The 72,089-nt window shown below is 40.9% G+C and overlaps 2 pseudogenes; one reads left to right on the forward strand and one right to left on the reverse strand.

Annotated features, from left to right (window-relative positions):
• Window positions 20,551-51,668, reverse strand: LOC108638026 (annotated as a pseudogene).
• Window positions 33,174-33,656, forward strand: LOC108638057 (annotated as a pseudogene).

The following is a 72,089-nucleotide window of genomic DNA, read 5'->3' on the forward strand; positions in this document are numbered from 1 at the left end:
TGCTCATACTATGTGGACCACTCAGGCTCAGATAAATAAGGAAGTTCACGATGAAATACAAGAAATAAAAACAGCCATCCAATGGGTCGAAGATCGATTAATAGATTTACAAAAACAAGTTATACTAAAATGTGACTGGAATTCTACTCAATTTTGTATTACTCCTGTTCGGCTCAACTATACTGCCTGTTATTGGGAACAAATAAAATTTCATTTGCAAGACATACATGATAATGCTTCCTTAAATGTACAATTATTAAAAAGGAAACCTTTGAAACCTTCTCTAAGAGTCTACCCTCTTCCAACAATTTGGAAACCTTAGATGAACAGCTAGCTGATCAATTATCTGGGCTAGACCCTCGAGGATGGTTTCACAGCATTATACATAGTATTGAATCTGGAGCTATAATGCTGATATTTATCCTGGTAATTATATTTATAGTACACCAATGCCTTTCAACTAAAATTGTTCAAACAAAACAAACTCAATTGGTCAGGGCCTTTTTGACAAAAGTATCTACAGTGACCCCCAATTATGAAAAAATAAAAAATTGGGAATTGTCAGAGTCCATTCAACTTTAAGGGATCCAATATGTTGCATTTTCTTCTTTTGTGTGCCATTTCTCAAAGACTCTGTTTCTTATCAGTTCCTGGAAAATAGGAACGAGCAGAGCTGCACGCAGTTCTCAGGACTGAGATCATGGGAAAGAACACCTGCTTGGATTCCCTTCAGTGACTCCCTTCAGTGACCTTTTACTTACAGGACTATCCATTTTGTTGCAACTGATGGAATTGAATTCTTAATGGCTGAGTAATAATTTTATTGAAGATATATAAGCATGCATTTCTGCAAATAAAGTACCCTTGTTTCACTCGAGACTTGGGTGCCCCGCGTCTTTCTTTTCTTTGCCTTCTTGTCGACTCCAGTCCCCAGGTCCCGGTCTGTAAAGACCATAACAGATAAGGAAGACAGAAGTGTTCCTGTGTATTCCACCTTTTCTAACTTTTTTATCTGTAGTTTCAGTGTGTGATGTGCTTGTTCAACTATGCCCTGTGCTTGTAGATTGTATGGAATACTTGTAATATGTTTAATAGAAAATTATTATAAAAATTGTTTGAATTGCCTTGAAATATAGGTAAGGCCATTGTCTGTTTTTATGGAACTACGTGTTCCCATTATTGTAAAGCAAGTTAATAGGTGGGTTATAACATGTTGTGTCGTTTCACCATGGGAAGGTGTGGCCCATATAAAAGAAGAATATGTATTGATTGAGATATGTAAGAAGGAAGAGAGAGAAAGTTCAGGGCAATGAGTTACATCCATTTGCCATAATTCATTGTGTTGTAATCCTCAGGGATTGATACTTTGTGCAATGGGTCGAAGATGTAGGGGCCTGCAAGTAGAGCAATTATTAACTGATTTCTTTAGCATGTCGGTATGGAATTTTCCAAATTTAATGTAATGAGCCAGCATTATTTTGTAATAGAGTATGATGCTCTTCAGGAATAGCAAAAGAGACAAGTTTATCAACTTGTTCATTGCCGTGAGCCATAGGGCCAGGAAGACAAGAATATGTTTGAATGTGGGTAATATAAATGGGGTAAGTGTGGTCCTTAACAATAGACTGTAGTTCAAGAAAAAGTTGCTGCATAGTAGATTGATTAGAATTTGTGGTCAGTCAGTTCAGTTCAGTTCCTCAGTTGTGTCTGACTCTTTGCGACAGAAGTTTCTATATTTCTTAATACAAAAACTGAATATAAGGAGTCAGAAACTATGTTATTAGGATAAGAATGTAGGTGAATAACCTGAATGAGAGCATATAATTCGTTTTCTTGAGCAGAGTGAAATTTAGTATAAAAGACTTTATATTCTTTGAGAGACCAGAATTAGGCTTTGGCGTTTTTAGTCCCAACTGTGGTGTTGGAGAAGACTCTTGAGAGTCCCTTGGACTGCAAGGAGATCCAACCAGTCCATTTTGAAGGAGATCAGCCCTGGGATTTCTTTGGAGGGAATGATGCTGAAGCTGAAACTCCAGTACTTTGGCCACCTCATGCGAACAGTTGACTCATTGGAAAAGACTCTGATGCTGGGAGGGATTGGTGGCAGGAGGAGAAGGGGACCATAGAGGATAAGATGGCTGGATGGAATCACTGACTCGACGGACGTGAGTGTGAGTGAAATTTGGGAGTTGGTGATAGACAGGGAGGCCTGGCATGCTGTGATTCATGGAGTCGCAAAGAGTCGGACATGACTGAGTGACTGAACTGAACTGAGCTCATATAGAAAACATCAGTTTGAGGTATAGGTTGTGATGTGACAATGTGAGAGAGAATAAACTCTATTTTTGAAGAAATTCTAGAGTTTGTTAGAAGGATAATGAAGTGAAATTCCTCCAAAATATTCCAGAAAAGCTATTTGGAAATCAGCAGAAGTTTGTAGTGCATTCTCAAATTGAGATTTATTAATAGGTACTACAGTTTTATGAGGATTGGAGCCAATTAGAGACTTAGCTCTATTTCTTCCATTGATAATGATTAGAGTGATCAAATCAAGATAAAGTGTAAGTGACCGTGTCCCTCTAAAATCGGTATAAATCCATTCTATTGGGTATTCTTGTTGGGTAGAAAGTCCTGTGGGAGAATGGAGAAAGGGGAGTATAAATAATTCTAGAGGTAAATCAAGTCTAATACGACTGAAGAATTTGTTTTTGCAATTTATTTTGTATTAAACAGAGTTTTTCTCCTGCCTCTTGTGAAAGTGAATGAGGGCTATTTAAATTGGGATCTCTTTCTAAAGTGTTAAATAAATTAGTCACTTGATAATTTGTAATGTCTAAAGAGGGTCTAATCCAATTTATATCACCTAAAAGTTTTTGAAAATCATTCAAGGTTGATAATTTATTAACACGAATCTGTGTTAGTTGGGGAGTAATATATTGTCGATTAACAACAAATCTTAAGTAATAGTAAGGTGTAGCTATTTGAATCTTTTCAGGGGCAATGATTAATTTAGAAGCTTTTAAGCATTGTTGAGCTATGTCAAACATCTGTGGAGTTTCTAAAATAGATGGAGCTGAAAACAATGCATCATCCATATGATAAATAACAAGAAAGTCAGTTAATTGTTTTCTCACCGGTTCAAGGGCTTTGACTACATAATATTGACACATGGAGGGAGAGTTCATCATTTCCTGAGGCAACACAGTCCACTGATACCATTAATGAGGCCCGATATGATTATGATAAGGAAGAAAGAAAGCAAATCTCACTCGGTCTAGAGGGTGTAAAGGTATAGTAAAAAAAAAAATCCTGTAAATCTATAATAATAATATGCCAGTATTGAGGAATAGTGGTAGGTGATGGAATTCCTGATTGCAATGCACCCATAGGTTTCCTAGAGGTATTAACTTTTCGAAGATCCATTAAAAGACGGTATTTGCCAGATTTCTTTTTTATTACGAAAATGGGAGAATTCCAAGGGGAACAAGATTCTTCAATATGTTTTAGTTTCAATTGTGTATCTATAAGTTCCTTAGAAGCTTCAAATTTTTCCTCTGTAAGGGGCTACTCATGATGTACTCTGCATAGAAGTTAAATAAGCAGGGTGACAATATATAGCCTTAACATACTCCTTTTCCTATTTGGAACCAGTCTGTCGTTCCATGTCCAGTTCTAACTGTTGCTTCCTGGTCTGCATACAGATTTCTCAAGAGGCAGGTTAGGTGGTCTGGTATTCCCATCTCTTTCAGAATTTTCCACACTTTATTGTGATTCACACAGTCAAAGGCTTTGGCATAGTCAATAAAGCAGAGTTTTTCTGGAACTCTCTTGCTTTTTCCATGATCCAGAGGATGTTGGCAATTTGATCTTTGGTTCCTCTGCCTTTTCTAAAACCAGCTTGAACATCAGGAAGTTCATGGTTCACGTATTGCTGAAGCCTGGCTTGGAGAATTTTGAGCATTACTTTACTAGCATGTGAGATGAGTGCAACTGTGCAGTAGTTTGAGCATTCTTTGGCATTGCCTTTCTTCGGGATTGGAATAAAAACTGACCCTTTCCAGTCCTGTGGGCACTGCTGAGTTTTCCAAATTTGCTGGCATATTGAGTGCAGCACTTTCACAGCATCATGTTTCAGGATTTGAAATAGCTCTACTGGAATTCCATCACCTCTATTAGCTTTGTTCGAAGTGATGCTTTCTAAGGCCCACTTGACTTCACATTCCAAGATGTCTGGCTCTAGATGAGTGAGCACATCATCATGATTATCTGGGTCGTGAAGATCTTTTTTGTACAGTTCTTTCGTGTATTCTTGCCACCTCTTCTTAGTATCTTCTGCTTCTGTTAGGTCCAGACCATTTCTATCCCTTATCGAGCCCATCTTTGCATGAAATGTTCCCTTGGTATCTCTAATTTCCTTGAAGAGATCTCTAGTCTTTCCCATTCTGTTCTTTTCCTCTATTTCTTTGCATTGATCACTGAAGAAGGCTTTCTTATCTCTTCTTGCTATTCTTTGAAACTCTGCATTCAGATGCTTATATCTTTCCTTTTCTCCTTTGCTTTTTGCCTCTCTTCTTTTCACAGCTATTTGTAAGGCCTCCCCAGACAGCCATTTTGCTTTTTTCCATTTCTTTTCCATGGGGATGGTCTTGGTCCCTGTCTCCTGTACAATGTCACGAACCTCATTCCATAGTTCATCAGGCACTCTATCTATCAGATCTAGGCCCTTAAATCTATTTCTCACTTCCACTGTATAATCATAAGGGATTTGATTTATGTCATACCTGAATGGTCTAGCGGTTTTAGGTGAAAGCGGAGAGTGAAAAAGTTGGCTTAAAGCTCAACATTCAGAAAACGAAGATCATGGCATCCAGTCCCATCACTTCATGGGAAATAGATGGGGAAACAGTGGAAACAGTGGCAGACTTTATTTTTCTGGGCTCCAAAATCACTGCAGATGGTGACTGCAGCCATAAAATTAAAAGACGCTTACTCCTTGGAAGAGAAACTTATGACCAACCTAGATAGTATATTCAAAAGCAGAGACATTACTTTGCCGACTAAGGTCCATCTAGTCAAAGTTATGGTTTCTCCTGTGGTCATGTATGGATGTGAGAGTTGGACTGTGAAGAAAGCTGAGTGCCGACAATTGATGCTTTTGAACTGTGGTGTTGGAGAAGGCTCTTGAGAGTCCCTTGGACTGCAAGGAGATCCAACCAGTCCATTCTGAAGGAGATCAACCCTGGGATTTCTTTGGAAGGAATGATGCTAAAGCTGAAACTCCAGTACTTTGGCCACCACATACGAAGAGTTGACTCATTGGAAAAGACTCTGATGCTGGGAGGGATTGGGGGCAGGAGGAGAAGGGGACGACAGAGGATGAGATGGCTAGATGGCATCATGAACTCAATGGACATGAGTCTGACTGCACTCCGGGAGATGGTGATGAACAGGGAGGTCTGGCGTGCTGTGATTCATGGGGTGGCAAAGAGTCGGACACGACTGAGCGACTGAACTGAACTGAACTGCACTATCAGAGCTTGCGTCTCTGTGCCTTTCTTTCTTTCTCTCTCTCTTTTTCTCTCTTCCACTTTCTTATCATAGACTCCAGACCACCAGGTTCCGGTCCATTAAAGGACCCAAAGTGGCATCCGAACAGGGACTCTGGTATATGTGGCATTTCGGACAGAGGGACTGAGGGCCAATTGAGGTTGGGACCTATTGAGGTCGGTAAGTACTAAGACACGGGTCAAACAGCTGGAAAGCCCCATCTTTTCTCTACTTTATTTTATCATTTGTTTAAAGCTCAGGGACTTTTGGTTTTGTGCCAATGAATACAGGCTTGTTTTCAAACAGTGGTTAAATGAAATCCTTGGTTCCCTAATAAAGGTCGTTTTGATTTAGAAATTTGGCACTAGGTCAAAGAAAATGTTGAACGAGTCACCAGGCAGGGAAAAAATATTCCAGTTGATTTCTGACCCCTATGGGCTCCCATTAAAGATGTAATTCTGCCATTTCAAGGTAAATTCTAGCCCTCCCAATACTCGACAACAGACAGAACACTTATTGCATGAATATCAAGTAGATGATAAAACTTTACAAAAGGCGCAAGTAGAATATAAAATATGTCAAAATTTTCCTACTAGCCCTGCCCGGCTGCTTCAAATGCTCCTCCTCTGCCAGCAGGCACAAATCCAGAAGTCTCTCCTTGGTTAGAACCTAATGATTCTGACAACGACTCTCCTAAGATGTTTTTAAAGGTTCTTCAGACTGCCCTCCTGCAAGCTCCTGCTTTGAGCTTGCCCACAGGGTCAGAATTTAATTTGTTTGTCACTGAAAGAAAAGGTGTGGCCTTGGGAGTTTTGCCACAACCCGGAGGGCCTCACCAGCAACTTGTTGCTTATCTAAGTAGAGAATTGGATGTAACTTCACGTGGGTGGCCCCACTGCCTAAGAGTAATTGGGGCAGCGGCTTTATTAGCACCTGAAGATATAAGAGGAACTAAGATTATGGATAAAGGATGGTTACAGTTCGAGGATGGACGATTAATAATTCCTGAAAATGCTCAATGGAAAATTCTTAAGGGTTTACAACAGAGTTTTCATTTGGGTGCAGAGAGTACTTACCGGATGGCATCTCGTTTGTTTGAAGGTAAAAATGCAATGAAAACTTTAAAGAACATTATCAAAAGGTGTGAGGTTTGTCAGAAAAATAACCCAAAGACTGAAAAGCTAGCAAAATCTGGATTACAACGAAGTGGAATGTATCCTGGAGAAGACTAGGAAATTGATTTTACTCATATATAGAGTAACACTAGAAAAAATAATGATGGAAAACTTCCCATATTTGGCAAAAAAAAAAAACCTACAGATTCAAGAATATCAGAGAACTCCAAATGGGAAAAACACAAAAAATCCATGACTAGACATATCATACAGAGAAGGCAGTGGCAACCCACTCCAGTACTCTTGCCTGGCAAATCCCATGGACGGAGGAGCCTGGTAGGCTGCAGTCCATGGAGTTGCTAGGAGTCAGACACAAATGAGCGACTTCACTTTCACTTTTCACTTTCATGCATTGGAGAAGGAAATGGCCACCCACTCCAGTGTTCTTGCCTGGAGAATCCCAGGGGCGAGGGAGCCTGGTGGGCTGCCATCTCTGGGGTCACACAGAGTTGGACACAACTGAAATGACTTAGCAGCATATGCCAAAAGCTAATGGGTATTCTTGCTTACACGTTTGGGTGGATACTTTTACTGGATGGATGTTTCTGTGGTTCAGCAACGACCTTTCATGGTCTTCTGAACAAAAAGTCCTTGGCACAGACTCATATTTGCAAAAAATTAGCACTTACTCACTCTCCTCCGCAACAGAGGCTCTCTGAATTAAAGGCTTTGCAATGACAAGTTTCTGACACCAATGGTTTCTCCATCTTTCCAGTTTTAAGAAATCCTGATGCTCAAGGGCACATAATACCTCATTATGAAGGTATTAATCTTTTTTTACATGCAACAAATGAAAAAGGCTGTAACTATGTATGGTCCACATTCGCCTGTCACTAAAGAGCTTCTAAATGTTGTGGCATCTTCTATTGGAAATGTTATTCCCTATGATTGGCAAACTTTAATCAAAGCTCTCCTTAAACCAGGAGAATATCTTCAATGGACAATGTGGTTTCATGATATAGCCAGAGATCATGCTAACAAGAATGCTCGAGCTGGCACTCCCCCAAACCAAATTACTTTTGAAATGTTACCTGGCGTCAGACAATTTGATACCATAGAAGCTCAAATACAATGCCCTCCCTTCTTGCATGAACAATGGAAAACAGTGGTCCTTGAAGCTTGGGATTAAATTACTCCTCAAAGAGAGCCTACAGGTAGCTACACTAAAACATTACAAGGACCTAATCAATGTTATGCTGGTTTTTTAGCTAGATTAGAAACTGCTATTTCTCGTACTGTAATCAGAGAAGAAGCCAAAAAACAGCTAGAGAAATTACTTGCTTATGAGAATGCAAATCAGGAATGTCAAAGAGCTATCGTTCCAAGTCGTGAGACTGGGACTATTATTGATTATTTGAAGGCCTGTTGCAATCTACAATCAGAAACTCAAAAGATGCAAATACTAGCTAAGACAATGGCTGCCTCCTTCTAGGAAGGGAAATGAAGGATACTTTACATGTGGAGATAAAAACCATTTAGAAAGGGACTGCCCTAAGAAGGCTAATGAAAAACTTCGAAGAATCTGCCCTCGCTGCCATAGAGGAATGCATTGGGCCAAAGACTGTAAGTCTAAATTTGATATTGAAGGAAAACCTATTCTGGGAAACTCCAAACGGGACCGCCCCCCCTCCCCACGTCCCCTACAACAAAAACCAGGGGGCAACTTCTATCTTTTCCCTCAAACCCTCAACATCCGGCAGTGTTGCCGTCGATATACCAGCCCTAAATGATTTTTCCCTTGACCCTCAAGCAGTCTCTTCTAGAGTACCTACCGGACTTTTGGACCCCTGCCCCCACAAACCTTCGGTCTCTTGCTTGGCGAACCTAGTTTGACTTCTAAAGGAATTACTGTTCACCCTGGAGTAATTGATTCAGATTATAAAGGAGAGACTCAAATTATGATGTCATCTCAGATTCTATGGCAATTCAAAAAGAGGGACAAAATTGCTCAATTACTTCTTTTGCCTTACATTTCTATTAACTCCTCTAATAATGTACGGACAAGCAGATTCGGCAGATCTAAAACAATCCTTAAGGACATCATTGGTATCTCAATATGCCCGACCAAATATAAATATCAAAATTAATGGTTCAAGATTTTCTGGTCTCCTCGACACTGGATCTGATATTACTATTATTTCCAGACACTTATGGCCACAAACCTGGCCTATACAAAAAATCTCTTGCCAAATTGCAGGAATTTCTCAAACCAAAGTACAAGAAATTTATCAAAATATTCAAATCTACCCATATGAAGGACCGAAAGGCCAGCCTGCAACATTAAGATTTTATGTGATAGATGCACCCCTTAATCTAATAGGAAGGGACTTACTTATGCAATGGCAAACTCAGATATACATTCCACAGTTTTCCTAGGAGCCACTGCTCATTTAACAAACAAGCAATGATTACAATAACTTGGAAGAATGATGAGACTATTTACACAGAACAATGGCCCCTCATGAAAGAAAAATTACAGGCTACTAAAGAACTTATAGATACACAATTAGAATTAAAACATATTGAGGAATCTTACTCTTCTTGGAACTCTCCTATTTTTGTAATAAAAAAGAAATCTAACAAATGACATCTTTTAACAGACCTTAGAAAAGTTAATGCATCTATGAATCCCATGGGTGCACTACAACCAGGGATCCCATCCCCTACTACTGTTCCTCAAAACTGGCACATTATTATTACTGATTTACAAGATTGCTTTTTAAATATACCTTTACACCCTTTTACACCCTTTGACTTCCCTGGTGGCTCAGACAGTAAAGTGTCTGTCTACAATGAGGAAGACCTGGGTTCGATCCCTGGGTCGGGAAGATCCCCTGGAGAAGGAAATGGCAATCCACTCCAGTACTCTTGCCTGGAAAATCCCATGGACAGAAGAGCCTGGTAGGCTACAGTCCATGGGGTCACAAAGAGTCAGACACGACTGAGTGACTTCACTTTACACCCTTTAGACCGAGAGAGATTTACTTTCTCTCTCCCTTTTCCTAATCACATCAGGCCTCATAAAAGATTTCAATAGACTGTGTTACCTCAAGGTATACTTAACAGTCCTATTTGTCAAAATTTTGTAGCCAAGACTTTACATCCAATGTGACAGCAATTCCCTCATGCATATATCATTAATAATATACTGTAACTACAGAAAGGAGAGGCTTCCCTGGTGGCTCAGAGGTTAAAGTGTCTGCCTCCATTGCAGGAGACCTGAGTTCAATCCCTGGGTCGGGAAGATCCCCTGGAGAAGGAAATGGCAATCCACTCCAGTATTCTTGCCTGGAGAATCCCATGGATGGAGAAGCCTAGAAGGTTACAGTCCACAGGGTCGCAAAGAGTCGGACATGACTGAGCGACTTCACCTTACAAAAAGCAGAAGTGATATTTTTGACACTGAACTGCCATGATATTCATTCTTTAGACTCCAGAAAAAATTGATTAAAATAAAATCTTTTTTGAAATTGCAAAACTGGTTCTTCTGACATGTGCAGTTAGGAAAAGGTTAACTTGTTAAAATACTTTTTTGGAGCTCCAATTCTGCCTGGGAAACAAAAATGGGCCTAAGAAAAAATCTAAAGTTAACTCTTATCATGTTCTTGGGATACACAGCCCACTCCATCTGGGACTCCAGCCATAAACAAATTGGTGGAACTCAGGAAAAAGAAAAAAAAAATATATATATATATATACACACACACACATACATACACATATATATATATCAAAAAGATATTTTAAATGTCAAGTGGAAAACTATATCTGTCTGTCTATCTAAAATTATCTATGTCTCAACGTATGTCTTTGTTTTTGGATAATATGAAATTAATGAGCTCTATTTAAATTCAAGTTCATGTGAACTGAAAAATATTCAATATTAAATGTTTATTTAAATATAAGTATAATTGTTTGCTAATCTAATTAAGACACGTCTTAAATCATCATTATATAATAATTTCATTGTGCCTAGATTTAAGGTAAACTAAATTTGTCAACAAAAATGTAACTCTTTGTGTATATACACATATATATATGTATATATATATAAATATATAAATGAGATGAAAACTATTAGATAAACTCTAATAAAAATAATTATATTTTCAAAATGTCTACCTAAAGTAATCTCTTAGGACTGGGTTAAGTTAAATTCATAAAATTGTACTAAATGAAATAATAAAAGTTTATTAAATAGCTAGGTGATTTCCAAATAAAGTAAGATTTTAGAACATTAATTATTGAACACTAACTTCCTCTTACAAAAAGTTTTTCTTACAGAAAAGCTAAAGAGATTTTAGACTATTAATAAATATATAATTTATTTGCCATAATGATGAATACAAACATATGAAAAAGGTTTCTGACAAATGAAAGAGAACTTTATGGCAAATGAATGGAACTCATTGCTCTGAACTTTCTTCCTCTTCCTTCTTACATGTCTCGATCTATACAAATTCTTCTTTTATATGGGCCACAGCTCTCCGAGATGAAACTACATGTTATAACCCACCTGTTAGCTTACTTTGCAATAATGAGAACACCTAATTCTATAAAAACAATGACCCTGCCTGTATTTCTAAGCATTTCAAACAACTTTTACATTCATTCTCTATTAAACAGATTACAGACATATCTTATAATCCACAAACACAAGACACAGTTAAACAAACACATTACACATGGAAACTACAAATAAAAAATTAAATACAGGGGAATACACAGGAACACTTTTATCTTCCTTATCCAGAGCAGACTTTACTAGATTCCAACACAATATATTCTTTAAGCCTATAAATAACTATTGTTAATATAGCTTTGTTTAAAATTTTTTAAACTGACTGCAAGGAGGTATCTTGACACGAGCAGAAAAACATTTCAAGGAATTGAAGGACTCTTCTCTTCTTCTGCCCACTTGGTACCAAGACAGGATGAATGAACAATGGAAATCTGAGAAATTAATCTTATAAAAAGAGGAGTATGCTTGTATTTCCCCAGATGGATCCAAAAAGCTCACATGGCTTCCTCTTTGGAAGATCCGACCCAAGGGGGCCCCCGGCCTTCAACATAGAAATGAGACAACAAAAACCCCAGGAGGAAGAAACTCCAATACTGGCCATGGTAGCTCTAAAGATCTCCAGAAAGCACCGCCCTTGGCGGCATCAACCTTATGATCTCCTGTCTTGGGGAACAAATAAAAACCTTTACTAATCAAGCTGAAAATCTGGTTTCTCAATAGAGAAATGCCTCGGAGTCCTGAAAATATTTTTGCAGCCCTGCTTGCTTTCCTTGCTGGTGCCTCCCCCCAACTCAAGCTGAACTAATCAATCACATTGGGCTTACATACCCAACCCCCCTTTACTTCAGGTTGTAGAATGGACTGAGAAAGGACCAATTGTATTAACCAATGACTCCATACATATGCCTTCTCCCTGGAGCCTTAAAGGGCCCTCACACCCTGAAAAAAAAGGGAAACTAATATCTCTCTAGGTTATGAAGTCCTTCCTTTGTGTATGGTCCCAGCAAAATTATGCATTAACGTTAGCAGACAAACTTGGGCTTTTGCCCTGCCTCCAAAAGAGGACTTTCGGATGTTGCTTAGATCATTTACTGCCCTTTTTGTCCGTGAACCATATTTATATACTACTGAAATTTTACAGAAAGAGTTAGAGAAAGAACAAAGAACACTATGCAAAGGGTTTACTAATAAGAACTTTAAATATACTCCGGTTCATTGGGACAAGTGTCAGGCCAAATCAGGAAAATTGATGTTTGTGGCTAATCACACAATTGCCGACTGGGGACCCCATGGTATGTGGTTATCTAACTGCTCAGATGATATTAACAGCACTGCGTGTGATTATGCTTCTCAAGTAGCATAGAAGGTTAGTAGCACTATAATGGAACATTACCATGACAAAGGACTTCTTGGGTGGCTTGACGGTGGAATGGCACCCACCTCATCCTCGAATAGTCCTGGATAATCAGATTGGGCTTGAACAATGGGACACCTGGAAACTTATGTGAGCACCAGCACCTAAGATTTTAGGACTTGGACTGGACATTTCACAGGGACTAATCCTAGTCACAGAAACTATTTCTTTTGTTATAATCAATCATATTTCATACAAGCTTGTGTTCCCCTTCCTTCTGTTCTAGCTATAGGAAGTTTGCAATTCAATAAGACTTTACGTTCTGTAACTTGTATAAATTGCAAATTATATACTTGTCTTAACGCTTCTGTTTCCTTAAGAAATGAATCCCTTTTGATTCTTCGATCTCGACATAGTCTGAGGTTACCAATAAATCTCCAGCGGCCCTGGGAAGAAGGCCCCACGGCTGGACTTGCTTCCCAGTTACTTACTAAACTGCTCCAGTGATCGAGATGATTCATTGGATGGCTGATTCTTGGCATTTGGGGATTAATAGCTATTTGCACCACTGCTTCCGTCACTGGCATTGCTTTACAAACCGCAATTCAAACACATTATTTTATCCAAAATTGGACTAAAGATGCTCATACTACGTGGGTCACTCAGGCTCAGATAGATGAGGATATTCAAGATGAAATACAGGAACTAAAAACAGTCATCAACTGGGTTGGAGATCCAATTAATAGATGTACAAAAACAGGTGACGCTAAAATGTGATTGGAATTCTACCCAATTTTGTGTTACACCTGTTCAATTCAACAATAGTACCTAGAACTGGGAACAAGTCAAATTTCATTTACAAAACATACATGACAATGCTCTCTGAATGTACAATTATTACAAAATGAAATCTTTGGAACCTTTTCTAAAAATCTGCCCTCTTCCACTAATTTGCAAACTTTAGCTGAACAACCAGCTGACCAATTATCTGGGCTAGACCCACGCGGACGGCTTCAAAGCATTACTCTCAGCACTGGGTCTGGAACTGTAATTTTGGTGACTGTCTTGACAATTATATTTGTCGTTCACTGTTGCCTTCATGCAAAATTATTAGAACTGAACAAACTCCAATGGTCAGAACCCTTTTTACAAATATTATAAATAAATGGGAATTGTCAGGGAATGTTTAACAGGAGGATTCCAACGTGCTGTTCCTCATAAATCCTCTGTTCCTTATCAGTTTCTATTGTCAGAAACCAGTGGAACAGCACACCACTCCCAGGACTGAGGTCATAGGATGAGACAGGCTTGAAATGCCTTCAGTAAACATTCTCCTTATGACAAAACTGCTTAGTCTCGATCCTCTTTCTTGAGATATGGATTGTCTCCTGAACTTGTGACCATTATTAATCCCTTGTTCCCTTGGTAATGTGCCGGGGGCCAGCGTGAGGAATTCCGCCCATGGCAAAGGTCATGAGGAAGGAGGCTTGGCATACGCAAAGGCATGATCAAGACTCAGGAAACCCCCTGTTCCCGAGCATCTAACCCCAAAACCAGAGTCTGTTTTATGCTCTCACCTACACCTCTGACTTTACGGGGGGCTCTCCCCCATCACCATTTCTCTCGGAGAAGGAGTTAACTTGCAGCTCCAAGTCAATAAAAATTCCTGGGCGTGACAAGAGTGTTTCAACTTACAGACTCCTCTGAAGGTTATCTAGCCCACCTGTATAGGTTTGTCCGGCCACATGTGATTGTTTACAGCCTCCCAACCTGAGAGGCACGAGATGTTTTAGACTTACTAAAGGCAAATTCTTTTGGGGAGTTAGAAATTATTAGTATAGTGGGTTGGTTAGGAATTATATTGGTGAAGGGTTTTTCATTTTTTGTGCCAATAATTACTGCTAATTCCCTGCCCTGGGCGTGACAAGGGTGTCTCAGGTCAAACCTCTCTGCTGACAGACTAGCTTGTGTGAAAGGATTATCCATACTCCTGCCACTACTCACATGATTGTTTACTACCTCGCAACCATAAACAGCACAGAGTTTTGGAGTATTTTGAGAGTTAATTAGCATAGGGCTTTTCTCATTGTTGAGTCAATGATTGCTGCCAGGCCTCATATCCTTAGGCACCTGGGAATATATTAATCAATGTATTTGGAATATAGAAAAGGAAATATAGTAGTTTTTAAGGTTAACAATACTAGACTTTTTGAGTTAATGAATTTTCTCTTTTGTAATAGATCACTGTACTTTGTTATAAATCACTGTGTCCTTGCTATGTAAAAATGTAACTTTATCACTACCTTAAGACTAAATAGAGGAGAGTGAAAAAGTTGGCTTAAAGCTCAACATTCAGAAAACGAAGATCATGGCATTTGTCCCATCAATTCATGGGAAATAGATGGGGAAACAGTAGAAAGTGTCAGACTTTTATCTTTTTGGGCTCCAAAATCACTGCAGATGGTGACTGCAGCCATAAAATTAAAAGACGTTTAAAGTAAAAATAAAAATTAAAAAAAAAAAAACTAAAAAAATAAAATTAAAAAAAAAAAGCAGACATTACTTTGCCAATAAATAAATAAATAAATAAAATGTATGTAGGATACATATATATATAATTACAACTGATTCATGTTGATGTATAGCAGAGACCACCGCAACATTGTAAAGCAATTATCCTCCAAAAAAGAATAAAAGAAAAAAAGTATGTATAAACGGATAAAATAAAAAAATATATATATAAAAGACGTTTACTCCTTGGAAGAAAAGTTATGACCAACCTAGATAGTATATTCAAAAGCAGAGACATTACTTTGCCGACTAAGGTCCGTCTAGTCAAGGCTATGGTTTTTCCTGTGGTCATGTATGGATGTGAGAGTTGGAATGTGAAGGCTGAGCGCCGAAGAATTGGTGCTTTTGAACTGTGGTGTTGGAGAAGATTCTTGAGAGTCCCTTGGTCTGCAAGGAGATCCAACCAGTCCATTCTGAAGGAGATCAACCCTGGGATTTCTCTGGAAGGAATAACGCTAAAGCTGAAGCTCCAGTATTTTGGCCACCTCATGCGAAGAGTTGACTCATTGGAAAAGACTCTGATGCTGGGAGGGACTAGGGGCACGAGAAGGGGACGACTGAGGATGAGATGGCTGGATGGCATCACGGACTCAATGGACATGAGTCTGAGTGAACTCTGGGAGATGGTGATGGACAGGGAGGCCTGGTGTGCTGCGATTCATGGGGTCGCAAAGAGTAAGACACGACTGAGCGACTGAACTGAAGACTAAATAGATCTTAAGGAGAACATTGGTGAAAGGATTTTCATTTGTTGGGCTGTGTTTGCTGCTAAATCGCCACATTCCCTGCCCTTATAATGAATGTAACTAGTATATAGGAGAAATAAGTATTAACCTTTAAGATTAATCATGTTAACCTTGGGTTAAATAAATTCCTTTCTTGATTGTAACTCGCTACACCCTCACCCTATAGGAATGCAACTTTATTTGGAGGGTGGTGCGTGGTTTAAGAAAAAACACCCTTGGGAAAAATAAGTTTTTTGGTTATCAGAAAGAAAGTGTCTTAAAATGTCAGCCGGTCTCATGGCCAGAAGATGATGTAAAACCCCTAAGCCTTTTTTTTTTTTTTTTATAATTTATGTAAAGCACCTGATTTTGATAAAGCTCAGGACTGCTGACCCCCGCGTGACTCTGTATTCATCCCTATGTGTAACAAAAGGTATATAAGCAAACCCAAAAATAAAGACATCGGATCAGTTTCCGGAAAAACTGATACCCCCATGTCACTTCTTTCTTGCTCTCCATTTTTCTGGCAGAATTCCCATTTGGTGCATGGGTACCCACCAAGGCTGCCTGGGCTTCTAAGATTGGACCGGGGGTGGGCGGCGGGGGGGGGAAGCCTCAGTGCCTCCTCTCCTTCCGGAGAACAGGAAGACGCCTGCGGCCTATGAAGGTGGTGATTGGTATTCCATGTAAACCAAGTCATTCAGCCTCTTTTTCTCTGCTAATTTTCTAATACCTCTCTATCTGTAATTAAATAAGTTATTTCCAAGGACGCCAACTCCGTCCCCACCTTCAAATCACCCTGGATCCACTGGGGCTGGACCCCGGCAGTAATGGTTGCTGTACGTTTAGTTTTCTGATTTTTATCAAAAGAAATTTCTTGTACAACAGCCTGTATACACTCACAGAAAGATCATTAAAGCACCTTTTCTCCATCAGAGCTTGGGTGCCCGTGTCTTTCTTTCTCTCTTTCTCTTTCTTATCGCCGACTCTGGACCGCCAGGTTCCAGTCCATTAAAGGACCCCAACAGATTCCAACGCAATATACTCTTTAATCCTATAACTATTGTTAATACAGCTTTATTTGCTTAAAACTTTTAAACTTGCAGCAAGCGGATACTTTGACAAAGCAGAAAAACATATTGAGGCATTGAAGGATACCTCTCTTCCTCTGCCCATTTGGTATCAAGACGGGTTGACTAAACAACGGGAATCTGGAAAATTAATATTTCAGGGAAAGTGGTATGCTTGGATTTCTCCAGATGGACCCAACGAAATCAGTTGGCTCCCTCTTTGGAAGATCCGCACCAGGGGAGCCACCAGCATTAAAGATAGAGAAGAAACAGCGAAATCCCCAGGAGGAGTTTCCAGTACAAGCCATGGCGACTTGAAAATTTCCAAGAAACGCTGCACTCAAGGTCATCGACCTTACGATTTCCCCACTTGGGGACAGATTAAAAACCCTTACTAATCAAGCTGAAAATCTGGCTTTTCAACAGGGAATCCCTCGGAATCCTAAAAATATTTTTGTCACTATGCTTGCTTTTGCTTCCCCCGCTCAGGCTGACTTGATTAATCACAATTATTGGGCTTATATACCTAACACCCCTTTACTGCAGCTTGTAGAATGGACAGATGTAGGACCGGCTGTATCCACTAATGACTCAGTACATATGCCTCCTCCTTGGAGCTTGGAGGGGCCCTCTCATCCTGAGGATGAAGGAAGATTAACATTCCTCTAGGCTATAAATTCCTTCCTTTATGCATGGGCCCAGCAGAATTATGTATTAATGTTAGTCGACGACGTGGGCTTTCATCCTGCCTCCAAAAGAGAACTTCCACACATTGCTTAGACTGTTTACTGCCCTGTCCTTTTATGAGAACCATGCCAATACTACCAACACTCTAGGACATGGACAAAAGTTGGAATGTAAGGGGTTTACTTATAAGGATTTTAAACATACTCCTGTTTATTGAGATAGATGTCAAGCTAAATCATGGAAATTCATGTTTGCGGCCAATTACACCATTGTTGATTGGGGACCCTATGGTATGTGTTTATCTAACTGCTCAAATGATATTAACAGTACTATGTGTCATTATGTTACTCAAGTAACATGGAAGATTACCAACAGTTCAATGGAACACTTCCATGATAAAGGACTCCTTGGCTGGCTTGATGGTGGAATGGCACCTCCTCGTCCTCAAATTGTACTCAATAAACAAATTGGCCCTGAACAATGGGACATCTGGAAACTTGCTACAAATACTGAAAACTTGGAACCTGGACTGGATATTTCACAGGGACCAGTCATAGTCATAGTAACTATTCCTTCCATTATAATCATTCATATTTTATACAAGTTTGCGTTCCCCTTCCATTATCACCATAGGAAACTTACAATTTAATAAGACTTTACATTTTGTGACTTGTATAGATTGCAAAGTGTATACTTGTCTTAATTCCTCTATTTCTCTAAAAACACGAATCCCTTTTCATTGTTCGATCTTGAAGTACTCTGTGGTTGCCAGCAGATCTCCAACGACCCTGGAAAGAGGATCCCATGGCAAGACTTACCTCCCAGTTACTCATTAAATTACTCTGACGATCTAAGCAATTAATTAGATGCTTGATGCTTGGCATTTTGGGTTAATAGCCATTTGCACCACTGCTGCTGTCACAGACACTGCTTTACAAACTTCAATTCAAATACAAAACTTTATTCAAAATTGGACTAAAGATGCTCATACTATATAGGTCATTCAGGTTCAAAAAGATGAAAAAGTTCAAGATAAAATTCAGGAATTAAAAAACAGCCATCCAATGGGTTAGAGATCAATTAATAGATTTACAAAAACAAGTATTATTAAATTGTGATTGGAATTCTACTCAATTTTGTATCACTCCTCTTTGGTTCAACCATAGTGCTTACAATTGGGAAAAAAATCAAATTTCACTTGCAATATATGCATAATAATGCTTCCTTAAATGTACAATTGTTGCAAAAGGAAATCCTTGAAACCTTCTCTAAGAGTCTACTCTCTTCCAACAATTTGGAAACCTTAGCTGAACAACTAGCTGATCAATTATCTGGGCTAGACCCTCAAAGATGGATGCAAGGCATTACACACAGTATTGGATCTGGAACTATAACGCTGATAATTATCCTGGGGATTATAATTGTAACATACCAATGCCTTTCAACTAAAATTGTTCAAACTAAACAAACTCACTTGCTCAGGGCCTTTTTCACACAAGTATCTACAGTCATCCCCAATTATGAAAAAGTAAAAAAGGGGGAAGTGTCAGGGGACATTCAACTTTAAAGGATCCAACATGATATTTTCTTCTTTTGTGTGCCGATTCTCAAGGACTCTATTCGTTATCAGTTCCTGGAAAACAGGAATGAGCAGAGCTGCGTGCAGTTCTCAGGACTGAGGTCATGAGAAAGAGCATCTGCTTGGAATCCAATCAGTGACTCCCTTCAGTGACCTTTTACTTGAAGGTTATCTGTTCAGTTATGCCCCTCTTCCTCAGGATATGGAATGCTTTCTGGCCTTTTCAAGACTGTTATTTGCTTCGCTTTGTTTTTCTCAATGTTTTTACTGCCTAAAGCTGCCTTGTATAAAGATATATAAACATGCGTTTTTGCAAATAAAGCACACTTGTTTCACTTGAGACTTGGGTCCCCTGCGTCCTTCTTCTCATCGACTCCAGTCCCCAGGTCCCGCTCTAAAAAGACCGTGACAGCTCTGTCTTCAATTTCCACAAATAAGAGTAACTCTTCTTTAATCATAACATACAACAGTTATTTCTATCCACTGGAGAACATGACCCTATTCCTATGCATTGTTCCTAGCACACCATCAGTCCCTGGTAACTGTCCCTCTCCTCCTACAAAAAGCCCAGGCCTTTAAACATCTTGCCTACTCTGTTCAAGGTCAGATGGTAGAACATTATGTTTTATAACAGGCTGGACTATGTACAGAAGGGCTTCCTGATCCTACTGACTATGAGTCATGTCCCAGTTTTACATTATTTTCCACCCTCCCTGTTGCTAATTCACACACACTATTGAATTTTGTAATTCAGGCTGTGTGTTTTTCTAGGGAACATGGATGTGAATAAATTGTATCTAATGAAGTCAGTCCCTTCATCTCATTGATTCCTTCCCAGAGACCATCGTGAAACGCATGTAGCAAATGCATTTGATCAATGTATTACCAAAGTCAAGCTCTTAGAGCTCACCACACAACAGCCCAATAAACTGAGAGACTACTTGTTGGGCAAGAATAGTGATTTATTCAGAAAGCCAGGAGACCAAAAAGATGGCAGACTACTATCCCAAAGAATCATCTTTGCTGAGGTAGAATTCGGGTTTCTTTTGCACGAAAAGATCTCTATAGCTTCTCTTCAAATATGGACTTACTGCAGTTCCTGAGTACCTGAACTAAAGTCATCAGAGAAGACAAATAGTGAAAAAGGTAAAGGATTCGCCACAACCACTGAGTCTGGGAAGTAGAGCTCCACTACATTCCTATTTTGTGACTTTGGGGTAAGATCTTTGCCACACACATTACATTGCTGTGTGATTTCTTCAGGATAAATAGTCTGATACTACTGGTGAGATGTGAGCATAGGGTTATTTATTTTTTTAAAACATTTGTGAAATTGGTGAGGAATCTTTCTAGAATGAATTCATGTTCTAAAGACCTGACTAATAAATACATATATATCTGGCTTCTATCCAGTATGAATTTTCTCATGAAGCCTAAGATGTTGCCACACTCATGATATTTGTATGGTTTCTCAGTAGGATGAATTCTCTGAGCAACAGCAGGGTGTGAATTTTGAACTTGAAATTTTGAAGACTTCTACCATATACCACATTCACATGAGTTTTGCTCATGTATGGATTTTCTGATGTTTAGTGAGTGCTGAGACCTGAGTAAAGGATTTTCCACAGTCGAAACATTTGAAAGGTTTCTCTATATGTATTCTCCAATGTTTTTTAAGGAGTGAACTTTGACTGAAGAACTTGCCGCACTCATTACATCTGAAACGTCTCTCTCCAGTATGAATTCTCCAGTGAAGTTGAAGATGTGGTTTTTGACCGAAGACTTTTCCACACTCATCACATTTGTAAGTTTTCTTACCAGTATGAACTGTCTGATGAATTAAAAGGGTTGACTTTACACGAAAGGCCTCGCCATTCTCATCACATTTGTAAGGTTTCTCTCCAGTATGAACTCTCTGGTGTCTTAAAAGGCTTGACTTTAGATAAAAGATCTTGCCACACTCATCACATTTGTAAGGTTTCTTTCCAGTATGAACTGTCTGATGACTTAAAAGGCTTGACTTTATACGAAAGGCCTTGACACAATCATCACATTTGAAAGGTTTCTCTCCAGCATGAACTGTCTGATGACTTAAAAGGGTTGACTTTACACAAAAGGCCTTGCCACACTCATCACATTTGTAAGGTTTCTCTCCAGTATGAACTGTCTGATGACTTAAAAGGGTTGACTTTACACGAAAGGCCTTGCCACACTCATCACATTTGTAAGGTTTCTCTCCAGTATGAACTGTCTGATGACTTAAAAGGGATGACTTTACACGAAAGGCTCTACCACACTCACCACATTTGTAAGGTTTCTCACCAGTGTGAACTGTCTGATGAGTTAACAGGTTCGACTTTACAGAAAAGGCCTTGTCACACTCATCACATTTGTAAGGTTTCTCTCCAGTATGAACAGTCTGATGACTTAAAAGGGATGACTTTACACGAAAGGCTTTGTCACACTCATCACATTTGTAAGGTTTCTCACCAGTATGAACTGTCTGATGACTTAAAAGGTTTGACTTTACAGCAAAGGCCTTGTCACACTCATCACATTTGTAAGGTTTCTCTCCAGTATGAACTGTCTGATGACTTAAAAGGTTTGCCTTTAGACGAAAGGCCTTGCCACACTCATCACATTTGTAAGGTTTCTCTCCAGTATGAATTGTCTGATGCGTTAAAAGGATTGACTTTTCACGAAAGGCCGTGCCACACTCATCACATTTGTAAGGTTTCTCTCCAGTATGAACTGTCTGATGCCTTAAAAGGGTTGACTTTACACGAAAGGCCTTGCCACACTCATCACATTTGTAAGGTTTCTCACCAGTATGAACTGTCTGATGCCTTAAAAGGGTTGACTTTGCACGAAAGGCCTTGCCACACTCATCACATTTGTAAGGTTTCTCTCCAGTATGAACTGTCTGATGACGAGCAAGGTTTGAATTTTGGCTGAAGACTTTGTCACATATATCACATTTAAATAGTTTCTTTCCTGTATGAATTTTCTTATGTCTCCTGAGGTCTGAGCTGTGAATAAAGGCCTTGCCACACTCATTACATTTGTAAGGTTTCTCACCAGTATGAACTGTCTGATGAGTTAAAAGGGTTGACTTCAGACGAAAGGCGTGCCACACTCATCACATTTGTATGGTTTTTCTCCAGTATGAACCGTCTGATGACGAGCAAGGTTTGAATTTTTGCTGAAGACTTTGTCACATATATCACATTTAAATAATTTCTTTCCTGTATGAATTTTCTTATGTCTCTTGAGGTGTGAGCTGTGAGTAAAGGCCTTGCCACACTCATCACATTTGTAAGGTTTTTCCCTGTGTGCTTTGAGTTCTTGTGTTATTCCTGAAGGATTCATAAAATCATTCCCATATATATTAGAAACACTGGTTTGGACACAAGGAAGAATTCTTTGAACTGATGAAAATGAGAAACTGTTGTTGACAGAACTCTTAACTTCATTATATTCAGAACTTATCCCGCCAGTTTGAAATATCTGCAGTTTATCCTGAAAGATAAATCCAAACCTCTTTCCAAAGGGCTTGATGCCTGCATCCTTTCTATCATGCGAATCTCTTTCATCAGGCACATTTCCATTAAGGCTTACAGGTGTCCCTTTGTAATTTCTTTTGTCATCTCTCCTCTGACGCTCAAAGTCACACATATTTTCCTGACTTTCCCAAAGATGAAAATGTTTGATTTCACAGTTTTCAGGGCTTCCCAGCATCAATGTTCGGAATGTTTCTCGTTTATCGCTGTTCACTTTGGGTTGTAAATGCTTGATCACATGTGTAGGAGAGATATCTACAAGATAAAAAGAATCATAGGTATCCTGCTCACAATAATTCAAAAATAAATGTTCCATGTTGAATATATATTACACCAAAAGTAATACTTACATCAAGTTATGAAACACCACAATGATGACCTTAAGTGTTTAGAAACACTAAAGGAACAGAATTCTTAACTTAAGAAAGCGTAACAGTAATTCACCGTTAAGGTAGCCTACTTTTAAAACCATATGCCAAATACACTCACATTGGACAATCTTATGCCAACTCTCAAAAACAGAGTGGTTCTCTACCAGGACGCTTAGGAACGTATCAATCAACAGTTGTCTCAAATTGAAAAGAAAAATATTACACTATCATTTATTCTGCAAACTTACTGTACATAAATAAATTCTAAACAATATATTATATATTGTAACAGTCAATAATCCAAACCAAGCTTACCCAATTAATAATTAACTATTCACAAGTTGTTTACAATTGAAAACAAATGAGAAATTGAAGAATATGACTAACACAATTTTTTGAAACAACAGTTTTCTAAATCTGCTATAGAACTACGTACCCAAAAAGAAAAGGCATTTTACAATGTTAACAAGTAGTATGTGTCAGCTGTATTGCAGAATACATGCTAAAAGACGATTATCTGTAAATGACACATAAATTAAGATGTAAAATAGTCACTGGTTTTCTAACAGCCAATAAACAATGCAACCCCCACCTATGTTGTTGTTGTTCAGTCGCTCAGTCGTGTTTGCCTCTTTGTGACACTATGGACCGTAGCGCACCGGACTCCTCTGTCCGTGGGATTTGCCAGGCAAGAAAAGTGGAGTGTGTTGCCACTTCCTTCTCCATGGGATCTTCCTGACTCAGGGATCAAACCTGCATCTTCTGCATTAGCAGGTGCTTTACCACTGAGCCACCAAGGAAGGCTAATCTCTGCTGCTGCTGCTGCATTGCTTCAGTTGTGTCCGACTCTGTGTGACCCCATAGACAGCAGCCCACTAGGTTCCTCTGTCCCTGGGATACTCTGGGCAAGAATACTGGAGTAGGTTGCCATTTCCTTCTCCAATGCATGAAAGTGAAAAGTAAAAGTGAAGTCACTCAGTCTCTTAGCGACCCCATGGACTGCAGCCTACCAGGCTCCTCCATCCATGGGATTTTCCAGGCGTGATTTCCCAGGCAAAAACAGTGGAGTGGGTTGCCATTTCCTTCTCCATGGGATCTTCCTGACTCAGGGATCAAACCTGCATCTTCTGCATTAGCAGGTGAATTCTTTACCACTGAGCCACCAAGGAAGGCTAATCTCTAACCATGCACTATTCTTAATTACCTAGTTTAATGGCACCAAAATATAATAAATAAAAAGCGAGTGCTTTGTGTATTTATTGACTAGGGTCAGACAAAATATTGCTGAAAAATGTTGCAAGTGAAACGCATACAAGATATAATGTAGTTGAGGTTTAACAGAAAACAAAATTTGGTAAAGCCATTATCCTTCAATTAAAAAATAAATGAAATTTTAAGAAGATATAATATAGACCTAGAACAAATAATTTCACAATTTGTATGGAAATACAAAAAACCTCGAATAGCCAAAGCAATCTTGAGAAAGAAGAATGGAACTGGAGGAATCAACCTGCCTGACTTCAAGCTCTACTACAAAGTCACAGTCATCAAGACAGTATGGTATGGGCACAGAGACAGAAACATAGATCAATGGAACAAAAGAAAGCCCAGAGATAAATCCAGGCACCTATAGACACCTTATCTTTGACAAAGAAGACAAGAATATACAATGGATTAAAGACAATCTCTTTAACAAGTGGTGCTGGGAAAACTGGTCACCACTTGTAAAAGAAAGAAACTAGATCACTTTCTAACACCATACACAAAAATAAACTCAAAATGGATTAAAGATCTAAACAGAAGACCAGAAAGAACATAGGCAAAACACTCTCTGACATACCTCACAGCAGGATCCTCTATGACCCACCTCCCAGAATATTGGAAATAAAAGGAAAAATAAACAAATGGGACCTAATTAAACTTAAAAGCTTCTGCACAACAAAGGAAACTATAAGCAAGGCGAAAAGACAGCCTTCAGAATGGGAGAAAATAATAGCAAATGAAGCAACTGACAAACAACCAATCTCAAAAATATTCAAGCAACTCCTGCAGCTTAATTCCAGAAAAACAAACAACCCAATCAAAAAATGGGCCAAAGAACTAAACAGACATTTCTCCAAAGAGCACATACAGATGGCTAACAAACACATGAAAAGACGCTCAACATCACTCATTATCAGAGAAACGCAAATCAAAACCACAATGAGGTACCATTTCATGCCAGTCAGAATGGCTGCAATCCAAAAGTCTACAGGCAATAAAATGCTGGAGAGGGTGTGCAGAAAAGGGAACCCTCTTACACAGTTGGTGGGAATGCAAACTAGTACAGCCACTATGGAGAATGACCCAGCAATCCCAACTGCTGGGTATACACACTGAGAAAACCAGAACTGAAAGAGACACGTGTGCCCCAATGTTCATCACAGGACTGTTTATAATAGCCAGGACATGGAAGCAACCTAGATGTCCATCAGCAGATGAATGGGTAAGAGGGCTGTGGTACATATACACAATGGAGTATTACTCAGCCATTAAAAAGAATTCATTTGAATCAGTTCTAATGAGGTGGATGAAACTGAAGCCTGTTATACAGAGTGAAGTAAGCCAGAAAAAAAAAAAAAAAAAACAATACAACATACTAGCGCATATATATGGAATTTAGAAAGATGGTAACGATAACCCTGTATGCAAGACAGCAAAAGAGACACAGATGTATAGAACAAGCTTTTAGACTGTGGGAGAGGGAAAGGGTGGGATGATTTGGGAGAATGGCATTGAAACATGTATAATATCATATATGAAACGAATCACCTGTCCAGGTTCAATGCGTGATACTGGATGCTTGGGGCTGGTGCACTGGGATGACCCAGAGGGATGGTACGGGGAAGGAAGAGGGAGGGGGGGTTCAGGATGGGGAACACGTGTATACCTGTGGTGGACTCATGTTGATGTATGGCAAAACCAATACAATATTGTCAAGTAGTTAACCTCCAGTGAAAATGAATAAACTTATATTAAAAAAAGATATAATGTACATAAAGTCGTATCATAAAGAACATGACAGAATATAGATATTACCTTTTTTAAACAAATAAATTTTGAGTATTTACTATAAGACATTTACTACTGACAGCACTAATTTGCTTTAAAAGGCTTGAGGTAAATTAACATATTTTTCTCTAATCAGAGCAGGAGACACACCCAATTGGCCCACAAAGTGGTAACAGAACCAGGATATGAATCTGAACCTACTGGGATGACTGAAAAAACTTATTTGTAAACATGACCATCCCCTGAATGAATAGACTAGAAAATATTAGACATAAAAAAAAATACAAGAAACATAGAAGGAAAATATCAAGGAAGATACAAGACAGAAGTAGTCTGTTTATTATTCAACCATCCCATCTCGAAATGGGTTGTGAGTCATCATGGACGCACAGTGATTTAGGTCATGTCCTGAGAAATGTGTTCAATAAATGATCAGAGATTATCTTTACAGTGAGAGTATGTAGAAGGTGGAGGGATGTGATAGGTAAGAACAATGTTTCCATCCATATCAAGATACTATGTGAGGCCTGGTCAGGACTAAGAAAGGGCCTGCGTGGAGCATAGGGTACAAAGGTTTATGTCAGATATCAGCTTGTGACTGCATGTCTTTGTGAAAATAACTGAGAGTGCAAACTAATATACTGACCTTAAAAGAAAAGAACTGGTTCAGCAACTTTATGGGCATTATACTATGGGTATGGAACAGAAACAAGAGAGATTTTAAAAGAGACTGTGATATATGGAGAAAGCAGGAAAATACCTGTTATACTATTTACAATGTAATGTATCCAACTCTGATTTTGTAACTTACAACGGAATGCTTATATTCAAGAGAAACATACACAATATTCCAGGATATTGTGTAAGAATCTTATCGGCAGAAATCAGAAGGAAAATCCAGGAAAAGGCTATCTAAACCTGGGTTCCTCTGCCAAGTTCGATTAACCTCTCTATTGGACATTTACTTCATTTCTTCTTCCACACATGGTCATCTCAAGATCGAGGAGTATCAAAGGAAAGGAGGGACTGACACTGACTCTGGAAGACCTTCCCAGTTACAAAAGCCTTTCTGAGGCATCCAACTCTTTTTTGTAGAAAAAGGCTTTTTTCTCCTGGACCTTCTCTGAGTTCAAAACAGCAGATTCAAACAGTTACTAATACATAAAAGGACATAAAAGGATCATACCACGATCAAGTGGGATTTATTGCAGGGATGCAAGATTTCTCAATATCCACAAGTTAATCACTATGATACACCACAGTAACAGTTGAAGACTAAAACCCATATGATCATCAATAGACGCAGAAAAGGTTCTGACAAAATTCAAGTGCCATTTATGATAAAAACCCTTCAGAAAGTCAGCACAGATGGACCCTACCTCAACATAATTAAGACTGTATATGTCAAACACACAGCTAACATCATACTCAACAGGGAAAAACTGAAAGCATTCCCCTTAACAATATGAATAAGACAAGAATGTTCACTATTGCCACTTTGATTGAACATATTTTTGGATCTCCTAGCCACAACAATCAGAAAAGAAAAAGAAATAAAAGGAATTCAAGGTAAAAAAAAATAAAGAAGTAGTAAAACTGTCACTATGATGCTACACACAGAAAATCCTGAAGATGCCACCAGATGACTACTAGACCTCATTAATGAACAGAGTAAACTTGCTGGATACAAAATATATAGAGAACTGCTGCATTTCTATACACTAATGATGATATATCAGAAAGTGAAATTAATGAAACAATCCCATTCACCATCTCAGAGAAAAGAATACAATTCTAAGGAATAAACCTACCTAAAAAGTCAAAAGAACTGTACTCATAAAACTATAAGATGCTGATGACTGATACCAAAGATGACACAAACAGATGGCACAAACATATACCATGTTCTTGGATTGAAAGAAGTAACAATGTCAAAATGACGATACTATCCAAGGCAATCTACATATTCAATGCAACCCTTATCAAATTAACAATGACATATTTCATAAAACAAAAAAAAACTTACTTTGTACCAAAATACATAAGACTCTGATATCTAAAATGATCTTGAAAAAGAACAGAGCTGGAGGAATCATGTTCCGAGTTCAGACTATACTACCAACTGACAGTCAACAAAGTCAAAGTGAAATTGCTCAGCTGTGTCCAACTCTTTGTGACCCCATCGACTATAGACTACCAGGTTCCTCTGTCCATGGGATTTTCCAGGCAAGAATACTAAACTGGGTTGCCATTTCCTTCTCCAGCAGATCTTCCTGACCCAGGGACTGAACCTGGGTTTCCTGCATTGTAGGCAGATGGCTTTACTGTCTGAGCCACCTGGGAACTGGTATGATGATGGCACAAAACAGAAACACAGATCAGTAGAACAGGATAGAAAACCCAGAAATAAACCAATTTACTTGTAGTCTATTATTCTATAACAAAGGAGGAAAGAATATAGAATGAAGAAGTCTCTTTAATAAGTGATGCTGGGATAAATGGATAGTTACATGAAAAAGAATGAAATTACAACACTCTCTAACACCACATACAAAAGTGAACTCAAAATGTCTTAAACATCTAAATGCAAGACCAGATACTATAAAGTTCATAGTGGAAAACAAATGCAAAACACTGACATAAATGTCAGCAAAATTTTTTTGAATCTATCTCTTAGTCATGGTAATAAAAGCAAAATCAAACAAATGAGACCTAATTAAATTTAAAACCTTTCTGCAGAGCAAAGGAAACCAAAAAAAGAACAAAAATTCAACTTTTGGACTAGGAGACTATATATGCAAATAACCACGGACTTGATGGACCTGAGTCTGAGGGAACTCCGGGAGATGGTGATGGACAGGGAGGCCTGGCATGCTGCGATTCATGGGATCGCAAAGACTCGGACAGGACTGAGAGAATGACCTGAACTGAACTGAACTGATAAGGGATTTATATCCAAAATATACAAACAGTTCATGCAGCTTAATATCAAAACAAACAAACAAACAACCCAATCAAAAACTGGGCAGAAGATCAAAACAGATACTTCTCCAAAGGAGACAAACAGATGGCCAACAGTCACCTGAAAAGATGTTTGACGTCTCTACTTATGAGAGAAGTGCAAATCAAAACCACAAAAATGTATCACCTCACACTGGTCAGAATGATCACCATCAAAGTTTACAAACGATAAATGTTTGAGACGGTGTGGAAAAAAGAGAACCCTCCTACACTGTTGGAAGCAACATAAATTGGTACTGCCACTTTGGAGAATAGCATGGAGGTTCCATAAAGAACTAAAAATACAGCTATCACATGAAGCAGCAATTCCAATCCTGGGCATATATCCAGAAAGGATGAAAACTAATTCAAAATGATACATGCACCCCAATGTTTTTAGTAGCACTATTTATACCAGCCAAAACACGGCAGCAACCTAAATGTTCACTGACAGACAAAGGGATAAAGAATATGTGGTACATATATACAAGGGAATATTGTTAAGTGAAAGTAGCTCAGCCATGTCCAACTCTTTAAGACCCCATGACCTGCAGCTGCCAGACTCCCCTGTCCATGAAATTCTCCAGGCAAGAACACTGGAGTGTGTTGCCACCTCCAGAGCATAAAACACAATGAAGTAACGCCTTCTGCAGCAATATAGACAGACTTAGGGATTAGTCTACGTGAAATCAGACAGAGAAAGACAACTATCATAGGATATTATATGTTGAACTGAAATAAATGATACAAATGAACTTATTCACAAAATAAACTCACCAGAATGAAAAACAAACTTATGGTTACCAAAGGGGATAGTACAGGATGGTGATGGGGGCAGGAAAGGGAGAGATAAATTAGGACTCTGAATATTTACAAACTAATGTATATAGAAAATAGATAAAACAACAAGAACTTACGATATAGCTCAGGGAACTATATTAAGTATCTTGTAAACAGCTGTATACCTGAAACACAAAATTGTAAATTAACTATACTTAAAAAGTGGAGAAATAAATGGCAATCCACTCCAGCATTCTTGCCTGGAGAATCCCAGGGACAGAGGAGCCTGGTGGGCTCCCATCTGTGGGGTTGCACAGAGTCAAACATGACTGACGCGACTTAGCAGCAGAAGCAGCAGCATACCTAAAAAGAATGGTTAAAACAAAAACAGCTCTTGCAGAGATGTTCAAAAGATGTTTCACAAGGGTGTAAAAGCTACTAAATGGGGGAAGTAGTCTATGAAACAAGACATGTTGACAAAACAGAAGACTCACCAGCAAAAGAATTTACTTGGAACATTATCTTACACTACAGACAAAAACGAACTCAAAATGGTTCAAAGACCTAAACTTAAGTCCCACGTGTATAAAACTCCTAGAAGTAAACGTGCAGGAAATGTTTCTGGAAATTGGACCCACAAATGATTTACCAGAAATAACACCAAAAGCAGAGGCCACAAAATAAAACCAGATATTAATAAATTGAACTATATCAAAATTATAAACTACTCTGCATTAAAGTGCAGGGAGTTTGCAAAGACAATCAACAGTAAAAGAGAAAATATGTGGAAATCATACATCTGATAGTAAGTGAGTACAAAGAATATATAAAGAATTTTAAGAGAGACTGATCACCAGTTCCACCATAGGGACCATTCCCCAACCAACCATCCAATGCATTGCAAATACAAAACAGAAACACTAAGAGTAAGACAGAAAATTGAACTCAATGATAAAATAAAAACACAGCTACAATGCACAGAACAACAGTGCAGCCAATAGCCCCATAGATATGAGAATGTGAACTTGGACAAAGTTGTCCTGGGATAAATTCCCATACCCTTTACAGAGGCTAAAATATATGGTCCTTGATACACATCAACAACACTGTCATGGTGCCCTTTACAGAGTCTCCAAAGCCAGAAAATAACCTGGAAAGATGTATCAGGCTATCATGATACTTTCTCTCTCATCATCCTAGAACATACTGATCACTCTACTGGATAGCTTCAAGTGGTGACTTTGTACAGAGCAAGAAAATAACATTAGGAATAGTGTCTCCATCACAGTTTTCTGTTACCTACTAAATCCACTACACAAGACTCACCAGAGGCTGCCAATAAACATAGGTGGATTATCACAGCAAGGAAACCAGATAAAATTTCAGACCCTCAGAAATATATTTCAAAGACACTGGAGAGGTAAAATGATACAAAGCAAGGAGAATGGAACATCAGGAACAGCTGACATTCCCAGACGGGGCAGAGCAGCACAAGAGTAAAACTAACACAACATGAGGGTCAGACATTACAGCATCTTGAGATGGGACCATGCCCTCTTCCTACAGATGGCAAGCTCAGAGCCTGCAAGATTCACATGTGCTCTCCTCGTAGGATCTAGGATCAAAAAGACGATCTCTCTACCCACTCTTATATTTTCCTAAGTAACAACCACAGAGGATGCAATCCACGAACTTGTCCCACTCCTAAACAGAAAAAAACAGCCCTTTGAGATACTCGTTTTTCTTTATATGTTGGTAGTTTTGGCTATTTTACATCACTCCCCACTGTCCAGAGCTTTTTCTCAGGCTCCAATATGGAGATAATATTCAGATCAGACACAGAAATTCTGGGACTCCCTTGGTGATCCAGTGGTTAAGACTCTGCATTTCCAATGCAGGGGGTGCAGGTTTGATCCTTACTCAGGGAACTAAGATCCCACAAGCAGAATGGTGCAGCCAAAAAAAAAGTAAACAAGCAAGCAAAAACAAACAAGTAGATATTCAGCGTTATCAGAAGAAAGAAATCTAAAGTGCTGTGGATTTTTCTAAACACTGAGCCAAAAGTCAAAAGGTAGAAAATAGGAAATCGGGTTTTTTGGTATTTCTTTTAACATTTGCTACTGAGCTTTATAGACAACCTCAGATATGACATGAAACAGACACAGCATCTGAAAAGGGGCAGTTTAACCTTGTGAAGCTGTGTCATGGCTGAGTCACCAGAACTCTCAGATGAAAGACATCAGGGCCTCCCAAGGGGCACACAGGGAAAATGCAGATACCCAAGGGCAGCTCTGGAAGGAAGTCATCCTCACCCACAGACAGCAGGTTCCTATAGGTCTCCAGCATCACGTCCCTGTACAAAGCCCTCTGATCAGGATCCAGGAATTCCCACTCCTCCTGAGTGAATTCGATGGCCACATCCTCAGAGGTCAGTCGTTCCTGAAATGAAACCACATGTCACCGAAAGGGCCATGAAAAGTTCTCATTTTCATGAAAAAGAGTAAGGGTGGTAAGGGGCAAGGATTGACTTCGTTGAAGTATGTGTTCTAACAGACCCCTGCAGGGGTATCTGGAGAAAGTATGGATCTCTAATTTTAATTTCTTATGCTTTTTCCTAAGACCTTATGAGATCCTCCAATTAATATGGATTTTTCATCATTGTTCAAAATCCATGGAATATATAAAAATGAAGCTCAACACTGTATTGGTATACAGAAGTGTCAGATATTATGTTCTACCCAGTGAGTGCAATTCATTATCTCGATGAGGTACAGCATGAGTGGTGTCTTCAGAGATGACAAAGTCCACAGCACTTTTAATGGAAAGGTCAAAATTTTCAGGTATGATGTTGATAACAGCAGCAAGGACCAAAAGTGTCTAAGGGCTTCCTGTTGCCCTAAATTACTGTAGTATTACTCTAAACATTAAATAAGTACTTTACAGGCAAGAACCTGTCATCAATATAATAGCTCATTAAAGAACCATCTGTTCCCACCTTACAGAAGAAAACCTGTGTCACAGACACTCTGAGAAACTCGACTCAGATCAAGAAGGGAAATGTTACATGAAGCACCTGAACTCAGAAGCTTGGGCTCAGCAACTGAAGCTTAAGCATCTAACAGTTAATACAGACAACATTAAAAGTCCTTTGACAGAGGGCTCCTAGAGAAAACTTGAAAGAAGTCCAAGGTGAGCCTCCTCGCTGCCCCTCTGTCTTCTCTGCAGGGGGAGCAGCTCTCGGGCCTCGGGCCTTCATCCCCTGAAAATGGACACCTGCGCCAAATTAGTCTCTACCCTCTCCCTGATTGAGAGAACCTCCCCCCTGTTGAGTGAACACTGTCCACAGTGGTGGTGAAGGACTGGAAACACTGACTGATGAGAGCCACAGCAGCTTGGCAGCCCCAGGTCCCTGGACCATCTCACTTATTCCTAGCCACAGCTTCCAAACCAGTGCCATTTCAAAGGACTCTGACACAGCAGCCAAGTTCCCTGGAGCTGGAGCTGCCACAGCAGGGGTGGCTGGCTCCTGCGCTGGAAGTGGGGCTGTGTTTGGGAGCTTCATCACTGTTATGCTAGGAACCCTTCTCTGAAACAGTAGCTCTTCTACGCCATGGGCTTGGCCCTCTCAAAGGCTATGGGGCTCTTTTGCCTGATGGTGGTCTAGCTCATCTTCACGATGTGAAGGAGCTGTTTCCACCTCCCACAGTTCTTTCTCCTGTGTCGGCCCAGTATGTTCCCTTTCCTGGAACTCCCCAGGCAGCCTGGGGAAAGTGGTGAGCTCAGGGTTTGACAGAAGGAAAACAAATAAATATTGTATTAATGTGGAAAAAAAAAAAAAGTCCAAGGTGAACAATGTGGAATGGCATGAAAGGTCATTATAGACGTGGATATAGAAACACAACTGTTAGTAATTTACTACTTAAAACACTAACAGGATTGCTTAGAAAATTTCAAAGCCACAGATAATACTGATAACATAATTTCAACTGAAAAAAAAAGGTGATATGTAGTTTTTAAATCATGATGTCTTCTATCTAAACCACAGACTTGCACATGCATGCATACTTATCTATAAAAAATTAACTGACATGAGAGGATTCATCTTTTGGCAGATTTTTTGGACAATTTTATATCATCCTTTTATTCACATGTATTTCAGCATCCTTCAGATGATAAACATGTATCCTTCGTACTCAGCTGAGTTTGTCAACAGGATTCTATACTAGGCTACCAAAAAACTGGTAAAAACATTAAAAAAGAAATACTTGAACTCAATTGATAATAAAATTACCATACACAAAGATACAATTTTATCCATTTAAATTTACATAGCAAGGCATTAACAGAAGCCAAAGACTTTCTTTGCTTTTTTTAATTAATAAAAGTGATTTGAAATTAGAAGAGTCATTAGATTATGACAAAAAAGAATGATCACAACAGCAAAGTAAAAAAAAACTTCTCGGAGAATTAAAAATCATGGCAAAAAATAATATGGAAAAAAAATACAGTTATTAAGCAAGACTATCTGAAGAAACATCATGATAGGAAGGGAACATTCAATATATTCCTTCTGAAATTACAGTGGCATGAAAGGAGCTGTCCAGGGTGCCTGTCTTTCACCACCATACGATGCACAGGAGCAGGGGCCACTAGAAGAAGTAAGAAGAGGTAAAACACAGGGCAAGAGACACAGAGTTTGTCAGAGAGTTGAAACAGGTAGTACTCACAAACCTAAGGACATGGAAAGGTGAACAGTGAAAGGATGGGAAAAGACAGTCCATCCTAAAGAGAGCAGGGGAGACTGTTATATCAGACAAAATAAACTTTAGAAAAAAAAAAGTGCAATGAGATAAATATATAATGATAAAATGGTCAATTTACTAAAAAGCTGTAACAAGTAAAAATATATATACATCTGACATTAGATCTCTCAGAAAAATGAAGCAAACATTGAAAAGGCATGTACAGATCACACGGCCCAACAAAAGCAGAAAACACATGTATCTCAAGGACACAGAAAACATTCTTTATCAGAGACCACATGTTAGGCCAAAATTAACCATTTTAAGAGACTGATACCATAAAAGTATCTTTCCTAACAACAACGAAATAAACACAAGAAAAAAAGAAAATTCCTCACATGTGAACATTAAACAACTCACTCTTATACCACAAAAGGGGCTAAGAAAAAAATCACATGGAAATTTTAAAATACATGGATCAAAACGAAAAGACAACATTACAAAATTTATAACACAGAGAGACCACTGTACTAAAAGGAAAGTCTGAAAGGTTAAATGCTTACATTAAAAAAGAGAAAAGATCTTAAACCTGAAATCTATTTTTAGACCTCTAGGAGGTAGAAAACGGAAAACAAACTAAACTCAAGTTTAGCAGAAGGAAACATGTAAATAAGAAAGATTAAACCAGAGATACAATAGAAAGTAGAAAAATATAAAATATCAACAAACCAGGAGTTGATGTTTTGAAAAAACTGTATAGGAAAACCCCCACCTAGACTAAGGACAAGAGAAAAAACTAAAAACAGATATGAAACAGGAGTGATTATAAATGATGTCAAAGAAAGTTTCTAAAGATAAGGAAGTACTATGACCAATAATGCCTATAAATGACAGTATATAGGAGATACTGGCAAATTCTTAGAAACATACAAACTATTTTACTTATCAAGAAATAAAAAAATTGAGAAGTTTTGAAAGTGAAAGTGTTAGCCACTCAATCGTGTCTGATTCTTTGTGACCTCATGCACTGTAGCCCACAAGGCTCCTCTGTCCATGGAATTTCTCCAGACAAGAATATTGGACTAGAGAGCCATTCCTTTCTCCAGGGAATCTTCCAACCCAGGGATAGAACCTGGGTCTCCCGCAATGCAGGCAGATTCTTTATGATTTGAGGATCAGGGAAGCCCATTATAACTAGAGACATTTAAAAAGTGGTGGGAAACCTCTAAGAAAAATACAGGACCAAATTCTACCAAACATTTACAGAAGAATTACCACTAATCTTGCTAATTCTATGGAGCAAGCATGATTCTAATAGTTTGCTGATTTCCGAAAGACACAAGAAAGGAAAACTAGAAACCAATACCCCTGATGAATACTGATGCAGAATTAAAATACTTGCAAACCCACTTCAACACATATTAAAAAGATCTGGAGAAACAGACACAGAGAACAGATGGAGGGGGAAGGGGAGGAAGGAGAGGGTGAGATGTATGGAGAGAGTAACATGGAAACTTTCATTACCATATATAAAGTAGAGAGCCAATGCAAACTTGCTGACTGACTCAGGGAACTCAAACAGGGGCTCCTAACAACCTACAGGGGTGGGATAGGGAAGAAGATGGGAGGGAGGGGACATATGTATACCTATGGCTGATTCATGTTGGTATTAGGCAGAAAACAACAACTTCTGTAAAGCAATTATCCTTCAATTAAAATAAATAAATAAAAAGATCTGACACCATGACCAAGTGGATTTTATTCATATAAGGCAAGGAGAAGTCAACATACAAAAATCAATTAATATGACACACTACATTCAGAGATTAAAGGGGAAAAAAAACAGGATCATCTCGATGCAGGAAAAAAAAAACATTCGACAACAATTTGACAACCTTTCAAGATGGAACACTCAACAAACTACAAACAATAAATTATACCAACATCAACATAACAAATGCCATTATGAAAAGAGCACAGCAATGGGGAAATAATGAAAGCTTTTCCTCTGAGGTCAAGAAGAAGGCAAGGATGCACACTCTGCACTACACTTCAACAAAGCACTGAAATCCTTAGAGCAATTAGATGAGAAAAGGAAATCAAAGGTCCCCAGATTGAAAAAGAAGTAAATGTATCTTCTTTCCCACATGACAAAGTTTCATCAGTAAAAATCATAAAGATTACAAAAGAAACATGCAATATCAAAAAAGATTCTTTAATAACCACACAAAGGGTCAATCAACCAATTAACTCATTATCAAAACTGTCATGGCAATCTTTGTAGAAGCAGAATAAAATATGGTGAAAGTCAGAACTATTCAAAGAGGAAACAGCAAAACTCTTGAAGAAGGAAGATGGAAGTCTTTCTATTTCAACACCTATTACAAGGTAATCAAGGTGATGTGGTACTCGTATAAAAACAGACAAATAAACCGACTGAACAGAACACAGTACTCAGAAATAATTCTTTGTGTATATACATGTAAGGTATATTCACAAGGATGTCAAGATACACACAAGGGAAAGGACAGGCTCAACTGATCTGATTCCCAGATTTAACCAGCTGTTGTGCATACTAACACCTGACTTCCACGTGCAGTTTCCTTACCCTGGTTGACAGAGCAGACAGCGCATCCAGATAGGCCCTAAGCAACCCCTGCTGCCCAACAGCACTGAGACCCCAGCTCCAACCCGTGGGTGAGAAGCCCTGCCCAGGACAGTGCCCAGGGGAGCCTCCTCACAAGGGCCAGGTCACCGGGTCATGGGGAGATGGGATCTAAGTGGAGACGACAGGGCCTGAGGGAAGGCTTCAGGTGAGTGTGCATGTACAGGAGTCACACAGGACACTCCAGAGTCAGACATGATTAGCAAGTCCAGAGAATGGCATTTCAGGAAGGACAGACTAAATATGACCTTACCTGACAAAGAGCCATGCCTCACTCCTTTTCTTTCCTCTTCCTTAACTTCAGGGCTTCCTCAGGCAACACGAGTCTTCAGAGGCCTATCATGAAAGTGGAAAACATGCTGTTTAATGTTTACAGTCAACACATCCCCTTGCTGAGCCCCAACCACACACACAGGGAAGCCCTCACCATGAGGAACAGACAGGCCCCTGTGGCCACTGTCTCAGAAGGGACTCAGGACAGTCAACTTCCGCAGAGACCAACATGGGACTTTCCCACACTTTCCCTCTGATCACATTCCCCTCCTGCTGAGGCCTCATGTACACAGCAGCAGGAGGCACCTCCGCTGACCAGGCAATCTCCTTCAGGTCACACAGCAGGCCCTGATCCATCCCCACTCAGAACAGAGCACCCCCTCCTCAGCCCAGATCTCAGCCCTCAGGACTGGGAGTACTCAAGAGTCCTGATGCTCAGTGAGGGATCCAGACTGGAATCAACTGGCCATCTTAAACATTCTCGAGCTGTGGACCAACACAAACTACCTGAAGGGGAATCTCTGGTCAGAGGGTACAAAACATGTGCGTCGGGAGCCGCGTTACGCATTACTGACAAAATGGAGGCACGGCCCCAACCCCCTCTCCTTATCCTGCAGGCATGGACCCAGGATGAAGGAGTTAGGTCTTGTGATTCTGACTTTTTTCCGTTGCTCGGTTGAGTCGACTGAAAAGAATCTTAAGGTGCTTATTGTCCTTGAGAGGAGCAGAAGGCACAAAGCCTTCTGCAGTTGTGCCCAGAGAATAATCCATAAAGTTGACCATCGATATTTGTTCAAGGGTCTTTACAAAGAGTGTTCCAGGATGATCATGTAGGCTGCAGCTTGAGGCCTTGGGAAGGACTGTCATCTGAGACCTATTTGTGAGGGAAATGTTTATGGCAAAGAAAGTTTGCTGAATTTAGGGTTTAGGAATAATTAAGAATAGTTAGAAGCTAAAAACTTAAGGAATGTGGTAGTGCTAGCATGTTTTACTATATCTTATACAGATTAGGAATTTCAGAGATACTAATAGCTGCTGCTGCTGCTAAGTCGCTTCAGTCGTGTCTGACTCTGTGCGACCCCATAGACGGCAGCTCACCAGGCTCCGCCGTCCCTGGGATTCTCCAGGCAAGAACACTGGAGTGGGTTGACATTTCCTTCTCCAATGCATGAAAGTGAAAACTGAAAGTGAAGTCACTGAGTCGTGTCCAACTCTCAGCGACCCCATGGACTGCAGCCTACCAGGCTCCTCCGTCCATGGGATTTTCCAGGCAAGAGTACTAGGCTGGGGTGCCATTGCCTTCTCCTTATTGATAGCTATAAGTCTTTTTAGGAGATAGTGAGCTTAGGATGCTAGGGGCAAACAGAATTTAGAAAGATAAGAAACAAACTGAGGAATGTGGTATGCAGCCCCGACATAAGCATGAGTTACAGTGTAATCACAAGTTAAAGTAACCAGGATTCTGACAGAATTGCTGAAGCAGAAACTCTGTTTGAAGAGCAACAATGTTTTATGGAGACAATAAATCTGGGTGAGGAGAAACTGAAAATGCCAAACCTCTGACCTAATGCTTTTGTCAAAGTATAAAAGAGAACCTGAAGCTTGAAATAAACATGCAGTCCCGAACCTTCCATCAGAGGCTACATCGTTCTCCGCCAACACCGCTCATCTCTTCAGGCTGATTCCCTGGCTGCTGGAGCTGGACTCTGGCAAAATGCATCATCAGTGAAACGTGAAGCCTGGACTGAGCACCATTGAGAGGAGAAAAGCACCCCCCAATTCTCTTTTTCTTTCCCAGCCTTACTAAGGTGTAACTAACAAAAATGGTATAAACGTACTGTGTACAAAGTGATCATGTGATAGACTCATACAATGAATAATTACTATAGTGGAGTAAGTTACACTTCCACCTATGACTACAATGTATTATTTCTCTCTGGGCAAATTTCAAGGATATAGAAACACTACCGGCAGCATGTGGTATCTCAGATCCCCAGAACTCACTTATTTTACAACTGAAAATCTCTACTCTTTGACTACCAGTGCCCCATTTCCCCCTCCACTCAGCTCCTGGTAACAGCCTTATTACTTGATGGCTGTATGAGCTTGACAATTCTAGTTTGCACATAGGGTCTGTCCTCCTTTGTCAGGCTTATTTAACTTGGCATAATGTTCTCTAGGTTCATTCATTCTGGCATAAATGCAGGATTCTTGATTTTTATATTTATATACAGAGAAAAAATAGTTCATGAATATACAGTATATAATAAATATTGCTATACCACACTTTTGTAACCTATTCTTTTCTCAAGAGACATCTGGGCTGTATCTATGCCTTGGCTACTGCAAATCCAGTCACACTCATGGGACTGTGGACATATCCCTGAAAAACTGATTGTTTTCACTATGGATATCTGTCAGAAATGGGTTTCACAGACTGTAGGCCTGTTCTATATTAATTTGTTAAGGAACTTCCATTTTATTTTCCAACATAGCAGTACCATTTACATTACTACCAACAGTGCAGTTAAGATTCCGTGTTTTCTGTACTGTGCCTGTATGTGTGCTTATTTTGGGAGGGACAGGAGTGGATAACACAGAACCCAGCCTGGCAGCAAGACAGTTGCAGCTGCATCTTCTAGAGGACAAGCCTCCAGGCTGCAGATCACTGTGGCATTGCTGCCCTCTTGATTTTTCGGAGCTATCCTCCCCTATGTCACAGAACTTTATGACACTTCTCAGGTTGGGCCCACAGATCCCTACCCAGCAGGACCACCTTATAACAAGCATTCTGTGATCTTAACCTTAGTACTCCTATTTTCCCAGCAGGACTCAAACAAACTTACAAACTTTCATGGTGTCCAACGGAGTGTCCACAGAGCCCATATGAGCCTCTAATGCTCTTATACAAACACAAAGCATTCCAAGCCCTGATAGCTCATGCATGAGGCAAAATACAAAAGAGGACACCCAAGGATCCACAGACACAAGACACCATATTTTCATTTACAGTGAGTGATCCAGGTCAAATATTGAAATCTCCAAAGACTATGAAAAAAAGGGATAATTCCAATGATGCACATGGCCCACTGAGACCTCAGCATCTTCCAAGGAAACACTCCAGATTCTCTTGGTATTTTCCCAAATGCACATGAACCTTTCAGCAACCCCAAGTACACAATGATATGAAAGTTGATGCAAAAAATGACCTGAGATTTTCCGTTACTCTATGGTGCCTGCCTGCTAAAAGAGCCAACAAAAGCCAGGGACTGGAATGGATGCTGGGGGCACCTGCTAGAACCAGCCTCTCAAGCCCAAGGCTCCCATCCTCCTGCACCCACAGGTGCCTGTGGGCTCAGCCCAGGCCACAGTTCTAACAGTGGAAAAGACTTCTCTTGGCTCAATTCCATGTCCTTCATTGTTGCTCACGTGTGGTCACACAAGTTGTCAAATCAAACCTGTGCAGGCACATGTCAGCCTCAGCACTGCTGTCCTGGGGAACACGAGCTCAGGCAGTAGAATCTTAAACCACTCCATGCAGGCTCTCCAACAAACCCGCTTCCAGTTGCTCCAGCCTGAATGGAGACATTCTCTTCCAACAGATCCACACACCCCTTGTCCCTGCAACTACACTTGGGATGGGCGCACGCTCCATTCACTGGGCTCACCTTGATGCCCCCAAGTACTGCCACAACCCTCCTGCAGACCCCACAAGCTCCCTCCGCTTTCCCCATTTGTCTACCTCTCCTCCCTGCATGGCTGGACTAAGCAAGACTAAAGCACACAGGGGTTTCCTGGCAAAGGGGATCACAAGAGGAGTGCCCACAAGCTACCACCCAAAGGGCACTGCACATGCAGTATGAAAATCAAGAGACTGGCCCTCCTGGGAAAGTCTGCCACCACCTGGGGACATTATGGAGTCCACGTACAAAGGCATTTGAGATGAGGAAGTCTCAAAGGAAGGGTCTCCAGGTCTCACTCTCTCCTGTTTTCTCCACTCACACCTACCTGGAAGATATTCTAGCTCTTGGGGGGAGCAGGGGGCAGTATCTCCTTCCTGCCCCATTAGGTTTTGGATTTCTGCTCATCCTCAGTGCACTGAAATCACAACGCTGACACGGAGCACGTGAACTCCTAGATGGCAAAGCTGCTGTCCATGATGGTTACTGCTCCTGGATGGACAGAGCTTAGATCTGGGGGCTGCAGAGGATGAAACCCAGCAGACTAAACATGGGGACATCTTAGATCACTGCTTGAGGACACCAGTTCTGTAGGGCTTTTCAGGACTTCCTATATTTCTTGGCTCATCTTTTGAGTAATTAAGTAGTCACATGGGGTAAAGATCAATTACAGCTGAAATGTCCAGAACATGGGAAACATCATCACCTGCCCTGTTCTCTTGGTCTTCCCTGAGGATTATTCGGCCCAACCCATAGTCCTGTCATCTAAAGACATTTCCAGTAACAGGTACTGCAGCCATGCTGGGAAGAAGAGGAACACTATGAGCCCTAAAAAGAGGGGAACCAGGAAGGACTCAAAATAACCCATGAAGAAGGGCGCTAATTTCTGCTGATGGCGACAGTCAATAAACCTGGGTAACATGAGAGAGACTGTTAGGAGGGGATGGGGAGACCTCCCTGAGCCTAGACTTGAAGGGTGACAAAGGGCCTGAAGCACAGCAACCTGAAGGTGAGAAAAGGAACTACAATGTCAGACAGAAATGGTATTTGGAAACAGAGAAAAGGTATTTGGTATTTGGAAACAGAGAAAAGGTAAATGAGACCAGGACAGGCTGAACCATGAGCAAAGGGTCAACTCCCAGGATGAGGCTGGAGACACTGGCAGGGCCCTAAGCTTGACAGAGGGCTGTGGAGAAACAGTGAGGAGTCAAGCTTTTGACCCAAGAACAAATGAAAGCCAGTGGAGGTCTGAACGTCAGGATGTAAAAAAAAAAAAATCTCCCTTCAGATTTAGCCTTAGTCATAAAAGTCATCTAACTCTGAGCCTATGATCCTGCCTCCATCCTAGCTTTCCGTTTCGGTTTTCATTCAGGGAGGACTGGGATCTATTTAAAATTCTCATTACCACCAGAAACTCCCTCCAAACCAGAACTGCCACACACAGACACATAGCCAATATAGCTAATCATTTCAGGGGTCAGTGTTGCTCACGCTTAGAGATTACACTTGTAGTCTCTCATCTGCATGTTACAAGTGGGCTCCCTCAGGCCCAGAGAGAAGCCATTTATGAGAAGGTCTGAGCTTAGTGAAGAGAACCGGGTATAACTGAATAATGAAATGGGAGGCTGAAGGGCAAGGGGGTCAAGTTTGTCCTTATTGCCCATCCCATTTAAGACCAGGAACATCTGTCATGTATCTGAGCAAAAGAAACTTTTTTTTTCAAGATTGGGTCAAACTGATACCAAGCAGGTAATTCTTTATTATACGACTGCAGTAAAATATTTTTAAAATACAGAATTGCAAACATACATCCACTGGTACAACAAACACTGTAAGGGGTCAGCTTGGGAATAGGATCTGAGCAATCTTTTTCATTATGAAGAGAGAGGCTCTGTTGGAAGGTTCCATGTCAAACCAGCCCATCCTTCCTCATTTGCACAGAAAAGTCACAAAGGGACCTGAGGAAAACATCTTCATATCACCGCACAGCTCACTTTTTTCACTGATCATAGAAAATGGAGAAAACAGACCATTAGACTAACCAGTTAAACTAGGTGTTTTGTTTTTTTTTCTTTTTTTGAAAGGAAAGAATGAAGCATTTTGTTGTTTTATCATGTTAAATATTCTTTTATTTTTCCATTTCTCAAAGAAATGCCTTTAATTTCACAAGATCTAATGTCATACCTGTGTTATTCTCTGGTAAAGAGCTGAGACCAGAAATATCCATTTGCGTGTGCACACATCAACACATACACACAATTCATGTCTTTGGTAAAACCACAGTCGAAAATATGTCTATTTTATTACACGATGTTCAGAGGGTAACAGGCAGGAAGGACAGGGGTCTCCAAATGGAGGAAATAGGCTGCAAGTGTCAGGCATTTTTATCTCTCTTAAGCAGCAGGAGGAAACAAATTAGCGATATTTTTTTCCTTCGCTATACAAATCTAAAAGAAGGTTTCTCTTAAAATACTGTGTTGTCATAATGACACCTGGGGTCAGACTCTCAAGACAAGCAGGACTGAAGGTGCCCAGGGGTCCCCACACAAGCTCCTGTCCTAATTACACCTGAGGAACCCCAGGTACTAATAACTGTGGGGGGCCAATCCATCGATTTCCTTTTAGATACCGGGCAACTTACTCCATGCTTACTGAAGCCCCTGGCCCACTTCCTTCCTGATCCGCTTCCCTAATGGGACTGTCTGGACAAGTCAAAGGGTATTATTTCAGTTATTCTTTATGTTGTAACTGAGATTCTGTGCTATTTTCACACGAGTTTCTGATTGTGCCAGCCTCCCTCACCCCTTTTGGTGAGGAATATACTGAACAAGGTCCATGCCTCTGTTTTCATAAATATGGAGCCATCCCTTTCTCTCCCTTTAGTTGAATAAAATGTAAATCCTAGAGTGTGGGATGATGGAAAATCTGTGGGTCGAACACAAAATGCTATTCCTATAGTTGTTAAGCTCAAAGACTCACTTATTTCCACATAAGAAGCAGTATCCACTGAAACCTGAGGTTAAGGGTTAAAGCACATCATCGAAAATTTAAAGGAGCAGGGACTATTAGATCCCTGTAAAAGTCCATGCAACACTCCTATTTTGGGTATAAAGAAATCAAATGATAAATGGAGACCAGTTCAACATTTACAAATAATAAATGAGGCTGCAGTTCCTTTACACCCCATGGTGCCTAATCCTTATACTCTATTGTCTGAAATTCCTCAACGAGACAAATATTTCTCAGTAATTGATTTGAAAGATGCTTTCTATTCTGTGCCTTTGGCGGAGGAAAGTCAATTTCTATTTGCCTTTAAAGACCCTATGCAGCCAGCTTCTCAGTTAACCTGGACAGTTTTACCCCCGGGATTTCGTGACAGTTCTCACTCATTTGGACAAAGTTTGTCACGGGATCTACAAAACTTTAATAGCTCTGAAGCGGTGGTGCTACAATATGTAGATGATATTTTGCTCTATGCTGAGACAGAGGAAGCTTGTTTAGGAGCCTCAGAGGATTTCGTAAACGTTCTGGCAGGCTGCAGTTATAAGGCATCAAGAGAAAAGGCTCAGCTTTGTCAACAATCTGTTAGATATCTGAGCCTAATCATATGAGAAGGGACTAGGGCCACAGGCCCTGAGAAAATTAAACCCATACTAAATCATCCCCTACCTATGACTTTAAGACAACTGAGAAGATTTCTGGGAATCACAGGCTACTGTCATATTTGGATTCCAGGTTATGGGGAACTTGCCCGGCCTTTATATAAACTTATAGTTGAAACTCAGCAGGCCCAAACAGACATTCTGCTTTCGTCTCCAGATACTCAAAAGGCTTTTAAGGTTCTTCAGACTGCCCTCCTGCAAGCTCCTGCTCTGAGCTTGCCCACAGGGTCAGAATTTAATTTGTTTGTCACTGAAACAAAAGGTATGGCCTTGGGAATTTTGACACAAGCCCGAGGGTCTCACCGGCAACCTATTGCTTATCTAAGCAGAAAATTAGATGTAATTTCACATGGGTGGCCCCACTGCCTAAGAGCGTGGCTTTATTAGCACCTGAAGCTTTAAAACTAATTAATCAACGAAATCTTACTGTCCTGACTTCTCATGATGTGAGTGGAATCTTAAATTCTAAGGTTAATATTTGGATGACAGACAGTAGGCTTCTTAAATATCAGTCATTGTTGTTAGAAGGACCAGTAACTAAGCTTAAAGTCTGTGGACATTTAAATCCTGCCACTTTCCTTCCTGAGAAGGAAAATGAAACACCTGATCACGATTGTTCCCAATTCCTAACTTTAAACTATGCAGCTTGGGAGGATCTAATGGATACCCCATTAGACAATCCTGACATGGAAGTATTTACAGATGGCAGTTCTTTGGTTCGGGATGGAAAGCATAAAGCAGGTTATGCCGTGGTGACTGCTGAACAGGTTTCAGAAACAAAATCTCTCCCCCAAGGAACCAGTGCTGAGTTAGCGGAGCCTGTGGCTCTGACCCGAGCTCTAGAGTTAAGCAAAGGGCAGCGAGTAAATATCTACATGGATTCTAAGTATTCTTATTTGACTATACATGCTCATGCCGCTATATGGAAAGAAAGACAGTTTAAAACAGCAACAAGAGAATCTATTAAGCATTTCAGAGAGATTGAGACACTTTTAAATGCTATGCTGCTGCTGCTGCTGCTAAGTCGCTTCAGTCGTGTCTGACTCTGTGCGACCCCATTGACGGCAGCACACCAGGCTCCCTACCCTGGGATTCTCTAGGCGAGAGTACTAGAGTGGGGTGCCACTGCCTTCTCTGTTTAACTGCTATATATTGTCCTAAAGAAATAGCTGTTTTGCATTGCAAAGGGCACAGCAGAGATGGGAGTAAAGCAGCTGAAGGTAAGCAGCTGGCTGACTGTCAAGCCAGAAAAGCTGGCACTTTATGAAACCCCTTCACTGTAGACACCTTTGATCTGGATAGATCCTGTGGAACAGGAAAAACCACAATATACTGAGGAAGAATTAGAAAGACATGAGAAAAGATGAGCAAAGATTACAGATAAAGGATGGTTATAATCTGAGGATGGATGATTAATAATTCCTGAAAATGCTCAATGGAAAATTCTTAAGGGTGTACACCGGAGGTTTCATTTGGGTGCAGAGAGTACTTAGCAGATGGCTTCTCGTTTGCTTGAAGGCAAAAGTGTAATGAAAACTTTAAAGAACATTACCAAAAGGTGTGAGGTTTGTCAGAAACATAACCCAAAGACTGAGAAGCTAGCAATATCTGGATTACAATGAAGTGGAAAGTATCCTGGAGAGGGCTGGGAAATTGATTTTACTCATATGCCAAAAGCTAACAGATATTCTTGCTTACAAGTTTGGGTAGATACTTTTACTGTATGGATTGAGGCTTTTCCCTGTTGTAGTAAGCAGGCTTAGGTGGCTATAAAGATTTTAATCCATGAAATTATCCCCAGGTTTGGGCTGCCATGAGCCTTCAGAGTGACAATGGCTCTGCATTTAAAGTTGCTGTAACTCAGGGGGTATCTAAAGCTCTAGAAATAGAATATCACTTACACTGTTCCTGGAGTTCCCCTCTTTCATCATGAAAGGATTCCTGTGGTGGACATCGCCACTTCAAGAAAAAGACTTTCTCCAAGTCTGCGAATACCTTCGACAACAATCATATGTGATGCCTCTTCTTCATCTGATGACATCTACCAACCATAAAATGGACTGGTGCAACACTTTGTACTTTAACTATGGACATAATGTGACTTTTAATTTTGATTATACATTGCCTCGGTTTAATGACTATTTCGCTACACATAAGGCAAATAGGTCTGGATCTAATGCTTTTTTACCTGACGTTTATCAAATATGGGATGAGGTTATATGGCTAACTCCTCAAAAAGGACGTCTAGTATCTATTACCCCTATATGCTGGGAACAAACAGAGTCATCCCCAAAAGTCAGCCAACAACTTCATTACAATGATTGGAAACAATTAGGATTTTGGCCTCAGGAACTATGCAACGTAATCATTCCCGTGTTTTCCAACCCCAATTCAAGTCCTCCCTTTGTCTGGCCAGGCACTAACTGGGACTGGATATCTTAGTCAGCTGGCTTGCTCCAAACGGACCTACTGGATATGTGGCTCTTACCTATGGGCATGGCTTCCCCTTGGTTGGATAGGGAGATGCACCCTGGGTCTAGCCTTTACTCACGGCTTTATATTTTCAGAGCTTCCAGAAAAGCCTGCTAATTTACCCCACCTGAAAACTCAGTGGACAAGGTCTGTATTTCACTGGTATCATTATTTGGCTGCAGTCTTTGTTCCCTCTTTTGGAACTACAGATGTTATGCCACGAGTGGATCTTTGACTAATTTTACTCAACAGGCATTACAAGATTCTCAAAAAGCTATTGCAGCTCTTAATGCTGAACAAGCACAAATTAGAAAGGTGGTTTTACAAAACAGATTGGCTTTAGATATTCTGACAGCTGCTCAAGGAGGAACTTGTGCCATTATTCAGACCCAATGCTGTACATATAAACCTGATATGACCACTAATGTTATTCGTTTTACTAAACACATGAACAAGATGATTGAGGCTATGGATATTCCTGAAGCCTCAACTGCCTCATTTCGGGAGATGTTAACTAACGCCCCATGGTGGAAAACTATCTTATTTACAATAATTCTGATTGCTCTGTTTTTGCTGTTTGCTCCCTGCATCTGTAACTGTGTAACTGGATTTGTTTCTAGTTGCATGAAAGCTTTTAAGTTACAAATGGCTGTGTTAGGGGAAGCACACTGATTGAAACCGTCCACCCTGGCCAGGCACCATAGTAACCATTTGCATGAGTTGTTTTATGACAGGAGATCCTGATAAGGAATACAGAACTAATGAGCCACCTCCAACCTGAAGAGTTCGGGAAAGGTCGAAAGGAGACACAGAGTGTCTGTCCACTTCCCAGAATCCCTCTTGCTGGCATCCATCTTGGCTGAGTGATGCGTGTGCCACCAGAAAAGACTCCAAATTAGAATGATTGGCCAAAGACCACCCGGAAACTAATCTCATCACCATAAAACCCGAGACCACGACCCACGCGGCAGAGCAGTTCTCCTGGGTTCCCTTACCCTACTGCTCTCCACCCAGGTGCCCTTTCCCAATACAATCTCTTGCTTTGTCAGCACATGTGTCTCCTCAGACAATTCATTTCGAAGTGATAGACAAGAGCTCAGTTTCGGACATTGGAAGGGGTCCCCCTTCCTGCAATAGTTGCTCAAACTCCTCCTACTGCTGCAGCTTCTTCCAACTACTATTTGGGGGCCCTGGATCAGACATCTTCGGTATGAGAGTTAGGAGAATACGTTGCCTCACCAATTTAAGGACAACGCCCCTTGTCAGCTTGGAAGTAGTTATGGAATGAGAACGATGCCCCTTGTCCCTAGGCAACATAATTCTTCTAAAAGAAAAGGGGGGAATGAGAGGGTAACAGGCAGGAAGGCCAGGGGTCTCCAAATGGAGCAAATAGGCTGCAAGTGTCAGACATTTTTATCTCTCTTAAGCAGCAGGAGGAAACAAACTAGCGATACTTTTTTCCTTCTCTATACAAATTTAAAAGGAGGTTTCTCTTAACTTACATGTTGCCATAATGACACCTGGTTTCACCTGAAGTTAACTATTCTCAAACCTTGAGTTAACCAATCCATTTTTCTTATGGAAATGTTTGTCTTAAGCTACGTGAATGGACTATGCACTTACCCCAGACTCTGTCTTCAAGTCAGTTCCGCCTAATGGCTGAGAACCTACTTCACAAACCAGTATGTTATACTCAGATATTGTTCCCCTAATCTAAGTAAACAAAACTATTTGTATGGTAATCTGCCCTTCTACAAGATTCAAGTTAATCATTCTATGGCCTGGGATGACTCATCTGGTGCCAAGACTATCCCAAAATGCATTTTATGGATAAGGGCCCTGGTGCCATTTTAAAACCTTCCTTTCCTTCATTAACAGACTGCTAGTGACTATAATGGCACCCACTCAGGTACTTTTGCCTGGAAAATCCCATGGATGGTGGAGCCTGGTAGGCTGCAGTCCATGGGGTCGCTAAGAGTCTAAGAGTCAGACACGACTGTAAGAGTCAGACACGACTGATCGACTTCACTTTCACTTTTCACTTTCATGCACTGGAGAAGCAAATGGCAACCCATGCCAGTATTCTTGCCTGGAGAATCCCAGGGACAGAGGAGCCTGTTGGGCTGCCGACTATGGGATCGCACAGAGTCGGACACGACTGACACGACTTAGCAGCAGAAGCAGCCCCTCCATTCTGAACCCTCTTCCACCTCCCTCCTCACCAGATCTCTCTGGGTTGTTCCAGAGCACTGGCTTTGGGTGCCCTGCTTTGTGCACGACCTTGCACTGATCATTCTATTTTACATATGGTAATTTACATGTTTCAGTGCTACTCTCTCAAATCATCCCACCCTCAACTTCTCCCACTGAGTCCAAAAGTCTGTTCTTTACATCTGTGTCTCCCTTTGTTGCCCTGCATGTAGGATCACTGGTACCATCTTTCTAAATTCCATATACATGCATTAATATACAGTATTTGTCTTTCTCTTTCTGACTTATTTCACTCTGTATAATAGACTCTAGGTTCATTGACCTCATTAGAACTGATAAACGAGGTGACACTTTTGCTAAGTATGGCACAAAATAGTCTAAGATGATTTACTACTTACCAAAGAAAATTTCAGATGTATGAGATGAAGGGAAGAAAGCACTCAGGCAAGGAATGAATCTGAAAAAAATTTGAAACAAAAACCTGAGAATTATTTTTAATCTAAAAATCTGGTGTTAAAGTTTAAATAAATGTGGAGAATAATCATATTTAGAAAAGGATGATAAGAGTAGAATACTGGAAACTAAAAAAGCTTATTTCTGAAGTTAAAAATGAGTACAGAAACGGAATGAATTAAGACCTATTCCAAGACACAGAAAGCACCATACATAAAGAAAGAAAGGAGAAAATGTGAATCCGTTTTTTAAAAAAAGTGTTCCTTTAAAAATGCTACCCAATAATGATACAGTGGATAAGAATCTGCCTGACAATGCAGGGGACATGGATTCTATCCTTGGTTCAGGAAGATCCCACAAGTACAAGCAACTAAGCCTGTGCACAACTACTGAGCCTGTGCTTTAGAACCTGGGAGCCACACTCCTGAGCCCACGGCACAGCACAGCCAAAAAAATTCATTAAAAAAGAAAAGCTACCACAGAGTGACACTCTAGAGTCAGTCATTTCTTGCCCCAGGCCTCTTCTTCCCTGACCTCTATCTTATGATAGGGCAAGGGAAGAGGGTCACTCACAACTCAGTGAATCAAGCCACTGCTCCAGGCTCAACAGGGTTTGCAAATGAAAGTCATCTTCTGCCACAACTAATAAAAAGACACAAGCCTTATTTATAGACAAGAGTTTTGAAATACTCAGCCTCCTCTGTATAACTGAAAAAATCATCTGTATCCAAACAACTGGCCACACCTGGATCGAGCTTACCCCTCTGTTCACCTAGCTCCCTATTTCATCTGGGTCTGGTGTCTCTTTTTCTCCCCCTCTGCTCTCCTGCTGCTCCTGTCCTATTTCCTCCCTCACACGTGTCCTGTCCCAGGCTGCTGCAATTCGTTCCCCCTCGAAATGCTCTCTCTCTCCAACCTTCCTGAGTCTTTCAAATATCCATACCTATGTCTGCCTCCTTCTTCCCCCATTTCGGCTCAGGAGACGCGAGGACAGAGGGGCTGGGAGGGAGGTGGCTCAGGAGCGGGGCGGCCTCTCCGGAATACCAGGACCGGGAGAGGGCGCGCGGCCTATCTGGGCTCTTCCTCCAGCGGTCGAGAAGGCGACGCGGCGGGCGCGACTCCAACTCGCGAGAGAGGGCTTTACTTGGCGAGGCCAGAGGTCAAAAAGGGTTTTAAGCAGGAATATGTAGCCAGAGGCGGTGTCTACGCGCACCGAGGGCCGAAACCGCCTCAGCAACACTTAAAACCCAAACAAAAAGATAACTGGGCCGCAACGGCAGGGGCAAGCGTTTATTCGGGGCCGAGCACCGGGTGCCAGGGTGTTCAGGTCGCTGGCAATTCCCACACCATTAGGACGAGTGAGCGGGCGCGGAGGTGGGGATTGGAGGGGTGGCGAGCTCTGCAAACTTACTCTAGAAGGAAGCGTAGGCGCCGCTCAGGGACCTCGGCTCCGCGCTCTCTGACTTCCGGCTCCGTGGGAAAGGGCTTTTTGTATTAGAGCCGCGGCTTCCGACCAGCGGCAAGACGAGCACCCGCTGTGCGCAGAGTTCATGGGAGGGGCGGGGCGCGGAGGGGGCGGGGCCTGATACCTTGACAGCATTAAGTTACCCTCTGCTCAGGTAACAGCTTCAAGTTATGTCGGAAGCCAAGATACTTCCTCTTAAGACTAAAAGGGCTTATTCTCAATAAAAAGCTGTTTTTCACAGCATTTTGTGCTCAGATCCTGCTAGTGAGGCTGAAGCAATTCAGGGATCTGGGGACTTGGGCAGTTTTAAGAAACAAGAATGGGACTAGTCTCTATATTACAAACACAAAACTCTGCCTGGGTTCAGTTCAGTTCAGTTCAGTCGCTCAGTCGTGTCCAACTCGTTGCGACCAGGCCTCCCTGTCCATCACCAACTCCCGGAGTTCACTCAGACTCGCGTCCAAGGAGTCAGTGATGCCATCCAGCCATCTTATCCTCTGTCGTCCCCTTCTTCTCCTGCCCCCAATCCCTCTCAGCATCAGTCTTTTCCAATGAGTCAACTCTTCGCATGAAGTGGCCAAAGTACTGGAGTTTCAGCTTTAGCATCATTCCTTCCAAAGAAATCCCAGGGTTGATCTTCAGAATGGACTGGTTGGATCTCCTTGCAGTCCAAGAGACTCTCAAGAGTCTTCTCCAACACCACAGTTCAAAAGCATCAATTCTTCAGCGCTCAGCCTTCTTCAGAGTCCAACTCTCACATCCATACATGACCACAGGAAAAACCATAGTCTTGACTAGACGGACCTTAGTCGGCAAAGTAATGTCTCTGCTTTTGAACACGCTATCTAGGCTGCTCATAACTTAGAAATGGGCTATTCCCTACTCATACCCTACAAAACAGCAAACTTAGCATAGTGCTGAGTTCAATAAACTCAAGGTTAGTATCTGGGTGTCTGAAATGGAAGACTTAAGGGATGTGATCATTTGGGTCACTAACCACAGCCTTTTAAGAGCAAGACTCTTTAAATGATCATAAACTGCATTATTATTTCTTTTATCCAACACATTTTAATTATTTCCCCTTTCTAAACCCAACTCTTTAAACAGTGACATAAAGGGGGTTGTATAAGCAACTCTTACAATGACAAATATCACTGTGTAAGTTTAAGCTACAGAGAAAAAATTAACTGATATGCATACTGTGAAACAATTATCACAATGTTTGCCTAGCATCCATAATTTCATATAGATAACCTAAAAGTGATTCTTGACAGTGGATTCACCAATGATTTATCAGATACAAACCAAAAGCTCACACCAACAAAATAAAAAGAGGTAAATTGCACACATCCTAATTATCAAATATTGTGCAGTAAACCATCCTCAGCAGTGAAAAAACAACGTACACTATATTACCAAAAAATTGCCAAGCATATATTCAGTAACAGTTTAAATCATCAAGAATAGATAAAGAAAATAGTTTAAATAGTTTAAATCATCAAGAATACATAAAGAACTGTAAAAAGTACTGATCACCAATTCCACCATAGGGGTGGGGGAGCTTTCTTAACCAACCATCCCACACATGGCAAATAAAACACAAAGAGTAACATAAAATAGAAACTTAATGACAAAAATAAAAGACCATCATTTATAATGCATACAAATATAAAAGAAAAGGAAAGTAGCTATGCCTTGAAAAAAAACAAATGATGGTTCATCACTGAAGTTATCACTCCACTACATAAGCTATGTCATTAAGTTGCTACAAAATTAAGTGTGGAGGCAGAATGATCAATAGTACCCAGGTGACAAGCATGCAGCAACAGCAACAGTTTAGTCAACAGCCTCACAACTCTGAGGGTGTGAACCTGGACAGTACGCTTGTCAGGAGAAGTTCCTACACCTCTTGGTGAGGCTCAAAGGGCATGGTGATAGTACACTTGAACAACACTATCACGGCACCCTTCACGCAGGCATCTCTGACATCACTCAAAGCCAGAAAAAGATGTACAGGTCAAGGTCTTCAGATACTTTCTCATATCACAGAACACGGTGACCTCTATACTAAGTAGCTTCAAGTGGTAATTCTGTATGCAGCAGGAAAATATTACAACCAATAAGGGAAAGAATTCTCCTTTAAAAATTTTCTCTTACCCAGTAAACCCACACCACAGAGAGTCCATGAGGAGCTGCCCCTTAAACACAGGCGGATTACCACCACAAAGAAACTGGACATGACTTCAGACCCTAGAGCCACATACTTCAAAATCAAATTTAAAAGGAAAAATTATACAAACTAAGGAGAAAGCAAAGTCAGGAAGAGTCTACACTCCCAGACTAGATAGACCAGTACAAGAGTGGAAAACTACAAGATGTGGGGGTCTCATATCCTAAGACCTTGAGATGGGACTATTTGGTCCACCCAGAGATGCCAAGCTAAGAGCCTGAAAGATTCATACATATTCCCTTTGTTGGACTGCTGTCCTTACAGTTTTCCTAAGTAACCGGCACAGAAGATCCAATCCACCAGCTTATTCCACACACCCTGACATGTATGGCAGCAAAAGGAGAACAGCAGAAATGGCTGAGCGATCTCAAGAGGCAGACAGGGACTGAGACAGTTCATTACAGGTTCTGAGGTGCCAGATAAAATTAAAGAGCAGCCAGTACTTTCCCATTTGCCGATTCTATCTTCCAAATATGACAACTGTGATGAAAGCAGCACCGGATCCGGGGTTAGACGCTTGGGGCATCAGCTCTGATCTATATGGACTAAGAATTGAGTAGTCAGTAGATCGAAGCCCACAAAGAGAAGAGGGGGCAAGGCAGCCCACCTCATGCTCCTCACACTCGAGAACAACCAGCTCACGGCAGGGAGATGGCGAGTGTTGTGGATACAAACCTTGCCTTTGTGTCTGATGGAGCTGCAGCACCACTGGCGGGTGAAAGAACACATGATACATGTTGAAGGACAGGCTGAGGACTCGGGGAAAGGTTAAGCTTCCTCTGGGACTTTAATAAACAAACTTCTCTTTGGTCAAAGAACTAAGGGAGTCAATTCCTAGGTAGGTTGAGAAGTCCGGGGTACCGAAGGAAGAGAAAGGGGTCTGGGGCTCTAGAGGAGGAGAAAGGGGTCTGGGGCTCTCAAGAAGTATAGAAAGTAGCCTGGAATTCTCAAGGAGGAGAAAAGGACAAACTTTTTTCTTTAAGCCCAGAGCTGATGATTACACAACAAAACAACTCCGCTTAAACTCTGTACTAAGCAGAGACATTACTTTGCCAACAAAGGTCCGTCTAGTCAAGGCTATGGTTTTTCCAGTGGTCATGTATGGATGTGAGAGTTGGACTGTGAAGAAAGCTGAACGCTGAAGAATTGATGCTTTTGAGCTGTGGCATTGGAGAAGACTCTTGAGAGTCCCTTGGACTGCAAGGAGATAAAACCAGTCCATTCTAAAGGAGATCCGTCCTGGTTGTTCTTTGGAAGGACTGATGCTAAAGCTGAAACTCCAGTACTTTGGCCATCTCATGAGAAGAGCTGACTCATTGGAAAAGACTCTGATGCTGGGAGGGATTGGGGGCAGGAAGAGAAGGGGATGACAGAGGATGAGATGGCTGGATGGCAACACTGACTCGATGGACATGAGTTTGAGTGAACTCCAGGAGTTGGTGATGGACAGGGATGCCTGGCGTGCTGCAATTCATGGGGTCGCAAAGAATTGGACACGACTAAGCCACTGCACTGAACTGAAGATAATATAACAACAATGTATCCTGCTTGAGGACAGGTTTCTCCTTCTTGAGAACTTTCTGACTAATCCTGTCATCTTGAAGTGTAAATTCTGGGCATGGGTCTGGTAAGACCTTTACGACTTTGAGACATTCTTTTGACTTACTGTAATAACCAGTTGAGAAAGAATATAGCTCCCTTGCTAAGACTAGTGAGGGGGGGCATTCTCCATCCCCCTTCTGATGTGTATGTCAGAAGCTTTCTCTGTCCTATTTCATACTTTAATAAAACTCTGCTACACAAAAGCTCTTGAGTGATCAAGTCTGGTCCCTGGTCCCAAAACTATATCTTCTTCAGATATGATGAATCTAACGTTGTTCACTGTAAGCTCTCATCTCTATGTACCATTACAAGAAGTTTCCAACCACTGTTAATGTTGTGCTTTCCTCTCTGCCCTGAGATCTCATCTCTGTTCACAGTTTTGATACATTCCCATCCATTTGGGGGTTTTGTTTTGTTTTCAAAACAAGTATCTCAAACTAAAATATACAATGTATGAAAAGAGCACACCTAACATTGTTCTCAATGCTGAAAGACTGAAAACTTTCCCTCTGAGATTGGGAAGAAGGCACGGACGTGCACTCTGCATCACTGTTCAACAAAGGACTGAAACCCCTAACCAGAGAAATTACACAAAAAAAAGAAATCAAAGCTTCCCAAAGTGAAAAATTAGAAAGTTACCTTCTTCCCTAGAGGACAAGGTCTTTTGTGTATACACTGTAGATTCCACACAGACACAAAAAACCTCCTGCCACATCAAATAGCAATTTTAGCAAACTTGCAGGATACAAAAGTCAATGTGCAAATCAGCTGCATTTCTATATACAATGAACAATGTTAAAAGAAAATCACATAACAATTTTATTTACTATTGTATTAAAAATGGATGAAATATTTAGGAATAATTCACCAAGGAGGTGAAACATTTAACTGAAAACTACTTAACCATTTCTAAAAGAAATCCAAAATAAACAAATAAATCTAGTAGTCATGGACTGGAAATCTCAGTACTCTATATTTCCAAATTACTCAAAGTGTTCCACAGATTTAATGAATTCATTATGAAACTTACAATGGAAATGTTTGCAGAAACAGAAAAAACTTGCAAGAAGTCATAAAGAGTCTCAAGGGGACCATAAACTGCTAAAATACTCTTCAATAAGTACAAAGATGAAAGATGAAGGCCACCCTTTTTAAAATTTCAACCCATATCACAATATCATCCAGATGGTGTAGTACTGGCATAAACACGGATTTATACACCAAGGGAACAGAAGGGAATGTTCAGAAATAACCATTTGCATATATTTGCCTATATTTAAAATATAACCATATGCATATAAATATTTGCATATATTTAAAATCTAATGACAAGGATGCTAAGAAAACCCAGTGGAAAAAAGACAGCTGCCATAACAAATGGTGAATCTATGCGTTAAACAATGAAGAGGAAACCCCACCTGCATCAAAAGTAAAAACATCTCTGTGCCAAACCACAAAATGAACACAGTGAAAAGACAAAATCTCAAGAATGAAGGCAATGAAAGTGAATTTCCAGCTCTCAGAGATTTTGATTCATGTCACAGTTTCAAACAGATGATGGAACAGCACACTATCACTGATACCTGACTCTGAATTTTCCATCCCATTTCCAATCAAGATTTTGAAGTCAGTGACTCACTCACTTAGCTTCAATTACCTTAGAACAAATTTCCCTTTTTAGGTCTACTTCCAGATTTTACCAGGTACTGTGCATGTTAATGCCTGACTTCCACCCACAGCTTCTTAATCCTGATTGACAGAGAGCAGACTGCACATCCAGAAAGACCCGAGGTAATCCCTGCTGCCCAACAGCACTGAGACCCCTTCTCAAACCTGTGGGTGTGAAGCCCTGCCCAGGATGGTGCCCTCCACACAAGGTCCAGGTCACTGGGTCATGGGGAGATGGGATCTGAGTGGAGACGACAGGCCCTGAGGGAAGTTCCCTGGTGAGTGTGCATATACCAGGGTCAGGAAGGATACTTCAGAGTCAGAGATGATTAGTAAGACCAAAGAAGGGATTTCAGGAAGGACAGACTGAGAATCAACTGAGAATATGATTTTACCTGAGAAAGAGCCATTCTTCTTTTCTTTCCTTTTTTCCTCCTCTTCCCAGCTTCTTCCTCAGACAATGTAAGTTTTTAGAAGTTGATCTGGCAAGTGGAAAACAGGCTGCTTAAGGCTTAGAATCAACGTCCCCCCTTCGTTTGCCACAACCAGAAAAACAAGAAGACCTCACTACGTGAAACAGTCCTTTGGTGTCCACTGCCTCAGGTGGGATGCTGTTTCTGCCCTCCTATTTCTTCCCTCAAACCTCTCCTGCCCGCCTCAGCAACTTGTTTCTCCTCTTGCTCTTCTCCCCACCCCTACCCTTCTAATTATCCTAAACATCTATACATCTGTCTCTTTCTTTCTCCAACTCTGCTCCCTCTCTGCCTTCTAGTCACACCCCTTCTCTCCCTGTTACACTCCCACTCTAGGGCACTCCAGATGTCTAGGCTTACTTCCTTCTCTTCTCAGTTCAGTTCAGTTCAGTTCAGTCGCTCAGTCGTGTCCGATTTTTTGCAAACCCAGGAATCGCAGCACGCCAGGCCTCCCTGTTCATCACCATCTCCCGGAGTTCACTCAGGCTCATGTCCATCCAGTCCGTGATGCCATCCAGCCATCTCATCCTCGGTGGTCCCTTTCTCCTACTGGCCCCAATCCCTCCCAGCATCAGAGTCTTTTCCAATGAGTCAAGTCTTTGCATGAGGTGGCCAAAGAACTGGAGTTCCAGCTTTAGCATCATTCCCTCCAAAGAAATTCCAGGGTTGATCTCCTTCAGAATGGACTGGTTGGATCTCCTTACAGTCCAAGGGACTCTCAAGAGTCTTCTCCAACACCACAGTTCAAAAGCATCAATTCTTCAGCGCTCAGCCTTCTTCACAGTCCAACTCTCACATCCATACATGACCACAGGAAAAACCATAGCCTTGACTAGACGGACCTTAGTCGGCAAAGTAATGTCCCTGCTATTGAATATGCTATCTAGGTTGGTCATAACTTTTCTTCCAAGGAGTAAGCGTCTTTTAATTTCATGGCTGCAGTCACCATCTGCAGTGATTTTGGAGCCCCAAAAAATTAAGTCTGACACTGTTTCCACTGTTTCCCCGTCTATTTCCCATGAAGTGATGGGACCGGATGCCATGATTTTCGTTTTCTGAATGATGAGTTTTAAGCCAACTTTTTCACTCTCCTCTTTTACTTTCATCAAGAGGCTTTTTAGCTCCTCTTCACTTTCTGCCATAAGGGTGGTGTCATCTGCATATCTGAGGTTATTGATATTTCTCTCGGCAATCTTGATTACAGCTTGTGCTGTTTCTCTCCTAGGATCACCCCTGTCAGCCTTCCTACAGCAGACGCGGGGCCCCTGTTTCCTTGTCTCCAACTCCTGGAGATCCCACGCCTTTGTCCATTATTCTTTCACCCACCCGCTACTTTAAGAGCTAACTCTATTTCATTGTACCATCCCTTTGCAAATGCCTCAGCCATCCTGGGCGACCCCGTGGGTTCTCTAATTGTTTTCCACTTCTGAGTTTGTCTTTCACTCTCAGTCACTGCTGCTTCTGATCCCCCTCGCCCACGTATCTACAGAAATGATGAGTAAATGAAACGCCCGCCTATCAAAAGAGCACCTTTTCCAACTAGACGGACTCGTGACGTAAAAACACTGGGTGTCACACGTCCAGCCCAGGGATGAGGAAAAGGGACTGACCAGGAAGCGAGGCCTGCGGGGCAGAACGATCGGCCTGAGGAGACGCGAGGGCAGAGAGGCTGAGAGCCAGAGAGGTCTCGGGCCGGGCGGGCTCTCCAGAATCCCAGGACCGGGGACAGGACGCAGCTTCTCCGGGAGCGGGGCTGCCGAGGCGACCTCCAGGGGCCGACAGGGTGAGGCGGTGGAGGTGGACTTGCCCGAATCCCCCTCGCGCCCGGGGACTTTACAAGGCACAGGCGTAGGTACTAACGGTTAAGTTTTAAGCAGGAAAATATCCCGAAAGGCGGTGTCTCTGGGGCCGAAGGCCGAAAAGCAAACGGCAAGGACAAGCCTCAGAGCCATTTCGAACCGAACACTCTACTGCAACCGCGGCCTCTGGGTTTATTTGGGGCGGACGGCGGGGTGTTGGGATATTACTGCCGCGGAACCACCGGGACCCTGAAGATGGGCGTCGCGAGGGCGGTTGGACGGCTAAGCGCGCAGCACACGTTTACACTGGGAAAAAAAACCTCAACGGCCGTCCGGCGACCTCCTCTCGCGGCCTTCCGCTTCCGCAGGAAACTGCGCACGCGCGGATTCCGAGGTGGAGCTTCCGGGTCGGGGGCGGGGCGGATCGCTGCAGGCGAGGGGCGGGGCGAGACAAGATGGGACAAGGGGCCGCGAGGTGTTTAACAGCCCTGTGATGCCCCATAAATTACAGCCTGTTTTTTTAAATTTGTTGCCTTTAACGTCTAAATAGATAGCATATTCTTCTATAATTACAATATGGAAATGTCGATGAATAAAATAAACTTTCTGTCATATGTTGAGGAAAGAACAGGGGTAGTAGTGAAAGTCGCTCAGTCGTGTCTGACTCTGCGACCCCATGGTCTATACAGTCCACGGAATTCTCCAGGCCAGAACACTGGAGTGGGTAGTCTTTCCCTTCTGCGTGGGATCTTCCCAAGCCAGGGATCCAACCCAGGTCTCCCGCGTTGCAGGCGGATTCTGAGCCACAAGGGAAGCCCCTGTTAGTAAGATTCATCCAGTGTTTTAGCAACAAGATCTAAGCAGCCAGGGTATGGTCAGTGTTTGAGGACAGACTTAAAAATCTGCAATCCGTGCCTAGCTTTGATTTCTTCTTTTAGTGCCTGTTGGCTGCTAGACAGTTCCCTTCTTAAATTCTTCCGATTTAATTTGAATTTTCTACATTCCCTCACAGTCTCCTGGAAATTTTGAGGATTTGAGTCACTTTTAGCTCCCCTTCGGGATGCGAGGAAAACATGCACTGGGCACAGTGGAGAGGAGGAAGCTGGTGGGTTCCGCGGACCAGAGGCACTGCTGCAGCGGGGCTCCACGCAGCCATGCAGGCAGAGGCGGCCGGCCTTCCCAGGTCGCTGTGTCCCCCCGTTACACTTTTAAGGCAAAAGCTTATAACTTTGGAGACCAGTATGTTGGAAACTAGGATATGTCCTCCTAACAAGTAGAAAAGTTTCAATGACGATTTTATTTTCCTTTTTAAAATTTTTTGAAATTACGAAAGTATGACAACACATTTACATGAGGCTTTCCAAATAGTTACAGACAGTTCCACTATATATTACAATTTTTACATAGACAAATTAAGATTTTCAGTTGGAATTTCAATATTAAACTCTCAAAAATTAATAGAATGGACAGGAAAGTAGGATATACTAGACCTGAAAAGAATTGTGAACCAATTCAACCTGATTAAGACTTATACAATTTTCACACAAGAGCAGGATACAAATTTTATTCAAATTCCCATAGATTATTAACCAGGAAACACTGGAACATGATGTAAAACAAGGTGCAAAAGTTTCATGGCCTAAATAAAGAGTATTGAAATCATACAGGGCCTGCTCTCTTATTGCTGAGAAACTATGTGAGAAATCAATACCAAAAGGTATTTGAAAACAACCCACATAGTTTCTTTTTTTTTTTAAGCCATTTCTCATTTTATTTTTTTTTCTTTTTATTTTTTTTTTTTTAGTTTTTTATTTTTTAAATTTTAAAATCTTTAATTCTTACATGCGTTCCCAAACATGTATCCCCCTCCTACATCCCTCCCCATAACATCTCTCTGGGTCATCCCCATGCACCAGCCCCAAGCATGCTGTATCCTGCGTCAGACATAGACTGGCGATTCAATTCTTACATGATATTATACATGATAGAATGCCATTCTCCCAAATCATCCCACCCTCTCCCTCTCCCTCTGAGTCCAAAAGTCCGTTATACACTTCTGTGTCTTTTTTCCTGTCTTGCATACAGGGTCGTCATTGCGATCTTCCTAAATTCCATATATATGTGTTAGTATACTGTATTGGTGTTTTTCTTTCTGGCTTACTTCACTCTGTATAATCGGCTCCAGTTTCATCCATCTCATCAGAACTGATTCAAATGACTTCTTTTTAACGGCTGAGTAATACTCCATTGTGTTTATGTACCACAGCTTTCTTATCCATTCATCTGCTGATGGACATCTAGGTTGTTTCCACGTCCTGGCTATTATAAACAGTGCTGCGATGAACATTGGGGTACATGTGTCTCTTTCAATTCTGGTTTCCCTGGTGTGTATGCCCAGAAGTGGGATTGCTGGGTCATAAGGTAGTTCTATTTGCAATTTTTTAAGGAATCTCCACACTGTTCTCCATAGTGGCTGTACTAGTTTGCATTCCCACCAACAGTGTAGGAGGGTTCCCTTTTCTCCACACCCTCTCCAGCATTTATTGCTTGCAGATTTTTGGATCGCAGCTATTCTGACTGCTGTCAAGTGGTACCTCATTGTGGTTTTGATTTGCATTTCTCTAATAATGAGTGATGTTGAGCATCTTTTCATGTGTTTGCTGGCCATCCGTATGTCTTCTTTGGAGAAATGTCTATTTAGTTCTTTGGCCCATTTTTTGATTGGGTCGTTTAGTTTTCTGGAATTGAGGTGCAGGAGTTGCTTGTATATTTTTGAGATTAGTTGTTTGTCAGTTGCTTCATTTGCTATTATTTTCTCCCATTCAGAAGGCTGTCTTTTCACCTTGCTTATATTTTCCTTTGTTGTGCAGTCACATAGTTTCAAGTGCAATAAATAAATAAATGTTTTTGTCAGCAGGTTCTTGCCTGTCCTGTTCCTAGCACTTCAGGGGTTGGGAACCTGGGTCTCTGAAGAGTTCTTGTAGGGTGGTAATTGGATGCAGAACATTTCCTGCCATTAGAATAATTTAACCATCTTAAGAAAACAAGAAATTTTTCTGGATTTCTCTCTGTACTGCAAACTAAAATAAATACAAAACTATCCCTGGGGAAAATGTGCCATTTTACAGTGACATTCTGTATTACAACTTTTCCTCTTTCCACATGGCTCAGTTCCAGAGACACAAGGTCAAAACCTACAGTCTGAGACTGGAGGACTAAGGTATGTGATGGGAACTTCCATCAGTACCTTGTTTTTTTGTTTTTGTTTTTGTTTTTAAAATTGACAAAGTTTACTAACCATTGCTTTTAAAAGAGCAATTTTCGTTGATCAGTTGCTAAGCCGAATCTGACTCTTTCCAACTCCATGAACTGCAGCACACCAGGCTTCCCTGTCCTTCACTATCTCCCAGAGTTTTCTCAAACTTGTCTTCATTGAGTGGGTAATGCCATCCAACCATGTCATCCTCTGTCACCCTCTTCTCCTGCCTGCAATCTTTCCCAGCAGCAGGGTCTTTTCCATTGAGTCCACTCTTTGCATCATGTGGCCAAAAAGAGCAATACATCTTTAAAAATTGATGAAAACCGCATTGTTCCTTTAGTACACATTCTAAGCTTCTACTGCTCTCCACACAACAGGCCAGTAATTGAGAGACAAGTTGCTGGGGCAGGAATAATGACTTTATTCAGAAAGTCAGCAAACCGAAAATGTGGTGGACTTGTACCCCCAAAACCATCTTACCCGAGTTATAACTCAGTCCTCTTTTATACTACAAGTGGAGGGAATCAAGTCAAGTCAAATTCCTTTGAACCTAAGGAATCAAACAGTTAAGTAACAGAGCATAAAAGTCCATCAATAAGAGTGCCCTGAGCAAACTAAAATAACATCAAGGAATTTGAAGAGCAATGGAAGGCTATGAAAGGTCATTGCATAGGGTCACGCCTCAACCTCTCCCCCCCAACACAATATCAGTAATCGTATTACTATTGAAATCATTCCTGTGCTGGGGTAGAAAAAATTTAAGGCTACATAATATATTTAAGATATAATTTCAACTGTTAAAAGTACAAAGCTTATCTAAGAGATGATGTTTTGCAATAAAACCATGGAGCTGCATATCCATGCACACATGCATGCACATGTAAATACACGATTGACTGAAATGAAGAGCTGCCTCTTGACACATTTTTAAATCATTTTCTCACTATCACGTTTAGTCATATGTATTTCAGCATCCCTGGGGCCATGAAAATGAATCAACTGTACTTAAGTGTGTCAAACTACTTTTTTTAAAAAAAATATGTTTATTTATTTAAGTTGTGCTGGTCTTTGTAACTTTGTGTGGCTTTTTCTAGTTGCACTGAGCGAGGGATACTCTGTAGTTGTGGTGAGTGGGCTTCTCACTGCAGTGGCATCTCTTGTTACAACAGGTTGCAGGTGGACTGCAGGCACAAGGCTTCTGTAGTTGCAACACATGGGTCTGCAGTTTCCGCTCACAGGCTCCTGAGCATGGGCTCAGTAGTTGTGGTGGATGGGCTTAGTTACTCCTGGGCATGCGGAATCTTCTCGGACCAGGGAGATCAAACCCATATCCCCTGCATTGGCAGGCACATTCTTATCCACTGTACCAATGCAGAAGTCTCAACTCTAATACTATATTAGTTAAAAAAAAAAAAAGAAAAGGTAGTATATGTATAAAAAACATATATAGAATACTTTGAGTGCAATCTCTATAAAATACCTATATTCAAAAATAATATGAGGGCATCTCTCCTGGCACAGTGGTAAAGAATCCACCCACAAATGTGGAAGACATGGGTTCTGCTCCAGGATAATGCCACATGCCTCAGGGCAACCAAGTGACACCACTACTGAGCCTGTGCTGTAACGCCCAAGAGCCCAAACTACTAGGCCCACGTGCTGAAACTACTGAAGCCCAAGCATCATACAGCCCATGCTCTGCAACAAGACACCACAATGGGAATCGCATGCACCACGACTAGAGAACAGCCCCCACGGCTGGCAACTAGAGAAGAGACCAAGCAGCAACAAAGACCCAGAACACCTAAATAAATAATTGTTGTAAAAAAATAATTTTATCTGCAGTTAATTTTAGGTATGAAGTTACTAACAAAATCCAAAGTCTATTTGTTAATTCCACAATAAAACAATGAACCAAGGTTAGTAAAGTTGGGGACTTCCCTGGCAGTCCCGTGGCTAAGACCTCAGGCTTCCATTTCAGGAGTTTCAGGTTCAATCTATACTCAGGGAACTAAGATTCTGCAAGCTGCACCATGTGACAAAGAAGACAAACAAAAAAATATCAGTGAACTTGGATTTCATAGTGAAAAATAGATGATGGAATGAAAAGCCCCCTAGCCCTGAGGTCTCTTTCCGAACTTTCCATTCCATTCCCAAACAGCAAGATTTTCAAGGAGGTCCTCATTTAGTTTTAAATGTACTATAAATAGTCAGCACTGATTTCCCCTTATTGGCCTCTTTTCCAGATTTTACCATGTATTCTGAGTGTTAATACCTGATGTCCACGTGCAGCTTCTTTACCCTGGTTGACAGAGAGCAGACAGTGCATCCAGATGGCCCCTAAGCAATCCCTGCTGCCCAACAGCACTGAGACCCCATCTCCAACCCGTGGGTGAGAAGCCCTGCCCAGGACAGTGCCCAGGGGAGCATTCTCACAAGGGCCAGGTCACTGGGTCATGGGGAGACAGGATCTAAGTGGAGATGACAGGCCGTGAGGGAAGGCCCCGGGTGAGTCTGCACATACAGGAGTCAGACAGGATTCTTCAGAGTCAGACACAATTAGCAAGTCCAAGTAAGGGCATTTCAGGAAGGACAGACTGAGAGTCAACTGAGAATATGACCTTACCTAAGAAAGAGCCATTCCTGACTCTTTTTCTCCCCTCCTCCAGGTTTCTTCTCAGGCATCCTGCCGAGGTTGATACTGAAAGTTGAAAACATGCTGTTTAATGCCTACGATCAACATTCCCCCTTCCTGAGCTCCAACCACACATACAGGGAAACCCTCACCATGGGGAACAGACAGTCCTTTGTGGCCACTGTCTCAGGAGGGAGTCAGGAAAGGCAATTCCCACACAGAGACCAACCCGGGAGCTTTCCCACACTTTCCTTCAGATCACAGTCCCCTCCTGGTGAGGCCTCATGCACACAGCAGCAGGGGGCACCTCAGCTGACCCAACAAGTCCCTTCAGATCACAGAGCAGGCCCCGGTCCATCCCAACTCAGAACAGAGTGGCCTCCTCATCCCTGGGGCTGATCTCAGTCTCAGAAGTGGAGGCTAAGAGCCTTGGTGCTCAATGCAGGATCCCGATCAGATTTGCTGCACTGTGAACATACCTGGGACTAGGACCCACACAAGTATCTGAGGACGTCTGATACGGCAGGGGGTACCATACATCGTTTTGCAAAATGCTTCATGCATCTCATGGGAAACACTGGGTTGAACACCACTAAAGGTGGCAAACCCAGCCCACCTCCTACTTTCTTCTTTTCCAGCCTTACTGAGATAGAACTAATCAAATGGATATTTGTATTCTTATCATGCATGATGTGACCATTTGAGAGATATATACACTGTGAAATATTTATCACAATCCAGTCATCAACACATCCATCAACTCCCAGTTCCCATGTTTTGTATGGTGACAACACTTAAGATTTACCTACTGGCACATTTAAAGCATTTAGTAACACAGAAGAATTTACTACAGTTAGAATGGTGCACATAGCTCCCCAGAACTTACTCATTTTACAACTCAAAGTTCATACCTTAACATCTCCCCAACTTCCCCAACTCCCAGATCCAGAAAACCACCGTCCTATTGGCTGTTACTGACTTTCACTCTAGTAGATTCTACATGTAAGTGAGATCATACAATAGCTGTCTTTCTCTGCCTTAGTTCACTTAGCATAATGTTCTCTACATTCATCCAGGTTATCCTAAGTGGCAAAAATCTTCATTTGTTAATAGGCTCAATAATATGTCATCTACTACTCCTTCAGTGACTATTCTAAAGCCTTTGACTGTGTGGATCTCAACCCACTATGGGAATTTATTAGAGATGGGAGTACCAGACCACCTTACCTGTCTCCTGAGGAACCTGTATGCAGATGAAGCAACAGAACTAGAAATGGAACAGCTGGCTGGTTTAAAATTAGGAAAGCAGTAAGTTGTCACTTGGCTTATTTAACTTATATGCAGAGTGCATCATGAGAAATGCTGGGCTGGATGAATCAAAAGCTAGAGTCAAGAGTTCTGAGAGAAATCTCAACAACCTCAGATATGCAGATGATGCCATCCTAATGGCAGAAAGTGAAGAGGAACTAAAGAGCCTCATGATGAGGGTAAAAAGAGGAGAGTGAAAAACCTGGCTTAAAACTCAACATTCAAAAAACTAAGTTCATGGCATCTGATCCCATCAATTCCATGGCAAATAGATGGGTACAAAGTGGAAACTGTGGCAGATTTTATTTTCTGAGGTTCCCAAGTCACTGTAGATGGTGACTGCAGCCTATGACAAACCTAGACAGCAGATTTAAAAGCAGAGACATTACTTTGGCGCCAAAAGTATGTGTAGTCAAAGCTATGGTTTTTTCCAGTAGTCATGTACAGATGTGGGAATTGTACCATAAAGAAGGCTGAGCACCAAAGAATTGATGCTTTTGAATTGTGCTAGAGAAGACGCTTGAAGAGTCCCTTAGACTGCAAGATCAAACCAGTCAATCCTAAAGGAAATCAACCTTGAATATTCATTGTAAAAACTGATGCTGAAGGTGAAACTCCAATACTTTGGCCACCTGATGCAAAGAGCTAACTGACTGGAAAAGACCCTGATGCTAGAAAAGATTGAAGGAAAAAGGAAAGGAGACAGAGACCATCACTTAGCTAGCATCACTCACTCAATGGACATGAATCTGAGCAAACTCCAGGAGGTAATGGAGGACAGAGGAGCCTAGCATGCTGCAGTCCATGGGGTCACAAAGAGTTAGACACAACTTACCAACTGAACAACAAAAAGCAGCAGCTTACAGAATTTTATTTCTCCAAACAACTATTGAATTCCAGCCCCCGGGGAATAAAAGATCAGTCTAACCACTGGATTGCTAGAGCATTATCTAGGTGATTTATTTATAAGTTATAAATATATAGTCATGGAGAGGAGTAATGCATTACTCACAACTTATTTGGCAAAAGAGTTCTCATGGCCTTGTCTAGCTGCACAGTGGCTGTGAAATTAAGAACACACATTGCTATGTATTAGGAATGAAGAAAGTCATTACACTGTAGTGATCTTCAGTGTGAATTTATATGTGGATATAAAAATGAATGAAAGAACTGAAAATAGCAAGAAAAAACTACTTCATGTCTTGAGACAAACTTAAGTCCAAATATTGAAATAATAATTTAAAATAATTTCACAACTATAAACCTTTTATATATCTATTCCTCAGGCTAAGGTAGGGTGGTATGCATGACATCCTAAAATGGATTTTTTTCATTTACCTACTTTGATGCTAGAATCAGAATATTTATATTAAAACTTAGAGACTCATTTTAGCTTGTTAAGATTCAGAAAAAAATCAAAAGGGAAACAAATCTGTGAGTTTAAAAAAAAAAACACAAAGGCCTCATTTAATTTTAAACACTCATTTGGGACAAGGAAGAGACTGGCCATGGGTTACATGGGGTATTTTACACTGAGGATAGACAGTGGGTTGGTTTATCTCTTTGAACAATTTTCCTTGACTGCCTTGTTATTTGGGGCTTCCAAGATGGCTCACAGAAGTTCAAGCTGGTTTTAGAAAAGGCAAAGGAACCAGAAATCAAATGGCCAACATCTGCTGGGTCATGGAAAAAGGAAGAGAGTTCAAGAAAAACATCTCTTTATTGACTATGCCAAAGCCTTTGACTGCGTGGATCACAAGAAACTGTGGAAAATTCTGAAAGAGATGGGAATACCAGACCACCTGAGCTGCCTCTTGAGAAACCTATACGCAGGTCAGGAAGCAACACTTAGAACTGGACATAAAAAAACAGACTGGTTCCAAATAGGAAAAGGAGTACCTCAAGGCTGTATATTGTCACCCTGCTTTTTTAACTTATATGCAGAGTACATCATGAGAAACCCTGGGCTGGAAGAAGCACAAGCTAGAATCAAGATTGCTGGGAGAAATATCAATAACCTCAGATATGCAGATGACACCACCTTATGGCAGAAAGTGAAGAGGAACTAAAAAGCCTCTTGGTGAGAGTGAAAGAGGAGAGTGAAAACGTTGGTACGTCATTGTGGTTTTGATTTGCATTTCTCTGATAATGAGTGATGTTGAGCATCTTTTCATGTGTTTGTTAGCAATCTGTATGTCTTCCTTGGAGAAATGTCTGTTTAGTTCTTTGGCCCACTTTTTAATTGGGTTGTTTATTTTTCTGGAATTGAAATGCATGAACTTTTCCATCTTTGACTGCAAAGAATATGATCAATCTGATTTCAGTGTTGACCATCTGGTGATGTCCATGTGTAGAGTCTTCTCTTGTGTTGTTGGAAGAGGGTGTTTGCTATGACCAGTGCATTTTCTTGGCAAAACTCTATTAGTTTTTGCCCTGCTTCATTCCACATTCCAAGGCTAAATTTGCCTGTTACTCCAGGTGTTTCTTGACTTCTTCTTTTTGCATTCCAGTCCCCTATAATGAAAAGGACGTCTTTTTTGAGTGTTAGTTCTAAAAGGTCTTGTAGGTCTTCATAAAACCGTACGACTTCAGCTTCTTCAGCGTTACTGGTTGGGACATAGACTTGGGTAACTGTGCTATTGAATGGTTTGCCTTGGAAATGAACAGAGATCATTCTGTCTTTTTTGAAATTTCATCCAAGTACTGCATTTCGGCCTCTTTTGTTGACCATGATGGCTACTCCATTTCTTCTGAGGGATTCTTGCCTGCAGTAGTAGATATAATGGTCATCTGAGTTAAATTCACCCATTCCAGTCCATTTTAGTTCACTGATTCCTAGAATGTCGACGTTCACCCTTGCCATCTCTTGTTTGACCACTTCCAATTTGCCTTGATTCATGGACCTGACATTCCAGGTTCCTATGCAATATTGCTCTTTACAGCATCGGACCTTGCTTCTATCACCAGTCACATGCACAGCTGGGTATTGTTTTTGCTTTGGCTCCATCCCTTCATTCTTTCTGGAGTTATTTCTCCACTGATCTTCAGAAGCATATTGGGCACCTACTGCTCTGGGGAGTTCCTCTTTCAGTATCCTATCATTTTGCCTTTTCGTACTGTTCATGGGGCCCTGAAGGCAAGAATACTGAGTGGTTTGCCATTCCCTTTTCCATTGGACCACATTCTGTCAGACCTCTCCACCATGACCTGCCCATCTTGGGTTGCCCCGCAGGCATGGCTTGGTTTCATTGCATTTGCCCCACTCATTACATTTGCTTTCTCTGCGTTATGAATTCCCTGATGGTGTGACTAATGAGACTTGTATTGAAGCACTAGTCACATATATTACATTTACATCCTTTCTCTCATGTACAGGTTACCTTATGGTCCCCCTAAGATTTACTGCCCTCTAAATGTGTGGCTTCTTTTCAGTATGCTTTTTTTTTCTATGATTTGTAAGGTTTGAATGACTTCTAGAACACTTGCGACAATCACTACATGGGTAAGGTCTCAGAATTCATTATATGACGGTTAGTTCTGAACTCAGAATCAAAAGTTTTGCCACACCCACCGTTATTTGTGCAGTTTTCCTACAGTTTGACTTTTCTGAAGGTCAAAAGGATGATATACTTTACTGCATTTATTACATCTGTAAGGTTTCACTCCATTATGGATTCACTGATTATCTGCAAAATGATTCCTGTGACTGAAGGCTTTGACATATAAATTACATTTACGTGGTTTTGCCTAATGTGCAATCGAAGCTTGCCAAATTATATTTGTATGATTTCTCTCTAGTATGAGTTCTCTGATGAATTAGAAGGCCAGAAACCTGACTAAAGACTTTGTCACACATGTTACATTTGTAAGGTTTCTCTTCAGTATTAATTCTCTGATGACTTCCAAGGTTTTCATTTTGAGTAAAGCACCAGCCACAAATATCACATTTATATGGTTTCTCTCTAGTATGATTCTCTGATGTACTGTAAGGTGTGTATTATGACTAAAGGCTTTGCCACATACATCACATTTAGATGGTTTTTCTCCAGCATGAATTCCAAGGTGTGCATTTTGAGTAAAGCACTGGTCACACACATCACGTTTACATGGTTACTCTCCAGTATAAATTCTCCAATGAACCGTAAGATAAAACCTGTAAAGGAAGGCTTTGCCACATAAATTATATTTATATGATTTCTTTCCTGTAGGAACTGCTTGATGCTTGGTTAGAGCTGAATGTGCATTAAAATCTTGGTCACACTCATTACATTTGTAAGTTTTCTCTCTAGTATGAATTCTCTGAAGAATTCCAAGGCTCGCATTTTGAGTAAAGCACTGGCCACAAACATCACATTTATACGGTTTCTCTCCAGTATGAATTCTCTGGTGAACTAGAAGGCTTGCAGTCTGACTACCGGCCTTGCCACATATGTCACATTTATATGGTTTCTCTCCAGTATGAATTCTCTGATGAACTCAAGCTTGGCATTTGGACTAAAGGCCTTGCAACATACATCACATTTATAGGGTTTCTTTCCAGCATGATCTCTCTGATGAATTCCAAGGTGTGAATGTTGATTAAAGCATTAAAGATGGAAAGAAAAATACTTCACAAATTCATTCAGTCTCTGCCTCCTTCTGATGCATAAGGAATAGTACAATATGAAAATATCTATTACTTTTAAAGAACTACTAAACCAAGACTATAGGGGTAGAAAATAGGAAATTGGATATTTCAAAAGGTTGAAATCAGCTTTATAAATACTTAAGCTCTGGAAAAACTCCTGTGTATCATGTAGTGGACAGATCACAGAAGAAAGGACAAGTTTAAATTCCTAATGCCAATCATGAAGCTTTTCCTATCTAAGTCAACAGGGCTTTGACCTAGGTCACAAAAAACGGGCTACCAAGAGGCATAGAGAGAAAATGCAGACACACCCCAGGGCAGATCCCAAACGTCAGAGGCAAGTTATCCTTACCCACAGAGAACACATTTCTGAGGGTCTCCAACATCACATCCCTGTACAAGGCCCTCTGAACAGGGTTCAGGCATTCCCATTCCTCAGGAGTGAATTTGATGGCCACATCCTTGAAGGTCAACTGTCCCTGAAATGAAAATACATTTCACCAATAGGCCCTGAGCAGTTTTTATTTTCACACAAAAGGAGAAGAGGAAAAAGAGGGAAGGATCATTTCAGTAGAAATAATATTCTGATAAATCCATGGAAAGCTATTTGGAGCAAATTCTTGGTCTCTAATTTCCTACATTAAATATTGTTTCTGAAATAAATAATGTATCAAAATTAGTAAAGTTGGGACTTCCCTGGTGGTCCAGTGGTTAAGATCCTGCATTTCCACTGCAGGGGTTTTAGGTTCAATTCCTCCTCAGGAACCAATATCCTGCAAGATGCAACTTGCAACCAAGAAGAAAAGACAAAAAATATTAGTAAACTTGATTTCATGGTTTAAATAGACAATGGAAAAAATTTAAAAAGAAAAA

This window comes from Capra hircus, chromosome 18 (genome assembly GCF_001704415.2).
Source record: "Capra hircus breed San Clemente chromosome 18, ASM170441v1, whole genome shotgun sequence".
Lineage (NCBI taxonomy): Eukaryota > Metazoa > Chordata > Mammalia > Artiodactyla > Bovidae > Capra > Capra hircus.